The 72,089-nt window shown below is 37.4% G+C and overlaps 2 protein-coding genes and 1 pseudogene across 3 annotated transcripts; all 3 read right to left on the bottom strand.

The window, feature by feature from the left end:
• Positions 1–2,441: 2,441 nt before the first annotated feature.
• On the bottom strand, positions 2,442–12,747 carry LOC131163539 (uncharacterized; annotated as a pseudogene).
• Positions 12,748–18,625: 5,878 nt separating this feature from the next.
• On the bottom strand, positions 18,626–22,612 carry LOC131164933 (beta-fructofuranosidase, insoluble isoenzyme CWINV1-like). Its single transcript, XM_058122494.1, has 6 exons — positions 22,429–22,612; positions 21,158–22,017; positions 20,807–20,965; positions 20,319–20,557; positions 20,158–20,248; positions 18,626–18,994 (listed from the first exon to the last, which is right to left on the bottom strand). Exons 1-6 carry the CDS (start codon positions 22,607–22,609, stop codon positions 18,815–18,817), a joined length of 1,710 nt encoding a protein of 569 aa, XP_057978477.1. The 5' UTR covers positions 22,610–22,612; the 3' UTR covers positions 18,626–18,814.
• Positions 22,613–49,463: 26,851 nt separating this feature from the next.
• Positions 49,464–53,293, bottom strand: LOC131164932 (beta-fructofuranosidase, cell wall isozyme-like). Of its 2 annotated transcripts, XM_058122492.1 has the most exons (7): positions 53,113–53,293; positions 52,942–52,950; positions 51,843–52,702; positions 51,492–51,650; positions 51,005–51,243; positions 50,838–50,928; positions 49,464–49,643 (listed from the first exon to the last, which is right to left on the bottom strand). In XM_058122492.1, the coding sequence occupies exons 1-7, from the start codon at positions 53,291–53,293 to the stop codon at positions 49,464–49,466; spliced, it is 1,719 nt and encodes a 572-aa protein (XP_057978475.1). The 2 variants fall into 2 exon arrangements, with proteins under 2 accessions (XP_057978475.1, XP_057978474.1); XM_058122491.1 differs by lacking the exon at positions 52,942–52,950.
• Between the last annotated feature and the right edge of the window lie 18,796 nt (positions 53,294–72,089).

Here is a 72,089-nt window from a genome sequence, read left to right as displayed (position 1 = left end):
CCAGGGATATAACAAAACATACAGAAGAAGCCTACGCAGCAGAAAGTATAAAATCATATACATCTCATCATAATGTGCATAACACATACCAAAGTCACTACAATTTCTATCTCACAGTATATACATCTCAAAAATGAAATCTAGGGACAATCCCCACAAAACCTAACTGTCCCTACCAAAAACTTACCCTTCCAAAGAGGGCAAATAACTGATCTAGATCAGCGGGGCTTTTCCCACTCTCCTATCAGGGGCTCCTGAAAAATGTATAAGATTTAGGGGTGAGACACCTCTCAGTAAGGGAAATAAACTAATACCAGTGTGTGGCAACATGAGTATTCTGTGTTTACATATACCATACATAACATATTTAATACTGTTTATCAAATCTGGGAAAACATATGCATATCAAAACATGGCAGAACATACTGCCTTTTCATAAACATTTCTCATCTCATATCATAATAATAATAACATAAAAACAACCCTGGTAGGTTAGCTGGCTGTTGTCATGTATTACCCCCACATGACTGGGTTGTGTGGCCCGAAGGCGGGACCTGACAATGGTTGGCCGACCACTGCCAAGTCAAACAGTAGTCTGTAGGTCCGATGGGTCTACCTAGACTGGTCCGTACACCAGGGGCGATAACAGCACACTTCTTGAAAATAACCACATCGACCATCCAATCTCACACCACTCCGTACAACGGCGTTAACACAGATATCATGATCACGAGGACCATGGACACATAGCAACGGTACCGTACAAGTGCTAGCCTAGACCAAGCCAACCAGGTTCTGATATCATATACATATACTAAAACCGTGATACATAAATATCTCATATCATTTATTTTCACATCAATCATAATATTTCACATATATACGTGTATCATGAAAATCATCGGCCCGTACGCCGGTATTACACATTTTAACATAGCACGGCCCGTACGTCGGCAAATCACATAGCACAGCCCGTACGCTGGCAAACCACATAGTACGGCCCGTACGCCGGCAAATCACATAGCACAACCCGTATACTGGCAAATCACATAGCATGGCCCATACGCCGGCAAATCTCATCCACATAGCACGGCCCATATGCCGGCAAATCACATATACATATAAAAATATCTCGGCCCGTACGCCGGTTTTCCATCATAGAAATCCATATCGTCTTCATTCCAAAAAAAAAACAGTATTTCACAACATTTTTATACTCATGCCACACTAAACAAATTTTCTGCGTATTCAACATATCATCATTTAAACAGTATTTTTCAAATATAAATCATATATATAAATATATTTATTTTTCCTGAAACCAGATGCTATATATATATACATACATTTTCTCAAAACAAAACTAGCTTAGTTTATCCCCTTACCCGATTCCTGAAAAGCCCATAAGAAAATCTTCCCCGTACCCACAAGGTTCTCAACTCAACACCCTGAAAATGAAAACTCGCAGAATTAAAGTTTAGTATCTTCGTACGTACAACATTTTCTATAACTACCACTAAGTCAAATTCGACTTAAAAAGTCTTACCTCAACTTAGAGATGATTCCCAATGTTCCCAATCAATACCCTGGAACTGAAAATTTTCAGTATTAAAGTTCAGTATTTTTATACGTATATCACTTTCTTCAACTGTCAAAAATCCAAATATTGAATATAAAGCCTTACCTTGGATTTGGGATGAAATCCAACTTCGTTTCCCTGACGATCCGCTCCGACAAACTTGTAGAGAACTTCGCCAGGAGCGTCGTGGTGGCTTCGGTTTATCGATCCGGCGTAAAACTAGCCCGGAATCGAAGAGAGAGAGAGTCGTAGGAGAGAGGGAGAAGAGGAGAGAGAGAATGAACTCAAAGCTTCTTAAAGAAGCTTGTGTTATTTTATATATATATATATATATATATATAATAGTAAACATTTATTAAAGTGTAGCTTCTTGAAGAAGCTTTTATACTTTATATATACACACACACACACACACACACACACACACACACACATATATATATGTATATATATATATATACATGCTTTAATATATATATATATATATATTTGTTCCTTATCATACTATTCATTTTACTTGTTAATTTAATTAATTAATTTTATTTTATTATTTTATTATTATTATATATATATTTTTTTCCCGGTTACTACATTCCTCCCCCCTTAAAAGAATTTCGTCCTCGAAATTTACTGTTTCCGTAAGTCGCCATCCTTTAATCAGGAAAAATGGTCTACTCATTTTATTACCTACCCTCACTTATGGTGGATGAATACCGTGGTTACATCTCGAGTTTTGGAAGATTACATATACAAAAGAAAACCATTCTCTCAAAACTAAAGTACTACACTATTCAACCATTACATGTACCTGCAACAGAAAACTACTTAACTATTTACATTTATTCACTCAGACTTCTTGAAATAAATGCGGATACCTCTACTTCATCTGCTCCTCAGACCCAAGAAGCCTCTTCTACTGCATGATTCCTCCACAAGACTTTTACTTGAGGAATCGTCTTGTTACGTAGCTCTTGCACTTTCCTATCCAGAATCTGTACTGGTACCTCCTCATATCCCAGTGAATCACTAAGCTCCAACTCATCATAATTGATGACATGAGAAGGGTTTGGGACGTATTTCCTCAACATAGCAACATGAAATACGTTGTGAATCCTGGATAATACAGGTGGCAAAGCTAGCCTGTAGGCTACCGGTCCCACTTTATCTAGAATCTCAAATGGACCGATAAACCTAGGACTAAGTTTACCCTTCCTCCCAAATCGCATAACCCCTTTCATCGGAGCTATCTTCAAAAATACGTGATCACCTACATCAAACTCTAAATTCCTGCGGCGATGATGGGCATAACTCTTCTGTTGGCTCTAGCTGCACTGATCCTATCCCTGATAAGACGAACTTTATCACACGCCTGCTGAATCAGCTCTGGTCCCACTACTCGCCGCTCACCCACTTCATCCCAAAATAAAGGAGAACGACATCTCCTACCGTACAGAGCCTCAAATGGTGCCATGCCAATGCTAGACTGATAACTATTATTATACGCAAATTCTACTAATGGCATGAACTGAGTCCAACTACCCCCAAAGTCTAGTACACACGCTCTGAGCATGTCCTCTAATATCTATATCGTCCTCTCAGTCTGCCAGTCTGACTGAGGATGGAATGCCGTACTAAATGATAACTGAGACCCTAGAGCCTCCTGCAAACTCCTCCAAAATCGTGATGTGAATTGTGGGTCTCGATCCGACACAATAGATACAGGCACCCCATGAGAACGTACTATCTCCTGAATGTAAATCTCCGCTAAACGGCTGAGGGAGTAGCTGATCTTGATGGGAATAAAGTGGGCGGTCTTCGTCAATCGATCAACAATCACCCAGATGGCATTATGACCATGTAACGCCGTCGGCAGTCCTGACACGAAGTCCATCGATATGTGATCCCACTTCCACTCCGGGATGAATAATGGCTGCAACTGCCCTGCCGGTCTCTGGTGTTCAGCCTTTACCTGCTGGCACGTCAAACACTGCGCTACATACTCGGCAATCTTTCTCTTCATACCATTCCACCAGTATGACTCTCGTAGATCTCTGTACATCTTCGTACTACTGGGATGAACTGTATACAAAGATCTGTGAGCCTCCTCTAGAATAGTCTTCCTGATCTCAGTATCGGCAGGAACACATAATCTGGAACGGAACTGCAAAGCTCCGTCATCTGCGATACTGAACTCCTCCCCCTGCCCACTCTGTACTCTGTCAATCACCTCCACTAGCTCTGGATCTTCCTTCTGGGCAGCTTTAATTCTCTCCTGCAGGGTAGGCTGTACCACTAGGCTGGCAATACATACTGGGAGATCACTCTCCACCAACTCTATGCCGAGTCTCTCCAGATCCATTATGATCGGATGCTGGATCCCCATAGCCGCCAACACTGGCTCCCTGGATTTCCTGCTCAACGCATCATCTACCACGTTTGCTTTCCCTGGGTGATAACTGATGGTACAATCAAAATCCTTAATCAGCTCCAACCACCTTCTCTGCCTCATATTTAGTTCTTTCTGCGTAAAGAAATACTTCAAACTTTTATGGTCAGAGAAGATCTCACACTGCTCACCGTACGGGTAATGCCTCCAAATCTTCAGTGCGTGTACCACTGCAGCCAACTCAAGATCATGGGTAGGGTAGTTCTTCTCATATTCTTTCAATTGCCTGGATGCATAAGCCACTACCCTGCCATGCTGCATTAATACACAGCCAAGTCCCTTCAAGGACGCATCACTGTAAATGGTATACCCTTCACCCCCACATGGGATGATCAACACTGGTGCTGTGACTAGTCTCTACTTCAGCTCCTGAAAACTCTGCTCACAACTATCGTCCCACTCAAATCTAACATTCTTCCTCGTCAGTCATGTCAAGGGCCCTGACAAAGCTGAGAATCCCTCAACAAAACGACGGTAATAGCCTGCTAGCCCCAAGAAACTCCTGATCTCGTGGACATACACACACACACACACACACACACACACACACACACACACACATATATATATATATATATATATATATATACATGCTTTAATATTTATATATATATATATATATATTTGTTCCTTATCATACTATTCATTTTACTTGTTAATTTAATTAATTAATTTTATTTTATTATTTTATTATTATTATATATATTTTTTTTCCCGGTTACTACATAACCGAAGTTTCATAATTTTTGAAATCATTATAAACTAGAGAAATTTCCAAAAACTCGGGGTGATGTGTCCAAAATTTCAACCAAAATCAGTATCTTTTAATGAAGCATCTCTCTTTTCTACCATCAGGTAATATACATTCTAAAAATGTGCATGTGTGTGCTTGTTTAATTCTATTCATATGCTGAATTGTGAATTGTTGGGAGATACTGAAACTGTATTGTTTGTGTTGTTGGGACTTGAATTATCTTTTCTGTAATTTCATATATGCGTAGATAGACCCTAGGTTGTGTACTACTACTGCTGGCTTAGCTAAACCTAGGAAGAAATTTTGTGACTTGCAGGTTCGAGAAATGTTCTATTTACAGATTACTGCTGAAAATTTGTTAAATTCCAATGCTTTCTTAACCTCCTCCCAAATAAATCTTCCAAACACTATAGCCTACAAGTAAATACAAGAGCCTCCTGGCTAACTCCTTAACTGAAGATCAAACAATATTAAACTCCCAACTTAATACCTAACTAGGAAAACGAAGATAAAAAGCATGCATAAAATCTAGTCAAAATAAAGATCTTTATGTATGTATGTATGCAATCATTACTGGTTGGATTATTTTGAATTGTTTTGTGTAAACACCCAGGTTTGGAACATATTTCAATGGAAAATGTCATATTTATAGGGGAAATACTGCCATAATTTTTCAAAACTTCTATAATTTTGAAAAACCTAATCCTATAGGCTTTCATGCATATCATTGTCTTTATTTTTGAGCCATAAGGTTGTCTTAAGTACATTGAGCATCTGTATGATGCAAAAATATTCTAAATTGCATGCTTTTATGACTTGCAGGTTTGGGAAATGTTCTATTTATACACGACATGCTGTTGAAAATTTATTAAATTTCTCCCAAAATAATCAAAGTCATATACCATATTTGTGAGAATGATTATAGTATGCTGAATGTTAAAACATTTTTGAAGGAATGAGTAAAGTTTAAATGAATTGTGAACTTCATTTTTAAATTTACTTTTACATATGCTAAGTGAAAATTTTATCAATAATAGACTCATTTGCATTATTGTATTATTATAGTTGTTTTTGAGTCCTAAAGAAGTCATGTAAACCTCAACATCACATTTTAAGTCTGATATAGATTGTTTATGGGATGCATAAACACATTACATTATTTAATGCTGATTATATGAAGATCTTGTGCACTAATAAAATTCATTAATTACTGGTTGGATTATTGTGAACTGTTTGTGTAAACACCCAGGTATCAAACATATCTTTATGAAAAATGTCCTATTTACAAGGGAAATGGTGCCAAAATTTCTCAAAACTGATAAAATTTAGCAATTTAAAATAGTATCATTTTTTGTTTTAACTTTTTTTGAATGTCCGTTTATTTTTCTATCAAATCATTGATACTTATAATACGTATATGGTCCAAAATCGTATACTAATTTTTTTTATTTTTATAATTCTTAATTTGTAGGGTTTGCGGCCATCACACCATCAACACCATCCTATGCACTATAGAAGGATGCAACTTTTGATTATATATATTCAAAAGTTGCATCCTTCTATAGTGCATAGGATGGTGTTGACGGTGTTATCTAAACATATGAGATTCATGTATAAAACATTCAGAATTTGTATAATGTATTTGTATTTGATTTTGAATTAGAATTTTTAATAATTTGTGAATCTTTTTAATAATTATGGTTTAATGTTATCTATGTAAAAATATAATTATAGATTTTCACAAGAATTAATGAAATAAAAAAATATTAATTTTCAATTAATTAGTGACGGATTCTATAGATATTAGTGAATGATCAAAACCGTCTCTCATACTATACTATTAATGACGAATATTGATCCTTCACTAAAGATCAAGTATTAATGACGGTTTTGATCCTTCACTAAAGTCCAACTATTAGTGATGAATTATGATCCTCCACTAAAGGCTAATAAGTATTCGTGACGGTTTTGATCATTCACTAATACTCAACTATTAGGGACGAATTTAAAACCGTCACTAATACTATTCTATTAGTGACGAATTATGATCATTCACTAAAGGTTAATAAGCATTAGTAACGGTTTTGATCCTTTACTAATATTACAGTATTAGTGACAGTTTTGAAATTCGTCACTAATACCCTACTATTAGTGACAAATTTGTGTCGAGCCAATATAGAATTTATAATGACGGTATTAGAGTTTTAGTAACGATTATAATCCGTTATTAATACGACATTATTAGTGATGATTTCAAAATTTGTCACTAATAATTAGTAGTAACGGCAGATATAACAACTAATTTAAAACCATCACTAATACTTATAAATTCGTCACTAATACTATTAGTGACGAATTTATAAGTATTACTGATAGTTTTGATCCTTCACTAATAACTTTATTTTTTGTAGTGAGGAGAGCCAATGGAATTAATAAGTTAGAAAGTGGAAAAATATAAGAAAAGAAGGCCAAAGTTTGTCATTTACAATAATGCCCCTCACATGCCACTTTTTAAAAGTTGTCTAATCCTGCATTCGAGAGGATTGATTTCGGGTTTTGGATTTGAATTTAAATGGATTTAGAAAAATTTCAATACAATTTTATATTATATTTTATCCAAATCCAATACAAATTTAAATTCACGACCGCTCCAAACGCAAAGTAAAAGCATTTGTTTGTTTGTTTTTTTTTTTTTTTGTAATTTCTCACTGAATTTGAGGAATACAAAGTGACCTTTTTTATTTTTATTTATTTTTTTAAAAATTTTTCATCTGCACTTATTTTCTATTCTCTCAATCCCATGTCAACCAAATAAGAGTAAGTGGGAAGAAATTCATTTGTTTTCTCTCCACATCTCATGTCAAACAAATAAGAAATAAGTGAGAGAGACACTCATTTTTCTTCCCATCTCTGCACTTTTTACCAAGCACCATCACAAGTTTTCCATTTGGACAATTATGGCCACTGTCTTTGTGGTGACACAGCCTACAAGGTTAAAGGCAAGTCATAAACACCATCCAGCATGTTTTCCATTTCCTTCAGACAAATGGGCGGAACTATATATGTAACTTGGTCAACCAAGTGTGGTGACAAGTGACAATCACTTGGCTCAAGAAGTGTGATGATTCAAATGTGTGGAATGATGCAATGTAATAGAACAACTAGTTTCATGTAGGTGATGTTTTCAACTTATATATTCTATGCTTTAATGTATGTATAAATTGGATGACCAATAACTATTACTTAAGTTCGAGTCCATCCTAGCGATACCAAATTAAGCGATAAATTAGTGGAGGATTGAATTAAGGACCTTGGGATCACCAAGGCTCAACTTTACTTTTACTGCTTAAGCAAATCGAGTTCAACTTTAATGTATGTACATGTTAACGTGCTGATTAACTTCATAATGAAATAGAGAAAGACTTCGACGCTCTGTAAGCCAAAACCTTGATCTTTTAGTCAAGTGAGAGGTCATTCTAATTTCCAAATGGGAAGATGAAGTCACTAGTTTGTTCAAAAATTATTTTCATTATAGCTCCGTTTGTAACTTGGGAAGTGTGAGGAAAAGGAAAGAAAAATATCATGAATCTATATTTTCATGTTTGGTTATCAAGGAAAGTGAGAAAGAAAATAAAAATACACTAAATTTATGAACAAAATTTTTATTTTAGACATCATTAATATTAAGTTTTTCCTAATATTAATCATATTAAAACAAATTTTTATTTTTGATAGTATTTAATGGAGAAGGAAAATATAAGGGAAAATCAATTTCCTCCTTATTTTCCTTTTTTTTTTTTTTTCCAAGTAAAATTTTTGATCCAAACATACCCTAAGGATCCATTAGTAAGAAATCTACTTTTTCATGTTTAATTATAAGAAAAGTGAGAAACAAAATAAAATATATATTGAAATCCGTGAACAAAAATTTAATTTTGCATGTCATTAACCTTTTACGTATCTTAATTTTTATTGTATTTTATCAAAAATTTTGTTCTTAATCATATTTGATATGGAGTGAAGATAAAATTGAAATTTTTTTTTTATTTTCCTTTTCTTTTTCACAAAAAAAGCCCTTAATCCAAATGGTCAATCAAAAACAATAAATTAAGAAGCATTAACACTTTGAATCTGTTTGGATCAAGGATTTTACTTGGGAAAAGGGAAGAAAAGGAAAATAAGAAGGAAACTCATTTTCCATTATATTTTCCTTCTACATGAAACACTATTAAAAATTTAAAAAATTATTTTAATACGATTAAAAATTAGAAAAATTCAAATATTAATGATTTGTAAAACTATTTTTCATTTTCTTTCTTAGTTTCCTTGATAAGCAAACATGAAAATGTGGATTTTTTAAAATTTTTCTTTCTTTTTCCTAATATTTTTTAAGTTCGGAACTTAAATAATCAAAAAACATATTTAAGATGAAAAAGATAATTTCATTTCTGTACATGTCCCATTCCCATTCTCCTAGTGCTTGGTTTCCCTTGGAATACGTAATGCGTGATTTAAAAAAATTCCATTGACAATTTTTTCTGAGTCATTCAAAGACGTTTATTTTTCTCTTTATATTTTGCACAATGATCTTAGAAAGGTAATCTATTCATTATCATTCTTGTTTTAAACCCCTCAATTCAATGAATTCTCTTTTTGTAATCTATTTAACACCTTCCAAGTGGGAAATCTGGGATGGCTTAAATGCCTAGTGTTATTTTATTATTTAATTTTTCCTCCAAGTGAATTTCTAAATTTTAAGATATGAACAATTTAGCTGTACATGCTCAGTGCACTTACATGTCGACAAAGAAAAATCAGAGGATAAGGATATAATAGCGTTACATTCACCTGAAGATCATATTTGTAGACACTATATCTTTATCAAGGCCAAATATAATAAAAGTAGACATTATTATTATTATTATTATTATTATTGTTATTATTACAAATACAATAGAAGAAAATATAAAAAAATACATTGAATATTGTGAAGTACAAGGAATACAACAAAAAAAATATAAAAAAAGATGATTAGAGAAGAAGAATAAAATTCCAACAAAAATACAGGGGAAAATGCTGTAGTAGTACAAAATACAAAAAAAAAAAAAAAAAAGGGGCGGGGGGGGGGGAAGAATCCCAATTCTCCAAGCATCTGCACGCATGCACAAAAAAAAAAAAAAAAAAAAAATTGGTTAGCTGTTAAGAGTAAATAAAGGGGAGTTAGTAGGTGGGAGATTAGCAGTAAAAATGTGGTTGAAAGTTTGATTTAAAATGTTCACAATCAATGCTCCCCAAGCCTATAAATTGAGGCTTTCTGAAGGAGCATAAAGGGGAGTACCAATAATAAGTAGTGAGAATACACCTGGAGAAATTTGCACACAGTGAGAGTTATAGAGAGAAATTCACACATAGAGACGTTCAAATAGTGAGAGGGACAGAGAAATTTCATGCAATGAGGAGTAGTGATTGATTGGCCCAAAAACTTTTTTACAGTGAAGGTTATTCGGGGTCAAAGGTTCTTAAGGGAGTATTGAAGTTAAAGTAGAAAATTGAAAAACCAAAATTAGAAGGGATTTTGAAGATTAAAGGGGTTGAGAGCCAAAGGTTGGATTTACATTTTTGTGTTTTTGTTTTGTTTTTATTCTATTTATCATGCTTAATCTAGTTTTAAAAATGAACTGATGATCGGATCCAATTGGTGGATCCAACCCATTAAACCAGGTCCATTAACTCGATCCATTAAACTTGGGTTGAGCCGACTCGTGGGTCAGGATCCGACCCATTAACTCGGACTCCCTATGACCTAGGTCCACGTGGACTTGGGTCCATTGACTCATTGATCAAGCCCAGCCTATCGTCTTAAAAAAAAAAGTCCAAATCTTCAAGCCCATTCTTAAAATAAAATCCCAAATCTCCCAAGCCTAGTTCTTAAAATAAAAGCCCAAATCCCTTAAGACTAGTTTTTAAAATAAAATCCCAAATCCCCCAAGCCCATTTCGTAAAATAAAAGCCCATCCTACTATTTTTAACAAAACCAAGCCCAGTTTTAAAATACAAGCCCAAAGCATGTTTTTTTAAAACAAGCCCACTGTTTGTTTGTTTTTTTTTTTGTTTTTAAATACAAGCCCGAGCCGTTCCTTTTTAAAACAAGTCCACTATATATATTTAAAAAAGTACAAGCCCAAGCCCATTTTTTAGCCCACTATTTTCAAAATAGAAACCCAAGCCCAACAATGGGTTAAGCCCAAATTCAAAATCAGCCAAGCCTAAACTCACCTGGATGCAAGCCTAATGGCTAGTTCCTGGTCAAGCCCAAGTGGGCTTGATCTGACCCAAGGTCCAACCTAATTCACCCAACCCAATGTCCATTGACTCCTTGACCTATCCATGGTCAAGCCCGAGAGCCTATTTGGCTCTTGAGAAAATTTTGAGAAAATAGCCAAAAAAACCCCATGAAAAATGCAAATATCCATGAAATTGACAAAAACAAAAATGATGAACAAAGACAAAAAAAGGGAGAGGGGGGGAGTTATCTTTTGCATAACCCATCGATTCCCCCTGTAAAATGTGGGAAGTTGTGTATTAACAAGCTTCAGAAAGAACAGTGAAAGAAAAACAAGAATGAAAAACAAATTTCTTTTCTTGATTCATTGAATATTTTCAGTGCTATATAATTGGTTCATTATATAGGAAAAGTGACCAATTATATCTTTACATTTGGACCACTAAGATAATGAACAAATAAACTAATTAACTACTTATAATAGTCATAACAGATTGCTCTGTAAAACTCTAACACCCCCCCTCAAGATGAGAATGGATACTAATCATTCCCATCTTGTGAATAAGATGATGAAAAGGTAGTAAACCAAGAGGCTTGGTTAATATGTTAGCTAATTGATGCTTTGAAGGAATATGGATGATTTTAATTAAGTCCTCTTGTAACTTTTCTAGAACCAAATGACAATCCAGTTGAATATGCTTAGTCCTCTCACGATGCATAGGGTTAGAAGCAATTTCAGATGCTGGTTTACTGTCAGTGTATAACAAAGCAGCTTGATAATGTTGAACATGTAAATCAGCTAGAAGATAGATAAGCCATTGAATTTCACAAGTTGTTGTAGCTAAAGCTTTGTATTCAGATTCAACAGATGATCTGCTAACAATAGCCTGTTTATTTGATTTCCATGAAATAAGAGAATCTCCAATAAAAACCGCGAAACCAGTTACACTTCTTCTAGTATCCAAGCAGTCACCCCAATCACTATCTGAAAAAGCTTTCAGATGAAGAGACGAACTTGCAGACAATAAAATCCCCTATCCTGGTGTAGCCTTAATATATCTGAGTATCCTTTTAGCAGCCCGAAGATGTATCATGCTTGGATGAGCCATAAACTAGCTTAGAACTTGAACAGAGTATGCTATGTCTGGCCGAGTGATAGTCAAGTATAACAAGCGACCTATGAGTCGTCGATATGATGTCGGATCATTTAGAGATGGTGAAGAATCTATTGCACTAAGTTTCAGATTGGATTCCATAGGAAAGGCTGCTGGTTTACATCCAGAAAAACCACTATCTTGTAAAATATCCAATGCATATTTTCGTTGAGAAAGAGTAATACCTTTAGCTGATCTAGCAATTTCCAAACCCAGAATATATTTGAGCTCACCAAGATCCTTGATGGTAAAAGAATCATGGAGAAATTGCTTGACTAAATTAATTTGATCAAGGCTGTCAGAAGCAAGGATTACATCATCAACATAAATGAGTAAAGCAATAAAAGCTAAGGGGGTTTGTTTGATGAATAAAGAAGAATCTGATTTTCCTTGAGTGAAACCAAGTTGCAGCAAAGAATGAGAAAGTTTAGAAAACCATTGTCTTGATTCTTGTTTCAGTCCATATAAACTCTTTTTGAGTTTGCAGACACGAGGATCAGTAGCTGAAAAATAACCAGGTGGCAATTGCATGTAAACTTCTTCATTAAGATCTCCATGTAAGAAAGCATTATTAACATCTAATTGATGTAAATGCCACTGTTTGATAGCAGCAACAGCAAGTAAAACTCTCACAGTTGTCATCTTAGCAACAGGAGAATAAGTATCAAAAAAATCTAAACCCTCTTGTTGAGTGTAGCCCTTTGCCACTAGTCTTGCTTTATACCTTGCAATTGTGCCATCAACATTAAACTTGACACGATAAACCCATTTACAACCTTTTGCAGTCTTGTTTGGAGGTAAAATAGCAAGATCCTAGGTTTTGTTTGAACAAGAGCCTTTATTTCTTCTGTCATAGCATTTTGCCATTGAGGATGAGAGATGGCTTGTTTGAAAGTTTTGGGTTCAAACATTGAAGTAACAGCAGCAGCAAAAGTTTTATATTTAGGGGATAATTGAGAAGTGGAAAGATAATGAAGGATGGAATGAGGTTTACTTTGAGTAGAAGTGGGAGATGATTGATAAAGTGAAGTTGTTTGGGCCATATTACCATAATAGAAATTCTGTAAGTATGTAGGAGGGTTTCTGATCCTATAAGACCTGCTGAGATTTTCAGATTGAGTGGTTGTAATTTTAGTATTTTGGTGTTGATGAGTTGATGTAAGAGGAAGTAAAAATTTATTGGGTTTTGAAGATTCAAAAACCGAGGAAAATTGGGAAAGACAAAAGGTGTATGAATATTATTTGGTATGGAAGGAAATATAGTTTCATGAAAAACTACATTTCTAGAAATAAATGTTTTAAGAGTAACAAGGTCCAAAATTTTATATCCTTTTATATGTGGTGGATATCCTAAGAAAATGCATTTTGAAGCTCTTGGTTGAAACTTTCCTCTATGAGCTATAAGAGTGCTAGCAAAACATAAACACCCAAAAACTTTAAGATAATTGTAATCAGGGTGTTTCTGGAATAAAAGGAAGTATGGTGTTTGATTATTGAGAATAGAAGAAGGGGTTCAATTTATAAGATGTGTTGTTGTCAGCACACAATCTGTCCAATAAGAGAGTGGCGGTTTTGACTGAAAAAGCAAGGATCTAGCAACATTAAGAAGGTGTTGATGTTTTCTTTCGACTCTACCATTCTGTTGGGGTGTTTCAACACAAGACAATTGATGTATTATGCCATGGTCAGTATAGAAATCAGACATGTTAAACTCTTGGCCATTATCAGTCCTTAGAATATTAACAGTTGTTTGGAATTAAGTATGAATATAAGAAATAAATTTTGTGAGAATGGTACGAGTTTCTGTTTTGGTTTTCATGAGATAAAGCCAAGTAAATCTTGAATAATCATCTACAATTGTTAAGAAATAATGAAAACCATAATAGGAAACAGTTGAAAAAGGACCCCAAATATCACAATGTACTAACTGAAATGCTTTATTTGAATAACTATTTGATACAGGAAATGGAATCTTCTTTTGTTTTTCTAAAGGACAGACTTCACAAATATGATTCCGAGGTGCTGATACATTAGAATCTATTTCACTAATGATTTTTAATCTGGTAGGAGGAATATGTCCTAGTCGAAGGTGCCATCTATCAGCATTGGTGTTACAAGTATTTGCTAAAGGGACCAAAGGTGCACAATTGAAATCAGTTTTGCTCCTTGCTCGAACAGAAGGTTGTTGTAGGTGATATAGGCCAGATTTCACTTCAGCAAGACCAGTCATCTTCTAGCTGATTAGATTCTACAAAATGCATTTGGATGAAGGAAAAACAAACCAATGGAGTTGTCTTTAGTAAGTTTTGAAGTAGATATGAGATTAACATTGAATGAAGGAATGTAAAGGGGATTATGTAAGATAATATCAGTTGAAAGATTTACATTTCGAGTAAAGACAACAGGAGCAGAATGGCCATTTGGTAAATAGACCACAGATGATTTGTTTGGTAACTGAATGGAATTGAAAAAATGGGGAGAACAAATCATATGATCTGTTGCTCCTGTATCAATGATCCATGGGGAGTTATTTTTATCAGTAGAGACAATATGACATGATATAATACCTGATGTAGAAGTAGCATTTGCTGTGGAATTGGAACTTATGGGAGTACGGGACAAACTATTTGCAAGTGACAGCAGATTTTGAATTTGCTCTTAAGAAAATATGTTTAAGATACTTGAATTTGACTCCAAAGAAGAAACAATATTTGCATTGGGTAAATTGGTGTTTGTATTTCCTTGTTGAATAGGAAAATTTTTCTATCCTCGTGATCCTTTCCATCCAGGTGGGTATCCAATTAAGTGGAAGCACTTGTCTGCAAGATGATCATTATATCCACAATGGGAACAAGTAACATTTCCTTTGATCTTTGGTTTTGTGAAGCGAATGCCACTCGTGGCAACAGATCTCTGTGTTTGTGTAGCATTCATTGCATGAGAGTCTATGGAAATACCAACAACATTAGATAGAGACCTTTGGCTTTCTTTTTGCAGTAATAAGGAAAAAACTTTGCTCATAGAAGGCAAAGGTGATTGAAAAAGTAACTGACTTCGCATCATAGAATAGGAATCATGCAAACCAATGAGAAACTTCATCACAAAATCTGATTGCTGTTTGTCTAAAAAATTCTTTAAAAGGTTGCAAGAACACTAGTTAAGAATTCCACATCTGCAGCTGGGAATTGGCCTGTAACTGATATATTCATCCTAGAGAGTCTTGAACTCATTAAAATAGTCAGTAACTGATCTTGATCCTTGAGAAATTGAACTAAGGGACTTTTCTAAAATAAAAACTCTTGGACCATCACTTCGAAGATATCTTGTCTTAAATTCTTCCCAAATATCATATGCACTTGTCAAGTACAGCAGACTCCCATGAATTTCTTTTGCTATAGAATTCATTAACCAAGATAGAGCAAGATTATTGGCTCGCAGCCAAGCAATTTGAGTTCGAGAATCACTAAGATTAGATTGAGGCAAAGTATCATCTATGAATGCAATTTTGTTTTTGACTGTAAGAGCAATAGAGATTGATCTACTCCATGCAACATAGTTTTCACTAGTTAAAATTTCTGAAACTAGGAGAGCTCCAGGATTATCTGAAGGATGCAAGTAATAAACACTTGACGAATCATCCGATGGATTTCTTGAAGAATCATCAGCATTTGCCATAGAAGCAGAATGTAAAGAAGATTTAGTTTCCACCATAGAAAAAAAAAATGCTAAAAATTTTGAAGAAGGCAATAGAAATTGAATTAATCAGTTTCTGAGATTCGAAAAAAAAACTTTGGCCAATCACATCTGCTCTGTTTTGCGATTATTTTTCTCTTCCCTGGTTTCCGGTTAGAGAATTGACGAATTGTGATTGCTTTCCTCTTCCCTAGTTTTCGGCGAGAGAAGTGATGAAGATAACAAGCTCTGCATGTGAGTAGTATGCTCTGATACCATGTAAAATGAAGGAAGCTGTGTATTAACAAGCTTCAGAAAGAACAGTGAAAGAAAAACAAGAATGAAAAACAAATTTCTTTTCTTGATTCATTGAATATTTTTAGTGTTGTATAATTGGTTCACTTATATAGGAAAAGTGACCAATTATATCTTTACATTTGGACCATTAAAATAATGAAAAAATAAACAAATTAACTACTTATAACAGCCATAACAGATTGCTTTGTAAAACTTTAACACCCCCCAACTCCAGTTTTGTTTCTAACTTGCAAGAAACATAAGCGAAATGGGAGATCCATGAAAACAGAGAAAGCAAGAGAGAAGAGAGAGGAGAACATAGGGAAGAAGAGAGAGAGAGAGAGAGAGAGAGAGAGAGAGAGAGAGAGAGAGAGAGAGAGAGAGGAAAGAACACAGATCGAAGAAAGACAGAGAAAGAGAGGGAGAAGAAAGAACACATATAAGAGAGAGACAGAGAAAGAGAAGAACACAAAGAAGGGGGGGAGAGAGAGAAGAGAGAATAGAAATTGGAGAGAGGAGAGAGAGAGGGAAGAATATGGGAAAAATGTAGGAGAGAGAAAAATGGGTTTTTATATGAGGAATTAGTGGAACACGTGTCACCTCAGCATGGTGACATGTGTCACATTCTGGGCCAAGTATTAAATGGGCGACGTGGTTTGATCTGGACCATTCAATCTATATTTTCTCTAGATGGTTGGATTACTGCCACATTAGCAATTTCGGTTATTTTGTCTTGGGCTACTTGGAAATTGCCTTGTGGCAGGGTGACATCAGCATGACGTCACCCTATGACAAAAAATAAAAAAATATATAATAAAACAAAATAATATAAAATAATAAAGTGGGACATGTGTCAACATCTGTTTGGTGACACGTATCACAATCTCAGTCATCTGATTTGTGTTTTCTCTGGATGGTTGAATTTCTGTCACGTCAGGAATCCCTACCATCTTTCCAGAATCGGCCAGTCAAGAAATGCCATGTGAAAAGGTGACGTCATGCTGACAACACCTTGTCGTAGAAAAGAAAAAGAAAAAGAAAAAGAAAAAAGGGAGGAGCCAAGTGATGCCATGTGGCAGGGTGATGCCACGTCTAGATGGTTGGATTTCTATCACTATAGCATGATGTCACCTTGCTACAGTGTGTTAAAAAAAATCTATAAGAAAATAAAAAGGGTGCCATGCGTCACTACTTTGGGTTGACACGTGGCCCATTATCCTGAACCAGTTGACTCGTTTGGACCAACTGAACTGGTCAGTAACCATTTTTTTATATTTTATTAATTTTATTTGTTGACTTTCAATTTCTGAAAATTGAAAATAATATTAAAAAAATCATAAAAATCAAGAAACAATTTGAAAAAATCAGAAAAATAGGGGAGAAATCAGGAAAAATATTTTGAAAGTCAAAAAATAGAAAAAAAAAATTATTTTTGGGTCATTTTAAGCCGAAATAAATGAGGAAAAGTCTTTAAAAATCCCAAAAAATTTTAGAAAATTTTTACAAAAATTTTGAAAAAACAGGGGATGTTTTTAAAGATTCCTTTACTTAAAAAATTTGATGATTTTTATTTTTTTTTTATGTGTGTGTGTCCCTATGATTTAGAAAAGGGCAATGAGGTATTTTAGATCTTACCTGTATTAGCTTTGAGGGGCGTTTTTTTTTAACAAGATCTCATCGTTTAGAGGTCTTATTAGACATTCATAAATCGCACTGAGGTTTTTAACCTCCCGTTAATTTTGCTTATTTATTTATTTATTTATTTGTTTATTTTAAAAGAAGTTAATTAAAAGCTATTAAATTCAACTTTGGGATAATTCATAGTTAATTAGGTACCTTTCGTCAAATGGGTTTGTAGGGGGTGTGAATACATTTTCCTTACATAACTGAATTCCCAATCCCAACTCTGGTGAAAGCGGACTAAGACTACAGACTCCTTGGCTTATGAATAGTTTAGAGACCAATCGATGAGTAGTAATTAGGTGATCTAACCACATCGAGATAAATAACAGGTTAGTGACAACTCCATTAAATTTTAAATGTGATTATCCCTCGTCGTTCTGGCCCCTTGTCCAGGATGTTGCAACAATATTTATATTTTTCAAACAATGCACAAGTATAATTTGATGTTTGAGAGATATGTACAATATTTTGCATTCCACATTGATTAGTCAAAAGTTATTGAACGTAAAATTCATATTTCAAGAATTTAGAGTTTAGACTAGACTTTAATTGTGAAACATTCTCTTAAGAAAGGAAATTAGTGCACAAATCAATTGCCAAAGTTGGGTTCTCGAGAAACAGATCTAGTGAGAGTTGACAATGCTGTTAGTTAATTTAGAATTATTGCTTATTGCTGATGAATTTGGTGTTTTGTTTGATATTTCATTGTTTTCTACCATACCAAAAATAAGTTTAAAAGTTATTAGTTCATGGCAAATATTGGAGCAATAAACATAGCACTATTTGTATTTATTAGATTTTGTCAAATTTTACTGAGCACGTATATATCTTCTAAGTGATAAATGTAACACTACCAATGTGGAATTGTAGTGACTGATATGTTTATTCAGTTCAGTCATACTTAAACCCTTAGCACAAATCCATCATCATTCTCCAATTTCCTGCTTCAAGCGATTTGAGCTTTCTTCATGCTCCAAGCTCTAAGCCTTGAGATGATTACAGTTGCAGTCCCATTATTGAAGGCGTGCAAGTGGGCTTTATCCTCAACAGCTAGTGTGGGATAAACCCTAGCAGTGATGCAACTCTTTCCCTCTCCTCCAAAGCTCTCGACTATGGAGTGGTCTATCTGCACAAGGAATCAGTCTTCACCCATTAGGAAAAAAAGCCTAGTGTTTGGGAGGATTTGGATTTGAATAGATTTGGGAGAGATAATATTTAGGGCATAAGTTTTGGGTCTAGTTAGACTGGTGTAGATTTGAAAATAAAAAATAAAAAAATCTCATCTTATGTTTGGAAGAGGTCTTAGGTCTATGTATTTGAACAGTAATAAAGATTGTATTGAATTATCCAAATTCACCCAAATCTAAATCCAAATCCTGCAATCCATGCTCCCAAATGCAGTGCCAGCATATTTTGATACTTCGTTTTGTATAAATGTACACAAATTCAAATCTCTTCCAACACACGAAAGAGAGTTGACCTGAAAGCATGCCTCCCCAAATGCAAGAAATTGGCCTTTTGAAGATTAAGCCACAAAGAGATGGTTCAGGAGTTGTTGCGTTGCATGTGTAAAAATGTATACTCAAATCTCTTACTTCTTTTGGATAGGGAAAAGCACAATCATTGCCAGTGCACTTTTTTTTGCATTGGGAATTTACCACCATTTTCAGCAACTTAAAAGCATATTTTTTCTGGTAACGAAAACTCATCATGTTTTATTTTATCACACTGCAGGTTCCACATTCATTGGTGGTGGTCCTCATTTTTATGGATTTGACACTTTCTGATCAGCAGTGAGAATCCCTTTTTTTTTTTTTGGCATTTTTGCTCTAAAAGACACATGCGAAGAATTGAAAACTGATAAAACCCGCAGTGTCTTAAGAGTTCGGCTCCAGTTCTTCACCAAAGACAAAAAGATAATATCCTTTTACCTAGGGGAATCCAACCAAAACTTATAACTTTTTAATCTTTATTCATATCAGCTCATCGATCTCAGAAGCTATCATCTAACAATTTAATTTTAACATCATAAAAAGAAAATTTTTTTTTCTTCTATGCATTGCATGCACTTGAGTATGTTGTTAAATTAAAAAAGTCATGTAATTTGATAATTAGATGGATGCAAGAGCTATAGGGGGAAAATGGGCAAATAGGTGTTTGGGGAATTTTCTTTGGTCACCAGTTATCAACACTAGCCAACCTTCTTACTCCTTTTTATGTATTTGATCATCTTGCGTGGTTGAATTGAAACCTTAGGAATATATATACACATATATAATATCAACTCACCAAGGTCCTTAGGGACACTTCCTCACTAACAGGATCCATGTTCACGAAAGCTCCATAGGTAGTTTTGTCATTTTTTTCATATAATGAGGACCTGTTAACAGAAGTTCATAAGTTCTTGGCATGAACTGATATATTGAGAGAGAGAGAGAGAGAGAGAGGACCTGCTTTGGTCACTGCACATGAGCACCACATAACCATTTTTAGATTTGAATATTCTAAAGAACACAGCCGTGTACTCTTCCAAGCCCTTAGAAGCCAGGACCAGCAACCCAAAGGGTCCTAGTCCACCTTTGACGGATGCACCTTTCTGAGTACAAAGGTCCTGTGGGTTTGTCCAACTTGGGTTCAGAGCCTCTGCTCTCTTAAAATCTTTTATTTTAAATGAAATCTCCACATCTGCCTGCAAAACCAAAACAAATAGGAAATCAAGTTTAGGAAAAAGAAAAAGACTTGTATACTTTTCCAATGCATATCTGATATCACTAAGGTTGACTATAATCTCTTTAGGGATTGTTGTAAATGCTTTCAATCTTGACATAAAGGAAAATACTTTTTATTTTATTTTCTTTTCTGCTTTGTGGGAATTGTGGCAAAATGCACCACTAATTGGTGAGCTTGTGATAGTGGAAAAAAAAAAAAAAAATGTTACCTGTGTAGCCTTAATGTTAGGAATTTCAAGATCTGACCCTCCTCTAAGCTCAATGTTGTTCATGCCCACAGGTTTCCCACGAAGCTTTTTGACCTCTACGACCGGCCATTGTACCAATTGTTTTCCAGATTTATCAAGCAAGATGCTCCTTGGAACAGCCTGCAAAATCAAAGTAACTAGTAACTTGACACTAACTGTTCATTTGACTTGTCCAATTAAGCATGGTGATCAACTTGGTAACTTAAACTGGTTAGTTTAATTTGTAGATGACTTATATATAGCTTAACCATGGAACAACTTATTTCAGTTATCCCGGCAGTAATTTATGTAAGTTGTGAATTCAATAGTCACCTGAAGTCCAGACCACCCCTTCTTAATATCATCTTCCTTACTCGAGGATTCATTAATCCAACCCCACAAGATCCTCCGGTGTTTGGAACTGTCGAAGAAGGTCTTTGAAGCATAAAACTTCCCATAATCATACCTCAATCCCGAATCATTGTCCACGGATCCCTTATCAGGAGTATAGATATCCTTGTCCGGGTTATAAGACCCAACTGTGTAGTAGTCATGCCTAGTGTCATCCAGGCTAAGCTTAAGCACATGTTTAATGTTCGGACCGGTTGTGGATGTGTCAAGTCCTTTGCTGCTGTTAATTTGAACGGGATAAAAGTCTGGGCACTCCCACATTCCAGTGCCTTTGGAAAAATGTAGGTAATGACCTAGAGTCCAATGTAAAAAATCCTTGCTTGTATATAAAATAGCCACTCCTGTGTTACCAATCTCGCTGCCAATAATTAGCCTCCAAAACCCATCAGGGCCTTTCCAGGCTGTGGTTGGGTCTCTGAATGAGCTTGCGTTGATCTTGTTAATGGGAGTTGGCGCCATTAATGGGTTATGAGGATACTTGATCCATTCTCTGAGGTATGGATCAGATTGGTTCTTGGGCATGGCCAAATTTTGGACCTGCTGATTTTGTGAGTTAATTCCAGTGTAGACAATGACTGGTTTGTCCCCTGGGAGGATAGTAGCAGAGCCCGACCAGCAGCCGTTGATATCGGACGGCTGCGATGGGCTGATTGCAGGATCATGAGGGATCCAGTTGATGAGATCCTTGGATGTTGAGTGGGCCCAAACAATGTTGCCCCAAGCTGCTCCAAGTGGATTGTACTGGTAAAACAGATGGTAAATTCCCTTGTGTATCATTACCCCTGAAAGGTTTAATTAGTAACATATATACAAACCAAGCATCAGGACATGGAAAACCAAACACACCCAACGGTTAGAATGTTTCTTTCTGTGTCCAGATCCACGTTAGGTACATCTTAGACATTATATCTGTAATTTTGACTCCATTTTCCTTTTTTCTCTCAAAGTTCATGACCTGAAGTGACATGCATTGGGATATTATCTGAATACAGAAACAATGTTAACAGCGAAAAAGAACTCACCATTAGGATCTGTGAATCCCCCAACACACACCCATTAGTCCATTCCACAAGCAGACATGTCAAATGACACAAACAAGACAAAATCAAGAGTTTAGAGAGATGAAAGAAGGGTGAAAGCCAAACTTTTGGAAGAACATTAAAAAATACACACAAAAGCTGGTGAAGCGATACCATTAATCCAGTTCTTGAGAGGCTGGAAGTGAAAAGAGGTCCTGTAAGGTTGGTACGCGGAAGAGTTGCACTGAAGAGATTGAAAGTTTTTGTAGACCTGGTGGGAAGCTTCAAGATGAACAACAGCATGGCTAAACAAGAGAGAAAACAAGCATAGTAGCCTTGTAGAACACAGTGCCATGGCTGCTTTGTGGAATTAAAAGGGAAGGCAGGCTTGCAGGGCTATTTATGGAGAATTTGTGTGATGGAGGATAAAACTATGCCCATAGAAAACGTGACTCATTTGCACAAGTTTTGGTGACAAGAAAATGGAAAGTAGGAATGAAAGCTCTTACGAGAAAATGTCACCAAGGAAAATTGAACAAGAATTTCGTATAAATGATTATAATGTTCCTTTTGGTTTTTATGTCCCAAACGATATATGCTGTGATCCAAAAAATAAAGCTTCCTAACTAGTAAAAGCTCCGCTTGCAACTTGGTGACTGGAAAATTTCCTTTTCCAACATGCCTTTAATATTTGACTTCTCTATAGTACCTCTCTCTCTCTCTCTCTCTCTCTCTCTCTCTCTCTCTCTCTCTCCCCCTCCCCCTCCCCCTTTATTTATTTAAGTTTCAATTAATCCATCTTCTTATATGACGTTATTGATGACTCATTTGAAAGTAGTATTCTAAGTCAAATTAGTATATTTTTATTTAATTATGACAGTGGCCAAATTGTTAATAGTTCTTTCAATAAAACGTTTCAAATATAGATCATAGTACAGAAAAAATAATATCATTTTTTTAGTGATGATGTTGGAATTTATTGAAAAAAGAAAGAAAAACAAGACATTAGTTTTTTTTTTTTTTTTTTTTTATAAAATTGGGACCTAAAAGTATATATCACAATCACTAATTAAGTTTATACCAAATTCTTGTCCTTCATATTTTCCTTAGATACTCTATATTTCTATGGTTCATTCTCCCCCCTGCCCCTTTTTTTATTTATTTGGGTTTCAATCTATCTCTCTATTGATGTTATTTTTTTTCTACACTTCTAATATATATATTAACACAGACCTAGTTATTTAAAAGCTCTTTTGGGAAAAGATTTGGAATTTCTACCGTGAAGAAATAATAAACTTATATCTTAATTGGAGTAATGTTTCAACCTCAAGAAAATCTGTAGGATCAATGCTTCTTTTTGATTCAAAAAGTCATTGAAAATTGTTTGTGTACACACACTCGATTGATAATTTCTTTTACGGTACAATATTATACCAAAAGAAGAAAGACCCTTTCATAAACTTGAAAGTGCATCTTAGGTTAAAAAATACATGTCATTGTTAGAAAAATGAGAAATAAATGTTAGAATTGCAGTCCTAACCTTAGGAAAGCCTATTGTTGACTTTATGTGTCCTTCCCATTTTGATTATGATAAATCCAATAGTTCTTACCTGTGCACTAAGTTCTTTGAATAGGATCATTCGTTGCATGCATTAAGGGTAGGAACACAAGGAAGCCATAAGGAACACAAAAATCTCATCAACTATGGCATGTGAAGAGCAAAGAGGCCAAAGAACCATAAAGAAATGAAGACAATTTATTTATTGTCTAATTTATTTTAGGTTTGTAATTTTATATGGTCTGTAATAATTAATACATTACATGCATGATAGGACATATAAGCTCAATGATCATAAATTGACTTTAGGTCCCTAAACATCACATGAAAAGTCCCCTATAACTCAAAAGTTATACCTATGTGAACAGGGATGACTTAAAAAAAATAAAATCAGGACATAAAATTAACTTTGAAAGGGCCCCGGTTGACCAAACTTGTAACGACCTAATTTTCATGCCATTTATTATTATTTTTCTATATATATATATATATATATATATATCGTAAAATTAAACTATTATGATACCCTATATAAAATCTATAACGTCATCTCGATCTAAGTGGGGACCATGGAACCTAAACATCCATATAATTTCCTATGTAACGGTAAATGTAAAGACATACTTCCACACATACAATACTAGAGTTTCAGTATTCCAAAAATACATACATACAACGTGAACATCCCCCAAAATTTTCCATCTAATCTCTTAGAGATCACTCAAAATGCATTTTTCTAACAATACTCATCCCACATACAAGGCAGTACTGCAGTCCCTTCTACCTTCGAGCCTGATCTGCTTGCCTATCTAGTTCACCTGAAAAGTGATAAATTACTGGGATGAGACAACGCTCAGTAAGACGAAGTATGCTATTACTAGTGTGTAACAAATGAGTTTGTATAACTGAAGTATCTGAAGTACCGGAATTCACACTTTTTGAATTTGGCATACAAATCCCTTTCTCTAAGTATCTGAAGTACCAGCCTCAAATGTGTCTCATGCTTCTCGGGGCTCATCGAATAAACCAGTATATCATTAATGAAAATGACTACAAATTGGTCCAAGTACTGATGGAAAACTTTGTTCATCAGGTCCATAACTGCAGCAAGAGCATTCGTCAGTCCGAATGACATAACCAAAAATTTATAGTGGTCATACCGAGTTTAGAACGTTGTCTTGGAAACAACCTCTACTTTGACTCTCACTTGATGGTACCCAGAGCGAAGATTAATTTTAGAATAAACTCATGTTCCCTGGAGCTGATCAAACAAGTCATCAATACGGGGAAGAGGATACTTGTTCTTACCAATCACTTTGTTTATCTCTCTATAGTCAATGCACATCCTCATCGATCCGTCTTTCTTCTTTACAAATAGAACTAGCACTTCCCAAGGTGATACACTAGTTCTAATAAATCTCTTATCTAATAATTCCTGTAACTGATCGTTTAGTTCTTTCAATTCTGTTAGAGCCATTCTGTAGGAAGCTTTAGAAATCAGTGTCGTCCTTTGTTAGAATTGGTGTATTCCCAAGAGGGGGGGTGAATTGGAATTTTAAAACTTTTTCACCTAGGTTGATCTATGCAACAACGGTATGTACACAACCTAGGATCAGTCTATGCAATTTCCAAACGCGTAGATAAATATGCTGTGAAAATTAAGTCATATGCATCATTCACCCATAACATACACGTGCAGTAAATATAAAGTGCAGAAATATAAGCAAACACACGATATGTTATCAGGGTTCGGCCAACTGTGCCTACGTCTCCGCCTCAAGCTCGCAAGCTTGAGGATTCCACTAATAGCTCACTTAAGGGTGGAGCGACACCGTTTACAATCAGGTCAAATTAACACAGGGCTGACCTCAACCTTAACCAGGTCAATTAGTGGGGCTGACCTCAACCTACACGCCTTAACAGGACGACGCACCTAACTTTCCTAACCGGGTCTAAGCCAATCCGGGACTATTCCAGGGCTAGTCTCCCTCTTCAGGCCCGTGCCTGGAAATACAACAGTATTTGAAATACAATCAAATGGTACAATGAATAAGCTTTCAAGTAAAGCAGATGTGTACCCAGATACGCGCAATATCATATACACCACAATATGATATAATATGTAAGCTCAATGTGGTCTAAGATGTCAACTCTCAAATAGATTTACTATCGTTGTAATGAGTGCGTGAGAGTGCAAACCTAAATGATCTTTGTATCACAGGATATTCAATCTAAGTGCTCAAACAAAGATATTATCCAAACTTCATATATTTCAATCAATAAGTTTTCTCAATATGTATATGTATATGAAGTTCTAGCAATGTATAAGTTTGGTTTGCAAAAAGATATTCAATCTTTGTATTCAGCAAAGGATATATGAGTTAACGAGTATTGCAACAAAGGCTTCATCACATAAGCAAATATCTCATCAAATATTTTCAAGATAAAAACACAGTAGATATTTGAGAATGTTTTTGCAACCAAAATACAAACTTCTTAAGACATTGCAATGAATATGCAATACTCAGAAGTTCTATATAAGTCTTCTTAGGAGAGACTTATTAAAGAAGTCCCCTAAGAATACTTGAGGTTTAGCTCTCAAAAATAAGTCAAACAATCCAAGGATAAGAGAGCAAACCGATCAATATAAACACTCAAAAATTAACTTACAAATGATGTAGGCAATATGGGAAGGTAAGATTGAGTGTGTGGAGCTTGGAAATGAGTATTATAGGGTTTTGGTTTTTCAAAGAATTTTTCCTAATCAAAGTGGCTAATCTGTCTTAATCTTTGCAAATGAACACATATATATAGCCAAGGAAGGAAATATGACCGTTGGGGACTTTTTGGGTATTATTAGAAAAGTTTAATGACGTTTAAGGCATTTTAACCCTGTTTAAAAATATTAACTGCGGTAAAAAAATCAGGGCAACCCGAGAGGTCCGGTCGACCAGAAATGGTTCGGTCGACCAGGGGTGTTTTGAACTGAGTGGTTGGTCGACCGAGGCAAGGCGATTTTGTAAATTTCTGAAGTTCGGTCGACCGGGCCTTTTTGAACTGAAGGGCTCGGTCGACCAGACCGCTGGGAATTTTCCCAAGACCTTTCGGTCGACCAGGTAGTTGGAGTACAAAAAGTGGTCGGTCGACCGGGAGGTCAAAATATTGACTCCCAGGTGGTTCGGTCGACCGTCAAGAAATGAACTATGAAGTTCGGTCAACCGGGCCTTGGTCAAACTGTTGACCCAGGGATGGTTCGGTCAACCAGGCCAGGAATGAACTGTTTTGGCCGGTCGACCAAAAGTGCACCAAGTGTGCATTTCGGTCCCGTATTGACCCAAACAAGTCCTATTCAAGTGCCTAACAAACATATGTGTATATGTGTGTGTCCTAAGGTCACTTGGGGTCCAATTTGAAAACACCGAAAAAGTCTGGTGTCGGTCGACCGAAGGTGCACCCTAAGGTCTTTTTAAGGTCCTGTCTCATTCATGGTTCGGTGTAAGCTTACAAAATAAATCATGCATGTGATATGTGTGCTTATTACAAACCGAATGCCCTAATTACTATTACAGACCAATATAAATTTATTACAATGAGTATGATTTGGTCTTCAAGCTTCTCTTGCTTTGTGCACATCTTGATCTTATCATTCTTGATTCCTGCACAAAACCTCAAACGCTCATTAGATACAATGAGTATTTGTCATAATCAAAACCGGGCGTGACCAATAAGGTCAACATCCTTGGAAGCAAATCAATGGCAAATTCAATCTCACGGTCAGGAGGCAATCTAGGTAGCTCCTCTGGAAAGACATCTGAAAATTCCTCTGACTCTGCACCTTGACACCCCTCTGCCTGCTCGTCTCTACTATGATAGCCCTATCTACCAATTCTGTAAAATCCCGCACCTTCAAAACTACCACCTGTTCATAAATTTCTTGCCTCAAGCCTCTCTTAAATTTTCTTGCCTTCTTTGCCTCATCTGGGACTATATACGGGGCAAAATAGGATAGCTCAATAAACTTTACTGCGTACTGTTGAACTATTAGGTGCCTCTAGGTTAGATTCAAGAATTCCACCACTTTAGCTTCTCTAATGGTGATGGGGAAATATCCGTCGAAAAACATCTCTTTAAACCAGCTCCAAGTCATGGCTATAAGTACTGGTCTCTGCTCCTTAAAGAGTCTCACAACATATCACCAACGTTTAGCCTCCCCTGTCAGTCTGAATGTGGCATACAGAACTCTATGTTCATCAGTGCAGTGCAACACCGTCAGTATCTTCTCGATCTCTTAGACCTAGTTCTCAACCACAATCGGGTCTGCACCCCCTAAAAAGGTCAGAGGATTCATCCTGGTGAACTGCTCTATAGTGGAGCCCTGGTCCATTGACGGGCATCCCTACTCCCTAGAACTCCGTGCTATCTCAACCATAACCTGTTGAACAACACTGTGTGGGATTACATCAGAATTACTACCGCCCATACTAAAGGGCTTACTCCATTACCCCCACCAACATTCATATTATCATTCCCATAGTCCATCCTGAAAATAGAACAACATAATCTTAGAATCCTAACTTCATAACATGACTAATACATTTATCTAACTAAGAGCCTCATATAACCAATTAACCTAACGTCCTTATTCTCAATTTAAGATTCAGTCTTGCAATTTAGAAACAAAACCCGATGATAGTTTACCATGGTTTTCCTGAAATCGTTATTCCAGAAAAATCACAGACACGACCACGAAGTTCCTTCCTCTAGGCTACAAGACAAAACCCTAAATTCTCATCTTAACTTCCAACATTGACTCACTAAAATCTTGATCTACTCATTTCCTGTCTTCTTCAAGATCTATTCCTATACTCTAGTATTGTTTTTCGTTGTGCACTAAAGTCTACAGAACCTAGCAACCTAGGCTCTGATACCACAATGTAACACCTCGAAAATTCTGACTATATATATATATTTTTCCATTTTACTTAATAACCTCTGATACCACAAACAGTAAACAAAGTCAACCCAGACCTAAGTGGGGTACCAAGGATACACCTATTCATAAATACATATCAACTATGCAACGGAAAACATGATATACCTGAATCTTATACACAATACCAAAGTCCTACTAATTTCACAATTATACATATACATCCCCAAATATCCATAGAATATTCTAGGTACTTACACAAAATCCCTCTTCTAACTCAAATACTTATCCTGCAGCTAGGGCAGTACTTAAACCTCCTTTATCTCGGAGCTTGCTCTGCTCGCCTATCTAGGTTTCTCAAAATGTTTGACTTCTGGAGTGAGACACCTGTCAGTAAGTGGGATAGATTAGCATCAGTGTATGGCACATGAGTTCTATTGTGTTATAAACTTATATTGTACATAATTAACTACATCTGATAAATCAAGTAAATATGTTATGTATAAATCTGAAGAAATCATATTTCAACATAGACATACTATATTATAATAAAATATAAAACATCTGCTATATCTGTATAACACTGAAATTTCTGTATGCATATAAATAGTCTGCTATAACTGTATAATACTGAATTTTTTGTATGCATATAAAACGTCTGCTATATCTATATAATACTGAAATTTTTGTATGCATATAAAACGTCTGCTATATCTGTATAATACTAAAATTTTTGTATGCATATAAATCTTCTGCTATAACGGTATATTATTGAAATTCTCCTCTAGATGGATAGCGAGCTGATATCATGTATTACCCCCACATAATTGCGTTGTGCAGCCTATAGGCGGGACCTAGGAATGGTTAGCCTACCATGCTAAACCAAAACTGACTCGTCTGTAAGTACGATTGGCCTGCCTAGCCTGGTCCGGATTGCCAAGGGGGCACACTACTACACTGGACTCAATCGACTATCCATACACCAACACTCTATCTGAGACATTTGGTGGCACTAATCTGAACTGAAAGCTATGATACCGTGCTCTGAAACTAAACTAAGTCATTCGAGTTTTGCTAACATATAGTACATTTCATAAATAATTGTAATATAACTATTTCATGGTTCTGTGTAAAATCTGCCATTAATGTTTCTGAATAAACTGTTATAAATATATCTAGTCACGACATCTAAGCCAACTGAAGTATCACGACATCTGGGTCGGCTAAAATATCACGGCATCTGGGCCGACTGAATTATCATAATATATTGAAAATATCATAAGTTTTGTACTGTTTATAGATTTTCTAAAAATTCGTTATAAAAACATGCTTGTTCTGTGTAACCATAAAATAATTTGACATGCTAATGTCTGCAATAAAGTATTTATACCCATGCCACGCAAGTGAGTGCTATTTTATAATATGCCGACTGTCTGGAAAGATTATATTTTTCAGAGAAATAATATTAAATCTTTTTTCATAAAAATGAATATCCAGATAATTCTTATATATATAATTTCTAAATTAAATATTGTATTTTAAACAGTGAACTTTCTGAAAATACCTGACATAATCTATCCCCTTACCTGTTTCCCAAAACTATGCCTGCAGGGAATTCAATGCTATGCCTACAGCGCCCGCACAAAGTTTGTATCCATAAACCCTAATTTAATCAACTTAACCCCAGAATAATGGTTATTCAACATACCTAGGCCCACATATTTTCAATTACTAGTTAAACTTTTAAAAATAACCTCCTTACCCTAGTTTTGGAGTGGTACTTGAAATGCCTTATTCTCAAAATTACTCCAGTTAAATTGCAAAGAACATCACCAGGATCTCGAAATGACGTTCCTTCTTCGATTCGGGCTTAAACAGGGTGAGAAAATGGAGAGAAAGAGAGAGAGAGAGAGAGAGAGAGAGAGATAGAGTTGACTGCTACCCTAAGAGAAGAGAGAGAGTTTGATTTTAAAACAAATAAAATGACTTAAATCCTTTATATAGGGTTGCTGGCACAAGGGAAACCGTCGACGGTTTGGCCTTTTAACCAAACCTTTTATACTATTTTACCTTTACCCAGCTGCGGTAACCCAAAACCGTCGATGGTTTTCAGCTCCCCCACCAAACCGTCGATGGTTTGGTCTACACCAAACCAAATTCCTTCTTTTCCTGTATTTTCTTATTATTCCTATTTTTCGGGTTGCTAAAGATGTCATCATGACGTCACCCCACCACGTGGCAGGACACGACTTGCCCTAGGATTTTGACACAAATCGCTGTTGTGGCAGTGCTCCGACCATCCACAAAAAACACATTTTGGACTGCCAGGATTGTGCCACGTCGCCCTCTAAATACACAACCCTAATTGTGCCACGTGCCACTGTATGGACAATGACATGTGTCCACTAATATATATAAGCTATATTTTTTTCTCTCTCCCTCTCTTCTTTTCTCTGCTTCTCTCCTTCTCCTTTATTCCTTTCTCTCTCTTTTCTCTTTCTTCTCTATGCAGCTCTCTCTCTCTATCTTTCTCTTTATTTCTCTCTCAGATCCCTCTGCTTCTTTCTTTCTTTCTTTCTCGATCTTTCTAATCTTTCTTTTTCTCTCTATTTTCTTTTTTTAGGTTCAACGAACCTCGAAAAGAGCATAGAGTAAGAGCTGTAAGAAATCGAACCGTGATATATGGATTTATTATGTAAAAGAGGGGTAAAAATGAAATTTCACAAATTTCATCGACGAGGCCAAAATTCGTCGACGAAGGTTGAAGACTTCTCCTCAACGAAATTCAGAAGCTCGTCGATGAGTGAATGCCGAGGGATTCAGGAAAAATTTGGAATATTTGGCTCGTCGATGAGATTGCCGATTTGTCAACGAGGCTAGTGAAGAATTTGTCGATGAGGACACCAATTCGTCAATGAATCCACCCGGGTCAAAGGTGCGATAAAGGATATTATGGGTTGCTTTGGGGCTAAGTTTCCCCAAACACACACACACTCTCTCTCTAGAACTCTCCCTACACACACACTCTCTCTCTCTAGTTTTGTTTGCCGATCGTTGCCCGGTTCATAAATCTAACGATACTGTAAGGATCAGGAGAGGATTCTCTACGCTTCTAGTGGATCGAAATCTTGTTTTGAGTGATTTCAGGTTTCGAGCTAAAATCGAGGTAAGGCTCAGTTTTCATTTCTGATTCAGTATATGTGTAGTAGTATGGATTGTAAGCTTGTACTATACTGTGGTTCGTAGGTTTTGGAGTATTGGTTCATAATTTTGGGGACCATAAAGTCGTAGTTGGAATTCGGGTTAAGGTAAGGGGATTCTATTTATAGCAGTTTATTTTTGAAATCAGGATCAGTAAGCTTGTAGGCTACGATTGTATGTATATTTTGGCTACTTATTTGAGGAAATCTATCAAGTAAAAACGTAGGATTTTCGGGTTACAGTTTTTGAGAAAATTGGAGATTTCGGGTATCATCTTTACTTGGTGTGGAAAACTGTTGGTCTTGTTAAAACTGTATTATTGAGGTGATCGTAATTCATATTTGCATAAACTGTATACTTGAATTTGTAAACGATATGATTTGCCGTAAACCAAATAAGTGTGGTATGTATGGTTGTATGTATTTGTTTCAGGTATTTGTAAAACAACTATGTGGTGGCTTATTACTGTACGCTGAAATGTATAGGAACGTGAGTTCTAAAATGATTTCCAGGGATTTGTGAAATAGCCATGTATCGGTTAACTACCGTGGGCGAGAGTGGCCGACTCTATATCCGGGGTGTGAAATATCACTAGTATATTCCGGCTGGTCACCGAAGGGTGTGTTCTACACCGTATGTAGTGTCACGGTTCGCCTCTTTCACACAGTTGTGAAGGGCCGTGTGGCACTAGCTAAAGACTCTTGCTTAACTAGCCAGCCTATCGTTTACCAACATTCATCCATAAAGCACTTTCATTAACATTTATTCAGATAGCAGCAGAAATAATAATCAATTCATGAAAGCCGTGGCAAGCAAGCAGTAAATATTGAAGCAAACATAATTCATTAACAAATCCTCCGTTGACAAGTTATACTTAGCGAGGGAGGCAAGTAGGCTAAGCACGTTGACAATTTCTAGTGAGTTTTACAATGACTGATGAACACTCACCCTCCCCTAAAAAGGTTTTTATGTAATTATCATCCTGGCACTAGGAAACATCAAAGTGACCGAGGAGTCATACTGCCATATTTGGCTTACAAAGACTCTATTAGTAGAAAATAACCCTACAGTAGTATTTACATGATGGAAACCCATCCTAAGCACACGAGCTAAGCGATCACAGGCAAGCATAATGCCCTGAACAAGCTTAGCTCGTGACATTCTCCCCCAGTTATGCGGTCGACGTCCTCGTAGACTTTTGGCGATAGGTACACTTCAAATTTGTCCACGAACAATTGAATATCTTCCGTAGAAATTCAGCTGATTTCTTTGTCATCAAGGCATTTCCACTTCACTAGGAACTTCTGCCGCTTCTTCTTTAAGGATATGAACTTTCTGTCTACAAGGATCTCTTCAACATCATGTCTGTCAGGTTGCACTGTCTTCAACTCTGCGCTCTTTGACTGACTTTTGCTCAGGTTGTTGGTGTTGGCATTGAATGGCTTGAGGCAGTTGACATGAAACTGCGGTCTTCTCTCCTGATCTGCCCACTTCTTCATCTGCTCAAAAGCTTTCTCCAGATAGGCTTGGGCAAACTGTGCATTCTGTCTCCCTTCACTAGTGAAGATGTATGCCCTGGGACTCTTTCGTCTGTACGGCTCGCCCACTGTGTGAGGTAACAGTGGCAGCTGGCCTGTAACAAGCTCAAAAGGGCTCTTGTTGATTGTTGAGCGCCTTTGGGCGTTGCCACAGAACGGAGCCAAATCAAGTAGTTGCACGCCATTCTTCTAATTGTCGTTGACACAATGGCACAAGTACTCATCTAGCAGCTCTTTGAATCTCTTCATCTGTCTGTTTGTCTGTCGATGATAACTCGAAGAGATGTCAAGGTGTGACCTGAATATCCTGAAAAACTCTGTTAAGAATTTGTCAATGAACATTAAATCTTGGTAAAAAATAATAACTTGGGGAACACCCCAATGTTTCACAATAGTCACAAGGAACAATTGAGTCGTCCCCTCTACCGAACAGTACTTTGGTGCGGCCATGAAAGTACCATACTTCTTCCGCTCCCCCTTGTCTTGTTGGCAAGTGAGACAAGTTTTGGTATAATCAACCACATTATCCCGCGTGTGCGGCCTCCCAGTAGTCCTTTCATTGGAGTCATTCTCCGCGAATACCCCTTAACGAACTTCCTGTAGTATCTAGTAAGGCCAAGAAAGGAACGCAACTCCTTCACTGTCGTGGGGATCTTCCGTTCTTGAATCATCCTTACCTTCTCCATACCCTTCCGGATACAACCTTGTTCAACCACTTGACCAAGGAATTTGTTGCTTCGCCGAGCGAAAGAGAAATTCTTCTTCTTCACATCCAGACTGTTTCCCCTCAGCCTGTTGAACACCTTCCGTAGATGCTCTTCATGTTTCCTCTGAAACAACACCGATGCTCCCAACGGCGTTTTGGAAGGGCAAACACATCTCGCTTCCACTTCATCAAGCTGTTTCCCCAACTCTACTATCTCAAGAGGTGCAATCCAACATGGGCCTTTAGCAGGTTGTTTCAGTCCTGATAACAACTCGATCTCTTGCTCCATAGTCCGTCGTGAAGGCAAATTTTGAGGCAGCTTATCTGGCAACACCTCGTTATCCTCATCCAACACCGCTTGGATGGTCGTAGGCTCCAGCTCTTGGCCTACTTCTTTGTCTACCACCACCGTGGCTAGACGTGTCTGCTCACCCTTACCCAATCCTTCATTGAGTTGTATGGCTGAAAGGGACTTCCCGTCGTCTCCTTTCGTTGCAACGACTTGCACCATGCACGAGTGATCTCCCATCAGACACAGGGAACCAGCCGAAGGCATCAGCACTACCCTCGTCCCCATTAGGAACTCCATTCCTAGAATGACTGGATAGTCATCCAATGGCACCGTTGTGAAATTCGCATGACCTTCCCACTGTCCAAGCTTTATAGCCACTTGTTTGGCTACTCCCAGAGTAGGCTGGGCTGTAGAATTAATTGCTTTCATGCGTCCTGTATCCTTCTCTAAGGATAAGTTGACTCTCCAAGCTTCTGGTTGCGAAACAAAGTTATGGGTAGCCTCGGTATCCACCATAGCCCAGGTGCTCTTCCTATTGATTCTCAAGTCCACAAAAATTAACCCTTTTGCTCGTGTAACTTTTGGTGTTTTTGCCTACTTTTCCAATGCGTTCACCAACCGCACTGAACCCACCCTCGGGGGATCATCCTCTTCCCCATCGTCTTCCACTGCCTGTTCTATAATGGAAGCCTATAAGGCATTAAGTGATGCTTTGTGAGGGCACTCAAAAACTCTATGAGGGCCTCGACACAAGATACACTCAATTTTACTCTTCCCCTTTCCATTGGGTGTGTTGAACCCTTGAGACGACGAAGCTTCCTGTGAGATTGATGATTTAGAGTTGGCTCCCCCACTCTTGGGTTTGCCATTCTTGAAAGACTTTCCACTGTTTCCCTCTCTGCCAAACCATTTGGACAAAGCGGTCTCATCACCAGTGTAGTCTGTCAAGCGTTCTGCAGCCGCTTATGCAGTTGACAAGTCTTGAACCCTTTGCCTATGAAGTTCAGTTCTTGCCCACGGTTTCATCCCCTCAAGAAAATAGAATAACTTATCCTTCTCCGACATATCACGAATATCCAACATTAAAGCAGAAAATTGTTCCACATATTCGCTGATTGACCCCGTATGCTTGAGATCTCTCAGTTTTCTCCTTGCATTATACTCAACGTTCTCAGGAAAGAATTGGGCCTTGAGCTCTCTCCTCAAGTCTGCCCAACTATCAATTACACAACTTCCATTTTCAATTTCTCTGTACTTGGTACGCCACCACAGTTTGGCATCACCCACCAAGTACATGGTCGTAGTATGCACCTTTGCTTGTTCTGAGGCCATCCTCACAACGCGAAAGTACTGCTCCACATCAAACAAGAAGTTCTCTAACTCCTTGGCATCTTGGGCACCCCCATACGTCCTGGGTTCTAGCACCTTGGTCTTGCTAACTCCCGGAGTGTTGGAGTTCCCCATAGCAAGAACCATCACATTTACCTTTGCATCCAAATCTGCCATTCGGGCTTGCAAAGTTTCCATAATGTGACGAAAGTCCTCTGACATGTCACCTATCAAACCTACTTGACGTTTTTGTGATCCCATCACTTCATCAACAAGTTCTCTCATCTGGGCCACCTCCGCGGCCATAGTGTTGGTTGTTTCCTCAACCTGTGCTTCCAGCACGCTGATCCTTTCAGCATTGTTTGGTGCCATGGTCACTTACCAAAGCTTCCCAAATCCAACAACGAAGGCAATCGAATTCACGTAGTAACTCAACCTTGGGCTCTCACCAAGTGTCACCGACTTGGCTCTGATACCAACTGTCACTGTCCGCTTCTTTCACACCATTGTGAAGGGCCGTGCGGCGCTAGCTAAAGCACTCTTGCTTAACTAGCCAGCTTATCGTTTACCAACATTCATCCACAAAGCACTTTCATTAACATTCATTCAGATAGTAGCGGAAATAATAATCAATTCATGAAAGTCGTGGCAAGCAAGCAGTAAATATTGAAGCAAACGTAATTCATTAACAAATCCTCCGTTGACAAGTTGTACTTAGCGAGGGAGGCAAGTAGGCTAAGCACGTTGACAATTGCTAGTGAGTTTTACAATGATTGATGAACACTCACCCTCCCCTAAAGAGGTTTTTATGTAATTATCATCCTGGCACTAGGAAACATCAAAGTGACTGAGGAGTCATACTGCCATATTTGGCTTACAAAGACTCTACTAGTAGAAAATAACCCTACACTAGTATTTACATGATGGAAACCCATCCTAAGCACGCGAGATAAGCTGTCACAGGCAAGCATAATGCCCTGAACAAGCTTAGCTCGTGACATGTAGCAATGTAATCACTATTGGGCCTGAGTCATCGCATCGTAGTTGCGTATGTAGAAATGTAATTGTTATGAGACTAGGTGACCTTGTGTAGTTGCGTATGTAGCAATGTAATCACTGTGGGTTTGAGTCGTCGTAGCGTAGTTGCGTGTGTAGCAATGTAATCGCTGTGAGGTTAGGTGACCTTATGTAGTTGCGTATGGAGCAATGTAATCACTGTGGGCCTCGATCGTCACAACGTAGTTGCGTATGTAGCAATGTAATCGCTGTGAGACGAGGTGACCTTGTGTAGTTTCGAACTAGTGTGATGACACTGACCGTATGTTTGGGGTATCATATGTACTCGAATGGTTTTTGTGAAAATACTGGAACTGTATGTATACGTATGAAACTGTATGTAAATGTTTTGATCTGTATCGTATTTTATAGTGTTATGAAGTATGTAAAATAACACTGGTTTGCCACACACTGATATAACCTATTTTCTTCCTTATTAAGAGGTGTCTCACCCCGAACGTACGTACAATGTTTTTCAGGTCCTTTAAGTAACCGTAATTAGCATCCTTGCGTCTGGGAGCGGAGGTGTTGTTAGCTACTGTTAGTACCTATTAGGTACGAGTTTTGGTATCTAGGTTGTCAGGATGGCTTTTGTAGACACCTCGGGTATGTTTGGTATTGTAGGAATGTATAACTTAGTGTGTATAGACTCTGGTATGATACTGTTTATGTATAAAAGATCGTATTTCGCTGCGTATGTTAGATGAGTATGAATGGTTATGTGTATGTATGTGGGCATCCATTCACCCCACGGGGTCGGACCCTCTTTTTATGTTGTATCATGTATGTTTTAATTGATATGGAGACAGGTTAGGTTACTAAATTCATACCTAGGACCCATCTGTAGGTTCGGTGTGTGACAATTTTGGTATCAAAGCTAACCAGGTTGTTAGGTCTTGTAGACTTGGTTAGGAGTATTGATGTGTACATATCAGAGTATAGGATGTAGGAAAGGGGTAATGTTGGTCGAGGGTGGTTCTGTTACTAGATCGGGATGTGTCGGCGGTATTTCGTGTTTTTCCTGGAATGATGATTCCAGTAAAGGCAAGGCACACCATTAATGAATTCGTTTTGGTGTGACGGGGTAGACTTAGACCTGTGAGAGTAATAGTTGACATGATTAGGTCTATGATTGTGTTAACTGCATACGACATAGGAATTCTAATCGATTCCTATTCTGTTTTCAGAATGGAGCCCAAGGATAATAACTTGGAGAGTGGCTCCGAGGTGACGGCAAGCGATAAGTCTCCTCTGTGTCTCGTAGTTTGGCAAAACAGGTGATTCGAGAGATTGGGCGGAGTGTTAGGAGACGTGAACGCTCTCCCCCTGATACGGGGTGTACAATTGAGAGGTTCACTCGTATGCACCCTCAGACATTTACGGGAGGACCTAATCCGATTGTGGCAAAGGACTGGGTCGAGAAGACTGAGAGGATTTTAGAAGTCCTCCACTGTACTGAGAAGCAGAAGATCCTGTACGCTACCTTCCAGCTGACTGGGGAGGCAGGGCGATGGTGGACGGCTGTGAGTCTGCTTGAGAGGTAAATAGTTGGTCCATTTGGTATGACGTGGGGCCACTTCAAAGAGGTATTTTTCGAGAGATACTTTTCGGTCTCCACTCGAGATGCGAATGCTAATAAGTTTTCGGGCCTGACGCAAAGAACTTTGACGGTGCAAAGGTATGCTGCCAAAATATATCGAGTTATCTCGATTTGCACTGTACTTAGTTCCAAATGAGCACGAGAAGGCTCGGAGGTTTGAGAGGGGTTTGAGGAAAGACATCTGCCGTCTTGTGGGGATGCTGCAGATCCGTGAGTTCTCTGTCCTGGTGGATAAAGCCACCATAGTTGAGACTGACCTTCGGGGAGATGAGGTAGTGCAGGTTCAGGGGAAGAGGCCAGTATCTTCTGGTCCTCAAAGTCGTCCTCAGCAGGGTTAGTGGAAGAAGAAGAAGGACAGGTTGATGGGTATGTGTATTGACTACCGTGAGATCAACAAAGTGACTGTGAAGAACTGCTATCCTTTACCTCGTATAGATAATCTCTTTGACCAACTGCAGGAAATGCGGGTCTTTTCGAAGATCGACCTACGATTAGGGTATCATCAGGTGAGGGTTAGGTCTGAGGATATAGCAAAGACTGGTTTTCGAACCAAATATGGTCACTATGAGTTTTTGGTCTTACCTTCTAGGTTAACAAATGCTCCAGCGGTATTCATGGATCTGATGAACACAGTTTTCCATGAGTACCTAGATCGACTCGTAGTAGTATTCATTGACGACATTCTGGTGTACTTGAGGAGTATGGAAGAGCATGTGGAACATTTGAGGTTAGTGTTACAGATTCTGTGGGAAAAGAAGTTGTATGCTAAGCTGAAGAAGTGTGAGTTATGGTTGAATCAAGTCATGTTCTTAGGCCATGTGGTGTCTGAGGGCGGTATCTCCATTGATCCTAGTAAGATTAAAGCTGTGGTCGATTGGGCTAGATCGAAGAGTGTGCAGGAGGTTCGGAGTTTTCTGGGACTAGTAGGTTATTATCGTCGGTTCGTGGAGGGTTTCTCTAAATTATCTGGACCTCTGACATGATTGACTAAGAAGGGTGCAAAATTTGACTGGACTAGTGATTCCGAGCAGTGCTTTCTCAAGTTGAAGCACCGACTCGTTACTACTCCAGTTTTGACCATTCCTTCGGGGGATGGGGGTTTTGTGATTTATAGCGACGCATTTCTGAAGGGTTTGGGATGTGTGCTTATGCAACAGGGTAAGGTGGTAGCTTATGCTTCCCGAGAACTGAAGGAATATGAGAATAACTACCCTACGCATGATTTGGAGTTGGTTGTTGTTGTGTATGCACTTAAAATCCGGCGACACTACCTGTATGGTGTTCAGTGAGAGATTTTTACTGACCACAAAAGCCTCAGGTACTTTTTCACGAAGAAGGAGCTGAATATGAGGCAAAGGCGGTGGCTAGAGTTGATTAAGGACTACGATTGCACGATCAGCTATCACCCGGGAAAGGCTAATGTGGTAGCAAATGCATTGAGTTGGAAGTCAGAACATGCAGCAGTAACTGCAGTTGTAGCTCAGCATCATATCAGACGGGATTTGGAAAGCCTGGGCGTGGAGTTGGTGTCTGGTGATCATCAGGCTTACGTTGCTAGCTTGGTGATCCAGCCGACCTTGTTTGAGCGTATTAAAGCCGCGCAGGCTAATGATGCAGAGTTAGCTGAGATTGTGGAGAAAGCGCAGCAGGGTTTGGCTGCGAGTTTTAACATCTCTGACAAAGGTGAGTTGAGGTTTGGGACTAGTTTGTGTGTTCCAAATGACGATGGGATCAGAAGGACGATTCTGGAGGAAGTGCATCGTTCTTTGTATACAGTACATCCGGGTAGTACGAAGATGTATTAGGATTTGCGTGAGTCCTTCTGGTGGAGTGGTATGAAGAGGGATATTTCCTAGTTTTTTGGAGTAATTTCTGACGTGTTAGCAGGTGAAAGCTGAACATTAGAGGCCGACAGGGTTGTTGCAGCCATTGCCTATTCTAGTTTGGAAATAGGAGCATATTTCCATGGACTTTGTTATCGAATTGCCGCCAGTGCTTCATGGGAAGAATGCTATTTGGGTGATCGTGGATAGATTGACAAAATCTGCCCACTTTGTACCGATAAAGGTTAGCTACCCTTTAAACAGACTAGCTGATATGTACGTGCATGAGATTGTGAGGATGCATGGCGTACCAGTGTCCATTGTTTCAGATCGAGACCCGAGGTTTACTTTTCGATTTTGGAAGAGTTTGCAGGAAGCATTGGGGACGAAGCTTACTTTCAGTACAACGTTCCACCCCAGACAGATAGACAATCAGAAAGGACGATACAAATTTTGGAGGACATGTTACAAGCTTGTGTATTGGACTTCGGTGGTAGTTGGATTCAGTTTCTTCTACTAGTGGAGTTTGCCTATAACAATAGCTTCCAGTCTAGTATAGGGATGTCACCGTTCGAGGCTTTGTATGGGCGAAGGTGTCGATCTCCTTTGTATTGAGATGAGGTTGGTGAACGTCAGGTTTTAGGACCTGAACTCGTGGAGTAGGCATCTAAGAAGGTAGGTTTGATCTGGGAGAGGATTAGATCGGCTCAGATTCGGTAGAAGAGTTACGCGGATGTTCGCCGCCGTGAGTTGGAGTTTGAGATAAGGGGTAAAGTATTCCTTAAAATCGCTCCAATGAAGGGAGTGATGAGATTCGGAAGGAAGGACAAGTTGAGCCCGAGGTATATCGGGCCATTTGAGGTTATTGAACGAGTGGGTCCGGTAGCCTACAGAGTTGCACTACCCCCAGCACTCTCAAGGGTTCACGATGTGTTTCACGTATCCATGTTGAGAAGGTACATGTTGGATCCATCTCATGTTATCAATTATGATGAGTTGGAAATCGAGGATACTTTAGCGTATGAGGAAAAACCTGTTCAGGTTATGGACCGTAAAGTTCAAAAGCTTCGTACCAAAGAAATACTATTGGTGAATGTATTGTGGCGAAACCACGAGGTTGAGGAAACATCTTGGGAACTAGAAACGGAAATACGCCGAAAGTATCCGCAGTTGTTCTGAGTAGTACTTGGATAGCAGGGTGGTATGAGTATGTATGTATGTATGTAAACCTCTGCTATCGTATTGTATTTAGTGGTTAGTCTTTGGGAGAGTCTTGTTGTATTGTAAGCTCCCGAGACCGTGTATATAGGTAACCACGGTATTCCTCCGCCATAAGTGAGAGTGTGTGTGTATGTATGTATTGTAACGGGGCTGCGTATAAATAGCCGTCGTATTCTCTAGAGTATGTATGTATGTATTGTAATGGGGCTACATATAAATGGCCGCCGTATTCTTTAGAGTATGTGTGTATGTATCGTGACGGGGCTGCATATAAATGGCCGCTGTTTTCCATAGAGTATGTATGTATTGTAGAGGGGCTGCGTATGAACGGCCGCCGTTTCACCTCAGAGTATGTATGTATATAGTAATGTGAATGTGTTTGTAATGAGAGATTGCAAATTTTGAGAACGAAATTTTTGTAAGGAGGGGAGATTGTAAGAACCCGAACCATGATATATGGATTTATTTTGTAAAAGAGGGGTAAAAATGAAATTTCATAGATTTCGTCGACGAGGCCAAAATTCATCGACAAAGGTTGAAGGCTTCTCGTCGACGAAATTCGAAAGCTCGTCGAGTCAGGAAAAATTTGGAATATCTAGCTTATCGACGAGACTGCCGATTCGTCAATGAGGCTAGTGAAGAATTCGTCGATGAATCCACTCGGGCCAAAGGTGCTATAAAGGATCTTTTGGGTTGCTTTGGGACTAAGTTTCCCCAAACACATTCTCTCTCTCTCTCTAGAACTCTCCCTACACACACTCTCTCTCTCTAGTTTTGTTTGCTGATCGTTGCCCAGTTCATAAATCCAACGATACTGCAAGGATCAGGAGAGGATTCTCTACGTTTCTAGCGGATCAAAATCTCGTTTCAAGCGATTTCGGGTTTCGGGCTAAAATCGAGGTAAGGCTCGGTTTTCATTTTTGATTCAGTATATGTGTAATAGTATGGATTGTAAGCTTGTATTGTACTGTGGTTCGTAGGTTTTGGAGTCTTGGTTCGTAGTTTTGGGGACCGTAAAGTCGTAATTGGTATTCGGGTTAAGGTAAGGGGATTCTATTTATATCAGTTTATTTTTGAAATCAGGATCGGTAAGCTTGTAGGCTACGATCGTATGTATGTTTTGGCTACTTATTTGGGGAAATCTATTGGGTAAAAATGCTGGATTTTCGGGTTACAGTTTTCAGGAAAATTAGGGATTTCAGACTTGGTTTGGAAAACTGTTGGTCTTGTTAAAACTGTATTATTGAGGTGACCGTAATTCATATTTGCATAAATTATATACTTGAATTTGTAAACGATATGATTTGCTATAAACCAAATAAGTGTAGTATGTATGGTTGTATGTATTTGTTCTAGGTATTTGTAAAACAATTATGTGGCGGCTTATTACCGTACGCTGAAATGTACAGGAACGTGAGTTCCAAAATGATTTCCAGGGATTTGTGAAACAGACATGTATCGGTTAACTACCGTGGGCAAGAGTGGTCGGCTCTATATCTGGGGTGTGAAATTTCACCAGTATGTTCCGGCTGGTCACTGAAGGGTGTGTTCTACACCGTATGTAGCAATGTAATCACTATTGGGCCTGAGTCGTCACATCGTAGTTGCGTATGTAGCAATATAATCGTTGTGAGACTAGGTGACCTTGTGTAGTTGCATATGTAGCAATGTAATCACTGTGGGCCTGGGTCATCGCAGCATAGTTGTGTGTGCAGTAATGTAATCGCTGTGAGGCTAGGTGACCTTGTGTAGTTGCGTATGGAGCAATGTAATCATTGTGAGTCTCGATCGTCGCAGCCTAGTTGCGTATGTAGCAATGTAATCGCTGTGAGACGAGGTGACCTTGTGTAGTTGCGAACTAGTGTGACGACACTGACCGTATGTTTGGGGTATCATATGTACCGGAATGTTTTTTGTGAAAATACTGGAACTGTATCTATACGTATGAAATTATATGTAAATGTTTCGATCTGTATCATATTTTATAGTGTTATGAAGTATGTAAAATAACACTAGTTTGCCACACACTGATATAACCTGTTTTCTTCCTTACTGAGAGGTGTCTCACTCCGAACGTACGTACAATGTTTTTCAGGTTCTTCAGGTAGCCGTAATTAGCATCCTTGCGTCTGGGAGTGGAGGTGTTGTTAGCTACTGTTAGTACCTATTAGGTATGAGTTTTGGTATCCAGGTTGTCAGGATGGCTTTTGTAGACACCTAGGGTATGTTTGGTATTATGGGAATGTATATCTTAGTGTGTATAGACTCTGGTATGATACTGTTTATGTATAAAAGACCGTATTCCGCTGCGTATGTTAGATGAGTATGAATGGTTATGTGTATGTATGTGGGCATCCGCTCACCACGGGGTCGGACCCTCTTTTTATGTTGTATCATGTATGTTTTAATTGATATAGAGACAAGTTAGGTTACTAAATTCACACCTATGACCCATCTGCGTGTTCGGGGCGTGACAAGAACTCTCTACCAAATCCTTGGAATCCCCAAACCAATAGATCCACAAGCATATCCAAAGGCAGGTAATAATCCTCCTTTTGAATCACTTTCTCTTTTTTATTTTATTTTATTTATTTTTTAGGTTTTTGTTTCCCTCCTTGGTCTGTTTTCTTGGATTTTCCTAGAATCCAAATAAGAATTTAAGGGTTAATTAACCTGGACTTAGGTTAGGGTTAGATTTGGGCTAAAACTGGTTGTGGGCCAAATGACCTAGTCTAAGTCAGGCCCTATTTGGGTCTGGATTCTAAATTCAGGATTGGGCTAAATTGATTCAGGCCCGATTGGGCTTTGGGTTAATTAAATTCAGGATTGAGCTAAATTGTTTCAAGCCCAATTGGGCTTTGTTTTTAACTAAATTCTATATTCGACTTAACTGTCTTAGGTCTAATTAGGTTTTTGTATTTAATCAAACGGGCTGCAGGCCAGGGTCAAAGGTCAATGGACCTGGGTCTTGGGTCTTTAGGTCGATGGGTTAGATTTGGGTCAAGCTGACCCAAATATGGGTAATTGGGTATGGACATTCCAAATTCGGGTCCAATTCCTGAATCTCGTTTGGTATATTCTAAGAAAATTATTTGAATTTAAATATTAACTACAGAAATTCAAACTTCCGCATTTGTTAGAAATTTGCAAAATCAAACTGTACTTACCTCTGCTTCACTCTCAACTTCTTCTTTCTTTTATCCAAGCCTCTTGAACTCTTTTCCCTGGCCTTTTAATTCCAAGCCCTTGCTGCAATTTGAACTCTTCAATCTTTAACGCTCCTTGATTTCTTCGATCTCAGCCACTCAGTCTCTCAACAATTCACTCTTAATTTTTTTTTTTTTAAAAAAAAAAAATTCTTTTTGACTCTCCCAAACTCTCAATTTTCTATTCTCCAATCTCAACTGTCTATGTTTCACCCTCAAATGCCTCTATTTATAGGTTTAAGGGAAACAATTGAATTAAATTTGATTGACCAATCAATTTTAAATTAATCAATCAAACTTAAAGCTAATTGGTTATTCAAATTGATTAATCAATTTAAGTTGCTCAATCATATTTTAAATACCAATTAACTTTTATTTTTTATTTTCCTAACAGACTCTTTTTTGTACGTGTGTGCGGATGCCATCATAGGAAATTGGAGAATCTATCTTTCATTTTTTTTCCCTTTTTCTGTTTTTTTTTTATAATTATTTTCAATGTAAAAAATTCAATTTTTCTATATTTATTTTTTATTTTTTATTTTATTTTTTTTATAAAATTAATAAATTTTATCTAATTTTTATTATATAAGCTCCCAATAAAACAAAATAAAATGTCTACATGCAGCGTTTTGGAAAGCTTTGTTTTGTCTTTTTTTTGGGTCCAAAAAGGTTGGCTTACACAATGAGGAATGGATGGGTCATCATATTCTCATGTACCATTAACTCTGCTTTTTTCCTGGCAGTAATCCTAGGGTTCCTGTTTGCTTGGTAAGAAAAGCACCAACTATCCTCTCGGAACTTCGTAGAATACTTGGTGCCCACTGCTAGAGTAGTACCAAACCATATATTGATAATGCATATTTATGGCGACAGGGATTGAAGTGTATGTTAACGTCCAATCAGTAGGTCCTAAAGTCACCAAGCAAACAAGAAAAGGCAGATAAAACAATTTCTTTTGCATGAGAGAGAGAGAGAGAGAGAGAGAGAGAGAGAGCGCACCACAAGATAGATATATGTATATGTATATGTATGTATGTGGACTAGAATTTAATACAGAATTCAATAGAAAAACAAAAAAAACAAAAACAAAAGGGAGCTTGGCATGCCGAATCACAACAAAAGGCAAGCTTATATTTCCACAGTGCATCTATAATACGCGCGCAGACTAGATTATTATCAAGTCGTGATTTGACAAGCTAATTCACATGTCAATGTATATATAGATTTAAGATTGATGTAGGTTGTACACAATTGAAAATTTAATAATCTTAACAAAATTTTAATATACTTATCGATTTATCATGCATACTTTAAGGGTGTGTTTCATACCCACCTTCCAAAGTGCTTTTAATTGAAAGATAACTATCGAGTACGAGTGACAGGAGACCTTTTTGGAGGGTGGAACTGTAGAAGCTTATCAGAAACCAAGTGGAGCTCAAAAGGTAAAATCTTGTCCGGCACCAAGTAAGAGTCAAAGCAAAAACCATACACAACAAATTAAGCTAACTACTATAGTACAAAACAAAACTCGATTACAACAAACAACATCAAGTGGAGTTGAACGGACAAACCACCAAAAACCAGCTCACAAGAAATCTCTCTCTCTCTACATTTTTTTTATTTAAAAAAAAAAAAATCCTATGCGTATAATGATGGAAGGCTTAAATTCCATTTTTCGAATTGTGTTTGCAAGTGTTTATTTTCTTTTTGAGGTTCAGAGGTTCTATTAGAGTATTTGGATTACCACCTTCATGGAGACAAACCAAAGAGTCTATTTTATTGTATCAAAGTGGGGAGAAGAGCAAAGAAGCTTGTAAGAGTGGAGAGGACTAGAGGAGAGGCAATGGAATTAATAAGTAAGAAAGTGGAGAAAAATATAAGAAAAGAAGACCAAAGTTGGATTGTCATTTACGATAATGTCACTCACACGACCACTTTCTAAAAGTTGTCTAATCCTGCATTCGACAATATTGATTTCGGACCTTGGATTTGAATTTCAATGAATTTAGATAAATTTTAACACAATTTTATATTATATTTTATCCAAATCCAATAAAAATTTAAATTCATCCCCTCTCTAAACATAAAGGTGTTTATCTTTTTCTTATAATTTCTCTCCAAATTGAAAGAATACAAAGTGATCTCCTTTCGATACTTCTTCTCTATTCTCTCAATCTCATATCAATAAGAATTAGTGGGAAGAAACTCATTTGTTTTGTCTCCGCATCTTATGTCAACCAAATAAGAATAAATGGGAGAGACAATCATTTCTCTTCCCTTCTCTCCACTCTTCTCCAAGAACCATCGAGCAAGTTTTCCATTTCCTTCAGACAAATGGGCGGAACTATGTATGTAAATTGGACAAGCAAGTGTGGTGACAAGTGACAACCATTTGGCTCAAGAAGTGTGATGATTCAAATGGGTGGAATGATGCAACGTTATAGGACAACCAGTGTCTGGTAGGTGATGTTTTTAACTTGTATATATTTTATGCTTTAATGTATGTACATATATGCTCATTTGGAACTTGAAAAATTTGAGGAAAAAAAAAGAGAAAAATATGAAGAAATCTATATTTTCATATTTATTTATCAAGGAAAGTGAGAAAAAAAATAAAAAATATATATATATATCAAATTTATGAACAAAAATTTTATTTTAGACATCATTAATATTTAGTTTTCCCTAATTTTACTCATATTAAAATAAATTTTTATTTTTAATAATATTTAATAGAGAAGGAAAATATAAGGGAAAATAAGTTTCCTCCTTATTTTCCTTTTCCAAGTAAAATATTTGATTCAAACATACCCTAAAGCCCATTAGTAAGAAATCTGCTTTTTCATGTTTGGTTATAAGAAAAATGAGAAAGAGAATAAAATATATATTGAAATCCATGAACAAAAATTTAATTTTGCATGTCATTAACCTTTTACGTTTCTTAATTTTAATTGTATTTTATCAAAATTTTGTTTTTAAATCATATTTGATATGGAGTGAAGATACAATTGAAAAATTATTTCCTTTTTTTTTTTTTAATTTTCCTTTTCTTTTTCTCGAACAAAGTTCTTAATCCAAATGGTCAATCAAAAACAATAAATCAAGAAGCATTAACACTTAGGGTTCGTTTGGATCAAGGATTTTATTTGGGAAAAAGGAAGGAAATGTAAATAAGAAGGAAACTTATTTTCCATTATATTTCCCTTTCATATGAAAAATACTATTAAAAATGAAAATTTATTTTAACACAATTAAAAATTAGAAAAATTCAAATATTAGTTATTTATAAAATCAAAATTATGTTCATGGATTTTATATATATTTCATTTTTTTTTTCCAATTTCCTTAATAACCAAACACGAAAATGTGAATTTTTTTTTTTAAAAAAAAAATTTCCTTTCCCTAATATTTTTCGAGTTCCAAACTGAAGCTTAAATAATCAAGAAAACATATTTAAGATGAAAAAGATAATTTCATATTTGTACATGTCCCATTCCCATTGTCCTAGTGCTTGGTTTCCCATTGTCCCATTCCCATTGTCCTAGTGCTTCCCTTGAATTCATTTTCAACCGCGAAACTACTTCAAAATCCATAGGATTTGGGATTCCATTGAAGATTTGTAAGAACAAATGTGCCCTGTGGAATGAGGTTGGTGAGAAGCCTAATTTCATAATTATTTCCCCACAGTTTTATGGCGATGAAATCAAAGATCATGATGAGGATGAGTGGATGACGACCACAGTGACGAGGACTGGGAGGGGGAGGATGGCAAAGCAAGAAGAAGGTGGAGATATTAGAAAGATTTTTCTTTTTTGGTCTAATCCATGTTATGAATCAGTAAATATTTTTTCCCAGTCATCCAATGAAGTTTATTTTTCTTTTTATATTTTGCACACTGATCTTAGAAAGGTAATCTATTCATAATCATACTTGTTTTAAACCTCTCAATTCAATGAATTCTCTTTTTGTTTCCAGCCCTCACCTTCCAAGTGGGAAATCTGGGATGGCTTAAATACCTAGTGTTATTTTATTATTATTATTATTATTATTATTATTATTATTATTTTTTCTTCAAGTGAATTTCTAAATTTTAAGATATGAACAATTTAGCCGTATAAGCTCAATACACTTACGTGTTGACAAAGAAAAATCAAAGGTATAAGGATGTAATAGTGTTACTACATTCACCTGAAGATCGTATTTATATTTTTTAAACAATGCACGAATATAATGTCATGTTTGAGGGATGAGTACAATATTTTGCATTCCACATTGATTAGTTTAAAGTTATTGCACACAGAAATCATATGTCAAGAATTTAGAGTTTAGATTAGACTTTAATTGTGAAACTTTCTCTAAACAAAGGAAATTAGTGTACAAATCAATTTGTAAAGTTGGGTTTTCGAGAAGCAGATCTAGTGATGGAGATGACAATGCTGTTAGTTAGCTTAGAATTAATGCTTATTGCTGATGAATTTGGGGTTTTGTTTAATTTTTCATTGTTTTCCACAATATCAAAAACAAGTGTAAAAGCTATAAGTTCATGACAAATATTCGAACGCGCTACTTGTTTTTATTAGATTTTGTCAAATTGCACTAAACACGTAATATAAGCAATTTTATATATGTTGTAAGCGATAAATGTAACACTACCAATGTGGAATTGCAGTGATGAAAATACTTAATTATTCAGTTCAATCATACTAAAACCCTTAGCACAAATCCATCATTGTTGTCCAATTTCCTGCTTCAAGCGATTTGAGCTTTCTTCATGCTCCAAGCTCCGAGCTTTGAGATGATTACAGTTGCAGTCCCATTATTGAAGGCGTGCAAGTGGGCTTTATCTTCAACAGCTAACGTGGGATAAACCCTAGCAGTGATGCAACTCTTTCCCTCTCCTCCAAAGCTCTCCACTATGGAGTGGTCTATCTGCTCAAGGAATCAGTCTTCACCCATTAGGAAAAAATGCCTTAGTGTTTGGGAGGATTTGGATTTGAATAGATTTGGAAGAGATAATGTTTAGGGCATAAATTTTGGGTCTGGTTAGACTTGTGCAGATTTGACAAAAAAAAAAAAACTCATCTTATCTTTGGGAGAGGTCTTGGATTTGGATGTATATGGATTTGAACAATATGAAATACAAAATTATTTTGAATTTTATGCAAATTCACCCAAATCTAAATTCAAATCCCACTATCCATGCTCCAAAATGCAGCACTAGTATATTTCTATACTCAGTTTTGTACAAATATACACAAATCTAAATCTAAAACTCAAATTCATGCCACACGAAAGAGAGTTGAGCTGAAAGCATGCCTCCCCAAATGCAAGAAAATGACCTTGCGAAGATAAGCCACAAAAAGATGGTTCAGGAATTGTTGCATTGCATGTGTAAAAATGTATACTCAATCTCTTACTTCTTTCGGATAGGGAAAAGCACAATCATTGCCAGTGCACTTTTTTTTTTTTTTGCATTGGGAATTTACCCCCACTTTCAGCAACTTGAAAGCATATTTTTTTCTGGTAAAGAAAACTCATCATGTTTTATTTTATCACACTGCAGGTTCCACATTCATTGGTGGCGGTCCTCATTTTTATGGATTTGATACTTTCTGATCAGCAGTGAGAATCCTTTTCTTTCTCTTTTTTTTTTTTGGCCTATTTGCTCTAAAAGACGCATGCGAAGAATTGAAAAACTGATAAAACCCGCAGTGTCTTAAGAGTTCGGCTCCAGTTCTTCACCAAAGACAAAAAGATAATATCCTTTTACCTCGGGGAATCCAACCAAAACTTATGACTTTTTAATCTTTATTCATATCAGCTCATCGATCTCAGAAGCTATCATCTAACAATTTAATTTTAACATCATAAAAAGAAAATTTTGTTTTCTTCTATGCATTGCATGCACTTCAGTATGTTGTTATTAAAAAAGTCGTGTAATTTGATAATTAGATGGATGCAAGAGCTATAGGGGGAAAATGGGAAATAGGTGTTTGGGGAATTTTCTTTGGTCACCAGTTATCAACACTAGCCAACCTTCTTACTCCTTTTAATTTATTTGATCATCTTGCGTGGTTGAATTGAAACCTTAGGAATATATACACATATATAATATCAACTCACCAAGGTCCTTAGGGACACTTCCTCACTAACAGGATCCATGTTCACAAAAGCTCCATAGGTAGTTTTGTCATTTTTTTCATATAATGAGGACCTGTTAACAGAAGTTCATAAGTTCTTGGTATGAACTGATATATATATAGAGAGAGAGAGAGAGAGAGAGAGAGGACCTGCTTTGGTCACTGCACATGAGCACCACATAACCATTTTTAGATTTGAATATTCTAAAGAACACAGCCGTGTACTCTTCCAAGCCCTTAGAAGCCAGGACCAGCAACCCAAAGGGTCCTAGTCCACCTTTGACGGATGCACCTTTCTGAGTACAAAGGTCCTGTGGGTTTGTCCAACTTGGGTTCAGAGCCTCTGCTCTCTTAAAATCTTTTATTTTAAATGAAATCTCCACATCTGCCTGCAAAACCAAAACAAATAAGAAATCAAGTTTAGGAAAAAGCAAAAGATATGTATACTTTTCCAATGCATATCTAATATCACTAAGGTTGACTATAATCTATTTAGGGATTGTTGTAAATGCTTTCAATCTTGACATAAAGGAAAGTCCTTTTTATTTTATTTTCTTTTCCGCTTTGTGGGAATTGTGGCAAAATGCACCACTAATTGGTGAGCTTGTGATAGAGGGGGAAAAAAAAAAATAGTTACCTGTGTAGCCTTAATGTTAGGAATTTCAAGATCTGACCCTCCTCTAAGCTCAATGTTGTTCATGCCCACAGGTTTCCCACGAAGCGTTTTGACCTCTACGACCGGCCATTGTACCAATTGTTTTCCAGATTTATCAAGCAAGATGCTCCTTGGAACAGCCTGCAAAATCAAAGTAACTAGTAACTTGACACTAACTGTTCATTTGACTTGTCCAATTAAGCATGGTGATCAACTTGGTAACTTAAACTGGTTAGTTTAAATTTTAGATGACTTATATATAGCTTAACCATGGAACAACTTATTTCAGTTATCCCGGCAGTAATTTGTGTAAGTTGTGAATTCAATAGTCACCTGAAGTCCAGACCACCCCTTTTTAATATCATCTTCCTGACTCGAGGATTCATTAATCCAACCCCACAAGATCCTCCGGTGTTTGGAACTGTCGAAGAAGGTCTTTGAAGCATAAAACTTCCCATAATCATACCTCAATCCTGAATCATTGTCCACGGATCCCTTATCAGGAGTATAGATATCCTTGTTCGGGTTATAAGACCCAACTGTGTAGTAGTCATGCTTAGTGTCATCCAGGCTAAGCTTAAGCACATGCTTAATGTTCGCACCGGTTGTGGATGTGTCAAGTCCTTTGCTGCTGTTAATTTGAACGGGATAAAAATCTGGGCACTCCCACATTCCAGTGGCTTTGGAAGAATGTAGGTAATGAGCTAGAATCCAATGTAAAAAATCCTTGCTTGTATATAAAATAGCCACTCCTGTGTTACCAATCTCGCTGCCAACAATTAGCCTCCATAACCCATCAGGGCCTTGCCAGGCTGTGGTTGGGTCTCTAAATGAGCTTGCGTTGATCTTGCTAATGGGAGTTGGCGCCATTAATGGGTTATGAGGATACTTGATCCATTCTCTGAGGTATGGATCAGATTGGTTCTTGGGCATGGCCAAATTTTGGACCTGCTGATTTTGTGGGTTAATTCCAGTGTAGACAATGACTGGTTTGTCCCCTGGGAGGATAGTAGCAGAGCCCGACCAGCAGCCATTGATATCGGACGGCTGTGATGGGCTGATTGCAGGATCAAGAGGGATCCAGTTGATGAGATCCTTGGATGTTGAGTGGGCCCAAACAATGTTGCCCCAAACTGCTCCAAGAGGATTGTACTGGTAAAACAGATGGTAAATTCCATGGTATATCATTACCCCTGAAAGTTTAATTATTAACAAATATACAAACCAAGCATCAGGACATGGAAAACCAAACACACCCAACGGTTAGAATGTTTCTTTCTGTGTCCAGATCCACATTAGGTACATCTTAGACATTATGTCTGTAATTTTGACTCCATTTTCCTTTTTTCTCTCAAAGTTCATGACCTGAAGTGACATGCATTGGGATATTATCTGAATACAGAAACATTGTTAACAACAAAAAAGAACTCACCATTAGGATCTGTGAATCCCCCAACACACACCCATTAGTCCATTCCACAAGCAGACATGTCAAATGACACAAACAAGACAAAATCAAGAGTTTAGAGAAATGAAAGAAGGGTGAAAGCCAAACTTTTGGAAGAACATTAAAAAATACACACAACAGCTAGTGAAGCGATACCATTCATCCAGTTATTGAGAGGCTGGAAGTGAAAAGAGGTCCTGTAAGGTTGGTACGCAGAAGAGTTGCACTGAAGAGATTGAAAGTTTTTGTAGACCTGGTGGGAGGCTTCAAGATGGACAACAGCATGGCTAAACAAGAGAGAAAACAAGCAAAGTAGCCTTGTAGAACACAGTGCCATGGCTGCTTTGTGGGAATTAAAAGAGAAGGCAGGCTTGCAGGGCTATATATGGTGAATTTGTGTGGAGGATAAAAGTATGCCCATAGAAAACGTGACACATTTGCACAAGTTTTGGTGACAAGAAAATTGAAAAGTAGGAATGAAAGCTCTTAGGAGAAAATGTCACCAAGGAAAATTGAACATGAATTTCGTATGAATGATTATAATGTTCCTTTTGGTTTTTATGTCCCAAATATATGCTGTGATCCAAAAAATAAAGCTTCCTAACTAGTAAAAGCTCCTCTTGCAACTTGGTGACTAGAAAATTTCCTTTTCCAACATGCCTTGATTTCTCTATAGTACTTCTTTCTCTCTCTCTCTCTCCCTTTATTTATTTTAGTTTCAATTAATCCATCTTCTTATATGACTTTATTGATGACTCATTTGTGTGAGGTTTGTTTTGGAGGTCCTGATTTGTTTCGTTTTATTTGGACTTGTAACCCGGTTTTGGCTGGATGTTGGTGTTATTCTTTGGGAGGTTTTTAACGTTTGTCTTTTGTTATCTCTCATTGATTGTCTTGTAACCATGGTATTCCTCCACCAAAAGTGAGGGGTTATCAATAAATAAATGGAGGTGCCGCCCTTCTTAAAAAAAAAAAGATCATAGGACAAAGAAAAAAAAAACATTTTTTTAGTGGTGATGTTGGAATTTATTGAAAAAAGAAAGAAAAAGAAGACATTAGTTTTTCTTTTTTCTTTTTAAATTGGGACCTAAAAGCATTACCACAATCACTAATTAAGTTTATACCAAATTCTTGTCTTTCATATTTTCCTTAGATACTCTATATTTCTATGGTTCATTCTTCCCCCTGCCCCCTTTTTTTATTTATTTGGGTTTCAATCTATCTCTTTATTGATGTTATTTTTTTCTACACTTCTAATATATATATTAACGCAAACTTAGTTATTTAAAAGCTCTTTTGGGAAAAGATTTGGAATTTCTACAGTGTAGAAATAATAAACTTATATCTTAATTGGAGTATGTTTCAACCTCAAGAAAATCTGTAGGAGCAATGCTTCTTTTTGATTCAAAAAGTCATTGAAAATTGTTTGTGCACACACACTCGATTGATAATTTCTTTTACGGTACAATAATATACCAAAAGAAGAAAGATCCTTTCATAAACTTGAAAGTGCATCTTAGGTTAAAAAATACATGTCATTGTTAGGAAAATGAGAAATAAATTTTAGAATTGCAGTCCTAACCTTAGGAAAGCCTCTTGTTGACTCTATGAGTCCTTCCTATTTTGATTATGATAAATCCAATAATTCTTACCTGTGCACTAAGCTCTTTGAACAGGATCATTCGTTGCATGCACTAAGGGTAGGAACACAAGGAAACCATAAGGAACACAAAAATCTCATCAACTAGGGCATGTGAAGAGCAAAGAGGCCAAAGAACCATAAAGAAATGAAGACAATTTATTTATCGTCTAATTTATTTTGGGTTTGTAATTTTATATGGTCTGTAATAACTAATGCATTGCATGCATGATAGGACAGATAAGCTCAATGATCATAAATTGACTTTAGGTACCTAAACATCACATGAAAAGTCTCCTATAACTCAAAAGTTATACTTATGTGAACAAGGGTGATTTCAAAAAAAAATTAGGACATAAAATTAACTTTGAAAGGGCATCGGTTGACCGAACTTGTAACGACCTAATTTTCATGCCATTTATTATTATTTCTTTTTTCTATATATATATATAACGTCATCTCGATCTAAGTGGGGACCATGGAACCTGAACATTCATATAATTTCCTATGCAACGGTAAATGTAAAGACATACTTCCACACATACAATACCAGAGTTTCAGTATTCCCAAAATACATACATACAACGTGAACATCCCCCAAAATTTTCTATCTGATCTCCTAGAAACCACTCAAAATGCATCTTTCTAACAATACTCACCTTACAGACAAGGCAGTACTACAATTCCTTCTACCTCCGAGCCTGATCTACTTACCTATCTGGTTCACCTGAAAAGTCATAAATTACTGGGATGAGACAACGCTCAGTAAGACGAAGTATGCTATTACCAGTGTGTGGCAGATGAGTTTGTATAACTGTAATATCTGATTAAAAATACTGTTTGTTGTAAATAACTGAGTTTGAGACAACACACATAAATAAATCACAGTATAACACACACCTATGTTGCTTAACATAAACTATTTTTTCTAAATATTCTATTTAAAATACTTTTAATATTTATAAGTATGGCTGCAGTCTTTATAATTTTAGATATATAATAATATCTGAGAATACTTTTCGGGATGGATAACTTAAAGTCATGATTTAACCCCTCATGAGAGGATTGGGCAACCCATAAGTGGGATGTAACACTGGTTGGCTGACCAGAATAAATCAACTGAACTCTAATAGTCAGATCGGCCACCTCAACCCTAACTAACGGGGAGCCTATCCACAACAAAGACACGATCAACTGCTAAAAATCCACATACTATCTGAAATATGTGGTTGCACTCTGAATTGAAATAGCAACGGTACCATGCTCTGAAAAACTGATCTGATCCATTAGGGTCTGATACTATATATAATTATGTAACTGATATTTCTATATTACTGTTTAACCATGATTCTGTTTAACTAAAATAACCATAACGCTGTAATTAACTGATCTGAATAAACTGAAGTATCTGTATATTATGATTCTAAATCTGTATATCATGGTTTATTGGAACTAAATTTCCTATTTCTGTATAAGCTGTAAAAATCATAAATTTGCATAAATCATAATTCTGGTTAATACCGCGTCTCGTGTTTTCTGTATAAACTGTATATTCATGGTACTAAGAAAACTAAATATTATAACTTTGTAAAACTGCATAAATCCCGATAATAAGAAAGTTGTATAAATTTTGTACTGTACTAATAATTTCTCATGCCATAATTAATTAAATAAACACATATATTGAAATCTGTAAAATTATAAAATTTTCTTACTCTGAAAACACTCATATTCATGTATCACATTTTATTGGTAAGTATTTCTAAATCATCTGGTATATCATATTTCCCTTACCTATCTGACTGAGAGGCTTGCCTCCAATTCCACCCTTACGTCCTTGGCGTACCAACCTCAAAATCCCGCAATTCGCTTTTTCCCCAGATTAATTAACTCATTTCCCAAAATAATACCCATATAACCTTCCCTAAGCTTCATATACTCCAAATTAACATTTAAACTAATATTTAACACCCCTACCTGGTTTCCTAAATTATGCTTGCAGGGTCCCGAAATTACACCTGCAGTGCTTACCCAAACCTTGAATTTAATAGCCTTAGTTCAACCTTAGAATGCCCAATATTCTAAAATTTCTAAATCTACATTAATTAAATAATTATTAGCCCTTCAATAACCCCCTTATCCTAATTTTAGGGTTATGACTACGACCCCACAAGAAATCCACTCTGTTAGACTTGTAGAGAATCATACCTAGATTTTTGTTGTGGTATCCAATCGTCAATTAGGCTTAAGATTTATTAGAAATTGAGATACGAGTGAGAATTTAACTTACCCTATGAGATATGTCTACACCACTTTTATGACAAATCCACTCCAGTAAAAATGTCAGTGGCAGAAAATGGAGTCCAACGGTATTTCTTGATTTTCGATCGATGCTCGTTATGTAGCGTCCTGACCTGACACGTGGGCCCAGGTTGCCACTTTAGTGACCTCTGAGTACCTAATACCATCATATCATACACGATATGCAGTGGAATAATGAAAAAATCTCAACATACTATTACCAGAGTCTAAATCAACATATATATCAAGGTTCTGTCCATACACACATTACATCTCAATATAATAAGTCCACAAACTCGGTCCACACGACCATAAATACAAGCCTGAAGGCATACTACAATAACTACTCATATATGAGTTCTTGAAGACAATCAAAAAAATAACTACACTAGTCTCCACCCCTTGGATCCTACTAAACTTGATCTCTGAGATTCCCTGAAAAGATATGTTGTACAATGGGGTGAGATGCCTCTCAGTAAGGAAGATTAAGTTAATGACAGTGTGTGGCAGCATGCTTTTCAGTGTATACTAGAAACATACGTCTCTCTTTTATTGAACATAGTATGCCTACTCATTTCTCATTTCTCAAAACATAAATCAGTACTAGAAAAACATTTACATCATTACATAAATATACATATATACATAAAAGATACACCCTGGAATTTCTCGCCATGTATAAACCCCAGTGGTCAAGGTTGTGTGGCCCAAACGCTGGACAAAAAACCGAGGATCAACCCAAGCCAAGTCAACCCCCTACTATATACGTCAGTAGGCTTCTGCAAGCTCGCTTACAGGTCTGATTACATCTAGGTCAATCGGCTAGGACCGCCCAACACCACACGCTCGTAAATGTGGGCACATGTGGTCAAATAGTGAAACTCTCTCTAGCAACGGTACCGCGCTCGCGACATTGGGTTCACAGGTTTCCTAAAGCATATCGTGTAATTTAAGTTAATAAAATTGTACTCTAAAACTCATTTCACAAAACCCGTCCACTCGCCATTTAACACCACTTTAACACCACTTGGGCCTCTTCCCTCTCATAAAGTACAAATCTTAGGCCTCAACCCTTCTGTTACAACTCGGCTGTTTAATACAAACTCCAACCTAAAAATAAACTCTATTATTTATTAAACCCTATCTCGGTCATTTAATACAAACTTGACCTCGAACCTCTCATAAGTTCCTACATTTCTCAAAATAATTCTAGTATTTTTGCAAACAGTTCAGTATTGCGCAAACATATCCATATGCCACACAATTTTCCATATTTAAAACATAGCCTGTAGGTAACCATAGAAAACATTGAATAAATGGTTTGTAGGATCAAACCGAACTTTCCACCGTTCATTTTTATACAAAATATCATACCGTACATCCTAGGTTTGAAAACAAGCATTTCGAATCATTGGTTTTTAAAAGAATAATTGAAAACATAAATACTCACCCCACAATCATTTCTATCGGTTCAAAAATGATAAAACACTGCATTAAACATAATCCTTTTACTTGATTTCGAAACAGAAACCAAAAAGCTCGAAAACCAAATCCTAACCCTTTTCACCAAATCAAATATATAATCCATTAGAACTGTAGATCCTAGCTCCTTGATCCTCGCAGTAACTTTCGATCGTCGAAAACGGGCGACAAACTGTAGAGAGAGAGAGAGAGAGAGAGAGAGAGAGAGAGAGAGAGAGAGAATTTTGGGTTTCTCGGTCGGGATTTCTTTGTCGACGAGACTCTGAATTCGGCGACGAAGCACTGAAGGGCATTTGTCGACGAGAACATTGGCTTCGTTAACGAAGCTTGCAAAATCCCCTTTTTATACTTTTCTTATTTTTTACGGGTTCGAGTCTCTACAATCTCCCCTCCTTATAGGAATTTCGTCCTCAAAATTTGCTAACTGATACCGAACATGCTCTAACTTACAACTCAGTTTTATAGAAGAGTCGGCAGCCACCCACATAGCGGCTCCGGCCCAAGTTTATTACATACCCTTGCTTATGGCGAAGGAATACCGTGGATATATATGACATAAAGTCTCATTACATCACACTCTTATACTAACATCTCTCTCAAATACATGAAAGTAACTAATAACCACACAACTTATGAAGTAACCCCAAGGAAAAAAAATTATTATTATTATTAATTAATTATTATTATTAAATTGAATTAATGAAATAAATAATAAGATGAATATATAAGTATACATATTGGATAAAGTAATGTGGAATGCAATAAATGCATGAATGACATTTGAAATATTATTATAATATATATATATATATATATATATATATTTAGGTTAAAGTAGATATATTATGTAGATATATTAACATAATAGTATTAGTGGGTAAGATTGCATGCAATCTATCAAATTCAATTTTGCATCTTGTCTTCTGGATTCTCAAAGAGCTCACGCCCCTCCCCCTGCGCCACTTTCATTTTCTCTCTCCATGGCCACCTCTCTCTCTCTCTCTCTCTCTCTCTCTCTCTCCATTTGGTTCCTCTCCCTTCTCTCTTTGATTACGACTCTGTCGCTCACCGAATCAACGATCTGAAGCTACCACGACGCTCCTAGAGAAGTTCTCTACATATCTGCTGGAGCGGATCGTCAGTGGAACTTCGTTGAAAATATCCTTGAGTTGAGGTAAGGCTTTTTAAGCCAAATTTGGTCTTACGGTAGTTATAGGAAATGATATACACGTGAAAATATTGAAGTTTAGTATTCGGAGTTTTCATTTTCAGGGTATTGATTAGAAAATCCTACGGGTGTGAGATCAGAATTTATAGGGGCTTTTTCTCAGTAGTTAGGTAAGGGAATAAACTAAAGCAGTTATTTTCCATACAAATTATTATTATGTATGAGTAAATTTATTTTCAAGAAAGCTTGTATTATATATGTATATTACAAAAGGAAATGCACGTTTGGAAAAATATTTCTATTATGTTGAAATGTATATATATATATATGTATGAGGTTCTAGAAATTATGATTTTTAGAATACAATGTATGACTTTATACAGAAAATGTGTGACATGAATATTACTTTACGTGAAATGTATTACGATATGACTTTTTTACGAATGAAGCATGTTTTCAGGAATATGAAATGTTACAGTGCAAATGATGTTGAAAATACATGATAATTGATCTATTTTCAGAATGGTATTTATGAAATGATTTCGGTGTGAGGTTGTATATATATATGAAATGATTTCAGCGCGAGACCGTATTTATGAAATGATTTTTCGGTGCGAAGCCGCATTTATGAAATAATGAGAAATGCTATAATATGACCTCGTGCCGAAATCATTTCATATATATGGCCTCGCGCCGAAATCATTTCATATATACGGTCTCGCGCCGAAATCATTTCATATATATATACAACCTCACACCGAAATCATTTCATAAATACCATTATGAAAATAGATCAATTATCATGTATTTTCAACATCATTTGCACTGTAACATTTCATATTCCTGAAAACATGCTTCATTCGTAAAAAAGTCATATCGTAATACATTTCACGTAAAGTAATATTCATGTCACACATTTTCTGTATAAAGTCATACATTGTATTCTAAAAATCATAATTTCTAGAACCTCATACATATATATACATTTCAACATAATAGAAATATTTTCCCAAACGTGCATTTCCTTTTGTAATATACATATATAATACAAGCTTTCTTAAAAATAAATTTACTCATACATAATAATAATTTGTATGGAAAATAATTGCTTTAGTTTATTCCCTTACCTAACTACTGAGAAAAAGCCCCTATAAATTCTGGTCTCACACCCGTAGGATTTTCTAATCAATACCCTGAAAATGAAAACTCCGAATACTAAACTTCAATATTTTCACGTGTATATCATTTCCTATAACTACCGTAAGACCAAATTTGGCTTAAAAAGCCTTACCTCAACTCAAGGATATTTTCAACGAAGTTCCACTGACGATCCGCTCCAGCAGATATGTAGAGAACTTCTCTAGGAGCGTCGTGGTAGCTTCAGATCGTTGATTCGGTGAGCGACAGAGTCGTAATCAAAGAGAGAAGGGAGAGGAACCAAATGGAGAGAGAGAGAGAGAGAGAGAGAGAGAGATTTTTCTAAATTTTGATGTTTAAATCCAGGTTTTTGATATTTATAGGACTGGATTCGTCAATGAGACACGTCACCTCGTCGACGAACCTGCACCTTCGTCAACAAATTTTAGACTTCCCCAAAACCCCTCTCTCGGTATCTTCTCGTCGACGAATCTTATCTTCGTCGACGAGGTCCTCTTATACCCTCGTTGACGAATCCCCTGTGTTCGTCGACGAGGCCCTGATAATTTTCCTCGGTTATTCCTTCCAAAGTGCAATGTCGTCGACAAAGTCGACTCCCTCCTTCTGTTACTATTTTCATTTCCCTTCCTCTTTATTATTTTAATTACCATTTTTATTATTCGGGTCATTACATTCTCCCCTCCTTATAAAATTTCGTCCTCGAAATTTACTATCTGTATTTCCTTCTATCATCCAATAAAGGCAAAATAGTCTACTTATTTAATTACCCACCCTCACTTATGGCAGAGGAATACCGTGGTTACATTTCAAGTCTTGGGAGATTACATATACCAAAATAAAATTTCCCCCAAAACTAAAATACCTCTTACTACTAGAATATTACATGTAACTGCAAAAGAAACATTACCTATTTACTTACATTCTTTAATCACATATGGACTTCTTGGAATAATTGCTGATATTTCCTTCTGATCTATTCCTTGAGTTCCCAAGAAGCCACTTCTACTACGTGATTCCTCCATAGAACTTTTACCAGAGGAATCTTCTTATTACGTAGTTCCTGTTCCTTTCGGTCCAGAATATGCACTGGTACCTCCTCATATTCTAGCGAATCAGTGAGCTCTAACTCACCATAACTGATAATATGAGAAGGATCTAGGACATATTTTCTCAACATAGATACATGGAATACGTCGTGCATCCTGGATAGTGTAGGTGGTAAAGCTAGCCAGTAGGCCACCGGCCCCACTTTCTCTAAAATCTCAAACGGACCGATAAACTTAGGGCTAAGTTTACCCTTCCTACCAAACCTCATAACTCCTTTTATTGGAGCCATCTTTAAAAATAGGTGATCAACCACATCGAACTCTAAATTCCTACGGCGATTGTCGGCATAACTCTTCTGTCGACTCTGAGCTGCACTGATTCTATCCCTGATAAGTCAAACTTTATCATATGCCTGTTGTACCAGCTCTGGCCCCACTACTTGCCACTCACCCATCTCATCCTAATACAAAGGAGATCGACGTATCCTACCGTACAGTGCTTCAAATTGTGTCATGCCAATACTGGACTGGTAACTCTTATTATATGCGAACTCTACCAGTGGCATGAATTGAGTCTAACTACCCCCAAAATCTAATACACACCGCTCAGAGCATATCTTCTAGTATTTGTATCGTCCTCTCAGTATACCCATTTGACTGAGGATGGAATGTCATGCTAAAAGATAGCTAAGACCCTAAAGCTTCCTGTAAGCTTCCCCATAAACGTGATGTGAAGCGCGGGTCTCGATCTGACACTATGGATACTAGCATCCCACGAGAATGAACTATCTCATGGATGTAAATCTCTACCAATTGGCTAAGGGGATAGCTGATCTTGATAAGGAGAAAATGGGTAGTCTTAAACAACCGGTCTACTATCACCCAAATCGCATTCTGGCTATGTGATGTTAAAGGCAGCTCTAAAACGAAGTCCATGGATATATGATCCCACTTCCACTCTGGGATAAATAATGGCTGCAACTGACCTACTGGCCTCTGGTGCTCAGCTTTTACCTGCTGGCATGTCAAGCACTAGACTACATACTCAGCAATCTCTCTCTTCATACCATTCCACCAATAAAACTCTTGCAAATCCCTGTACATTTTCGTACTATTGGGATGAACCGTATACAAGGATCTATGAGCCTCCTCTAAAATAGTCTTCCAAATGTCAGCATCAGCAGGAACACACTATCTGGAATGGAACCACAAAGCTCCGTCATCTAAAATGCAGAATTCCTCTCCTTGACCACTCTGCACTCTGTCCATTACCTCTATCAATTCTGGATCTTCTTTTTAGGCGGCTTTAATTCTTTCCTACAGAGTAGGCTGTACCACTAGGTTGGCAATACATACAGGAGTATTACTCTTTATCAATTCAATGTCGAGTCTCTCTAGATCCATCATGATCGGGCACTGAATCTCCATAGCTACCAACGCTGATTCCCCAGACTTCTTGCTCAGTGCATTAGCTACCACGTTTGCTTTCCCTGGGTGGTAACTGATAGTATAATTAAAATGCTTAATCAACTTTAACCACATTCTCTGTCTCATATTCAATTCCTTCTGGGTAAAGAAATACTTTAAGCTCTTGTGATCGGAGAAAATCTCGCACTGCTCGCCGTATAGGTAATGCCTCCAAATTTTCAATGCGTGTACCACTGAATCCAATTCAAAATCATAGGTAGGGTAGTTCTTTTCATATTATTTCAACTGTCTGGACACATACGCCACCACCTTACCATGCTGCATCAATACACAGCCAAGTCCCTTCAAGGATGCATCACTGTAGATAGTATAACCCTCACCCCCAGACGGGATGATCAGCACTAGTGTTGTGACTAACCTCTGTTTCAATTCCTGAAAACTCTGCTCACAGCTATCGTCCCACTCAAATCTGGCATTTTTCCTAGTCAGTCGTGTCAGATGCCCTGATAAAGCTGAGAACCCCTCGACAAAACGATGGTAATATCTAGCTAACCCCAAGAAACTCCTAATCTCCTGGATGTTCCTCGATCTAGCCCAATTCACTACCGCCTTAATTTTACTGGGATCTACAGAAATTCTATTTCCTAAGATAACATGCCCCAAAAACACAACTTTTTCGAGCCAGAAGTCGCATTTACTGAATTTTGCATACAACTTCTTCTCCCTGAGCATCTGCAAAGTCTGCCTCAAATGTATCTCATGCTCCTCATAGCTCCTCGAATAGACCAGTACATCATCAATAAAAACAACTACAAACTGATTTAGATATGGATGAAAAATCCTATTCATCAAATCCATAAATATCGCAGGAGCATTCGTCAGACCAAATGGCAAAACAAGAAACTCATAATGCCCATATCTGGTCCTGAAGGCCGTCTTCGATACATCTTCTGCTCTCACCTTTACTAGATGGTAGCCTGACCTAAGATCGATCTTAGAGTATACCCGTGTACCCTGGAGCTGGTCAAATAAATCATCGATACGGGATAGAGGATACTTGTTCTTGATTGTCACTTTATTAATCTCTCTGTAATCTATGCACATCCTCATAGACCCGTCCTTCTTCTTCACGAACAGTACTGGAGCTCCCCATGGAGATACACTAGGTCATATGAAGCCCTTATCAAGAAAATCCCACAACTGATCTTTCAGTTCTACCAACTGCCGCCATTCGGTACGATGCTTTAAAGATCGGTGTTGTACCTGGAAGCAGATCAATAGGGAAATCTACCTCACGATCAGGCAAAAAACCTGGTAATTCATCTGGGAACACATCTGTAAATTCTTTTACCACAGGCATATTGATAAGCTTCAATTCATTTTCTGACATTTCCTTCACAAAAGTCACAAATCCCTGACAGCCACTCTAGAGCAGTCTCCTGGCCTGAACAGCTGATACCATCTAAGGGAAAGATTGCACTCGTGACCCTGTAAATCTGAATTCTGGTTTCCCTAGAGGTCTAAATATCAGTTCCCTTGCACGATAGTCTATAATAGCAGAATTAGCTGCAAGCCAATCCATGCCGAAGATGATGTCAAACTCGTGCATATCTAGCACCACCAAATTAGCAGATAAAATTCTCCCCTAAACATCAACTGGACAACCATGAAGCATCTTACTACATCTCACCGCTGACCTGGTCGGTGTAGCCACTAATAACCTAACATCTAGTGATTGTGTTTCAACCCCACACAATTTAACACACCCCAAGGACACAAATGAGTGTGTGGCACCAAAATCAAAAAAGTGCAATAACTTTAAATGTAAACATATTAACCGTACCAATCACCACATCGTCGGCCGCCTCAGCATCGCCCAGCGTCAAAGCGAAAACCCTGGCTGGGGCTATATTCCTCTGCTGGCCTCCTCGTGGCACCTAGTAGCCTCCCCGAGTAGGTCTAGGAGCAAAAGCAGCACCAATCTGTGTCGGACACTCCCTCATCATATGTCCTGACTCCCTGTACCTGTAGCAGACACCTCGCCCGGCACGACACTCCCCCAGGTGTCTCTTCCCACAAGATGGGCAAGCTAGAGATTGCTGCACACCCTAGAAACCGCGATTCCCAGTCTCCTGTCTCCAGTCCCTATAATAGCCACCTCTCTTTCACGAAGCACGGCCAATTCCCTGCTGGGAACCGGAAGATGCGACTTTCTTCTTTTGCCTCTGCTCCTCAACCTCCAACCACTCCCCAATCTCCGCTATAGTGGCTTTATCCACTAGCTTAGCAAAATCCTGCAACTTCAATATCGATACTTGTTTATAAATTTCTTTCCTCAGGCCTCTCTCAAACTGTCATACCTTCTTTGCTTCATCCGGTATAATGTATGAGGTGAAGCGAGATAATTCGATAAACCTCACTGCATACTGCTGTACGGTCTACTGTCCCTACTTCAGATTTAGGAACTCCTCAATCTTAGCTTCCCTAGACGAGGCTGGAAAATACCTGTTGAAGAATGTTTCCTTAAACCGCTCCCACGTCATCTCCACGGGTACTGTCCTCTTCTGCTCTAAAAGTCTCACTACCGACCACCATATCTCAGCCTCCCCAGTCAGTCTGTAGGTAGCAAATAGCACCCTCTGTTCCTCAAAAAACTGCGGCACGACAAATATCTTCTCAACCTCTTGCACCCAATTTTCAGCGACTGCAAGATCTATTCCTCCTGAGAAAGCTAGAGGATTCATCTTTATGAACTTCTCTATCGAGCTACTGTGGCCTGCCAATGGACCACCCTGTTCCTTCGAACTCCTGGCAATTTCTGCCATGACCTGCTGTGCCATGCTGCGTAAAAAGGCATTTGAATCACTACTCGCAGTGCCTGGGGGTCCAGCACCCTCACTCCCACTAGTGTGGGCACTATTGCCACCAAGGTCCATCCTGAAAAATAAGTAACTTAACTCATAACCCTTTTTCTATTCATATCACCCAACCAACATAATATATACTTCTACTTAATTTATCTCTCCTAATCTTAATTCAAGGTTCAATCCTACAACTTAGATACCCAACCCGATGATAGTTTACCATAACTTTCCTGAAATCGTCACCCCAAGAAAATCACACAAACCACCACAGAAGTTCTGCATCGAGGCTAGAAAACTAGAACTCAAATCCCCTCATCCTATACTCCGATATTATTACTACTGCAGTCTAGAGTCTACAGAACCTAGTATCCTAGGCTCTGATACCAAACTGTAACGATCTCAAAAATATTAATATAAAATGAAACATAATAAATAGAAAAGTCAACCCGAACCCGTGGGTAACGGGGAAACCTGTCAATCACAGCGGAAACCTAAACAGTAGTAAATATAAATCACATTCTCAAAACCATAGAATACATAATATACCTAATACCAGAGTTCACTACATCACCAAAATACTGTATTTATATACAATCTCCAAACATCAAAATAACCCTAGGACCATACAACAAAAATTTCCTGATCCTCGTATAAGACTTACCCTCCTAACGGGGTAACTCGATGAACTCAAAATACTGTATTTATAAACAATCTCCAAACATCAAAATAACCCTAGGATCATACAACAAAAATTTATTGATCCTCGTATAAGACTTACCCTCCTAACGGGGTAACTCGATAAACTCAATGGTGGCCTTAACCCGTCAGTCTCTCTGGGTTTTCTGAAAATCATTTAATTTTTGGGGGTGAGACACTTCTCACTAAGGGAAAATAAACTAAATACAGTTGTGTGGCAACATGAATATTTATTGCAATTATACATAGTACATTTCATATATCTAAAAACATAAATCATAACATGGTGGAATAATCATATACTTTCATATTTGCTAATAAATCATATTGTTCGTAAAACGTCTATTATAACTGATAATACTGAAAACATACCCAGAATGAATAGCTAGCTGATGTCATGTATTACCCCCAATGACGAGTTGTGCAGCCCGAAGGCGAGACTCGACAATGGCTGGCCGACCACTGCAGAGTCAAAATGTCTGAAAGTACGATGGGCCCGCCACATCTTGGTCCGGACTGCCAGGTAGACGTCCACACTCTACTGAAAGCCAAATCGACTATCCATCTCCCACCCCCTCGTGGGGTGGTTAGCACCAATCTGATCATAGATATATGATCTATAAGTTACGGTACCGTGCTCCTGAACTGAACTAAACTAACATTCGGGTTCTGATAACATATAATACATGATATTATAGCATTTCTCATCATTTCATAAATACGGTCTCGCACTGAAAAATAATTTCATAAATATGGCCTCGGGCCAAAATCATTCCATATATACGGCCTCGCGCTGAACATTTTATAAATATGGCCTCGCGTCGAAATATTTCATATATACGGTCTCGCGTCGAAATCATTTCATATATACGGCCTCGCGCCAAATCATTTCATAAATACCATTCTAAAAATAGATCAATTATCATGTATTTTCAACATCATTTGCACTGTAACATTTCATATTCTTGAAAACATGCTTCATTCGTAACAAAGTCATATCGTAATACATTTCACGTAAAGTAATATTCATGCCACACATTTGTTATATAAAGGCATACGTTGTATTCTAAAAATCATAATTTCTGGCACCTCATACATATATATACATTTCAACTTAATAACAGTATTTTCCCAAACGTGCATTTCCTTTTGTAATATACATATATAATACAGGCTTTCTTGAAAATAAATTTACTCATACATAATAATAATTTGCATGGAAAATAACTACTTTAGTTTATTCCCTTACCTGGCTACTAAGAAAAAGCCCCAATAAATTCTGGTCTCACACCTGTAGGATTTCCTAATTAATACCCTGAAAATGAAAACTCTCAATACTAAACTTCAATATTTTCATGTGTATATCATTTCTTATAACTACCATAAGACCAAATTTGGCTTAAAAAGCCTTACCTCAACTTAGGGATGATTTTCAACGGAGTTCCACCGACGATCCGCTCCAACAGATATGCAAAGAACTTCTCCAGAAGGTCGTGGTAGCTTCAGATCGACGATCCGGCGAGCGACGGGGCCGGAATCGAAGAGAGAAGGGAGAGAAACCGAATAGAGAGATAGAGTGAGATTTTTCTAAATTTTGATGTTTAAATCCGGGTTTTTGATATTTATAGGACTGGATTTGTCAACAAGACATGTCACCTCGTCAACAATTCCTGTAGAAAGTTCATCGACGAACCTGCACCTTCGTCGACGAATTTCAGACTTCCCCAAAACCCCTCACTCGGTCTCTTCTCATCGACGAATCTTGTCTTCGTCGACGAGGCCCTGATAATTTCCCTCGGTTATTCCTTCCAAAGTGCAATGTCATCGACAAAGTCGACTGCCTCCTTCTGTTACTATTTCCATTTCCCTTCCTCTTTATTATTTTAATTACCATTTTTATTATTTAGGTCCTTACAACAGAGGTCCAAACACTACCTCCTTCTTTCGACACTCTATGCTTGCATAGTTGAATGCTAATCATTCCATCCCTACAATAATATCGAATCCATGCATCTCCAAAACAATGAGACTGGCAGACAACTTCCTTCACCTTTACCACTCTGGTGGCAATGGGGAAATATCTGCTGAAGAAGACCTCCCTAAACTGGCTCCAGGCAACTGATATGTACCCTGGACGCTCCTCCTCTACTAGCTTTGTCGATCGCCACCATCTCTTTGCGTCCCCCACTAGTTTAAAGGTAGAAAAGCATACCTTCTATTCCTTCATGCACTCCAGCACTTCCAACAGCTCCTCCATCTCTTGGACCCAGTCCTCCGCCGTAATTAGATTCGATCCTCGTGAGAATGCTGGCAGATTCATCCGCGAGAATTGCTGGAACGTGCAGCCTTTATCTGCCGTTGATTAACTTCGTTCCCTAGAATCTCTCCGAGACTCCCTCTTGGCCTGTCATGCCTTACTATGCAGTACGAACAATGCCTCAACATCATCACTGCTAGAGGTATCCACGTGATTGTCCCCTCCAATCATGACTCCCTTTCCTCTAGAATCCATCCTGAAGATAGGATATGACCCGATTTAGAAATTCCACATTTATCATGGTTAAAACAAATATGGAATGGTTAACAGATAGAATACATAAGTTTGCAGTTTGAAGGACTCACATGTACATCTCTATTGCAAGACTTCCAAAATATCCGACCCCCTCTCTCTCCGATTCCGACCCCATTAGTTGCCAGATTGACGATCTAAGGCCACCACAACGCTCCTGAGGAAGTTTTCTCCAAATCTTCCGGAGCAGATCGTTGGTGGGACTGAATTAAATTTCATCCCAAATCTAAGGTAAGGTCTTTTATTTAATATTTGGCCTTCCAGTAGTTGTAGAAAATGTAGTAGTCAAAGAAATAATGATATTTTGTTCTGCTAAAAGTTATTTTCAGGGTGTTGAGTGGGGAACCCTACGGGTGTAGGACCTGTCACAGTAGAGGACCTTAGCAAAAATTAGGTAAGGGAAATATGCTATACTAGGAAGTCTTAGTGTGATTTTAGTACAAATTATATGTTTTTATCATATTATTAATCAGACCATAAATACAATTTTCAAAGCCTGATAACATTAATATTTATTTGTGTGGCATAAATTGGTAACAGAACAGTACATTATTTATACAATTTATGAATATCATGTTTACAACATATTAGCAGAAATATGATGAAGTTTATATGTTTATAAAAATTGAACAGTATATTCAAAAACATATATTTTCAACAATTTTAGAACATCATGATTTTAGTACCATAACGCCCCGATACTCAGATATTTAGACAGCTATTCAATTGTACAGTAACCAAATATTCAGTCAATTATTTAGATTTTCAGATAAGTTTTACGGGGTCATGGTTATTTTAAAATCATGGTAAAAAATATATATTAGAGATATCAGCTGCCTATATAGTATCATACCCTAATGGACTAGATTTAGTCAGCAGAGCTCAGTACCGTAGCTATATTTAGTTCAGAGTGCAACCACATTACTTAGATAGTATATGGTATTCAGAAGTCGATCGTGCCTACATTGTGGACAGGTTCCCCATCAGATATGGGTTTAGGAGGCCGATCTGACTGTCAGAGTTCAGTTGACTTACCCTGATCAGCCAATCAGGTTAGGTCCCACCTACGAGCCGCACAACCCTGTCATGAGGGATTAAATCATGACTTTCAGTTATCCATCCAGGGAATTTTCTCATTTATTATATATTTATGATCAGATTTATAGAAAATAGACATACCTATAGATAATAGAAGTATTATAAATAATATATTAAGAAAAATTATTTTATGTTAAGCAACATAGGTATGCTTTACACTGTAACAGGTACATGGGTTTTCTCAGTTTTCGTTATTTATGCTATTTTCTAAGTTAGATTTTGTAAGCATACAGCTCACTTGTCACACACTAGCAATAGCATATTTCATCTTACTGAGCATTGACTCATCCCAGTGATTTAATATTTTTTAGGTAATCTAGTTAGGCGAGCAGATCAGGCTCGCCGGTAGAGGGGCTATAGTACTACCCTGTCAGTAAGGTGAGTATTTTTAGGGAAGGGAGTACTTTTGCGTAGCCTAGTTCAGTTATATATGTGTATTTTGGGAATATTCTGGCACTCTAGTATTGTATATATATATGGTTGTGGATATATGATCTCAACTTCTCGCTGCTTAGGTTGATAGTTGGACTTAAATTAGAAGGTATCAGAGTAGTGTAAATTTCCCTATACATGAATATTAAAAAATCATAATAATAATTAGCAGGTCGTTACAGTTTGGTATCAGAGCCTAGGTTGCTAGGTTCTATAGACTTTAGAGTGCTGCGGAAGCAATACTAGAGTATAGGAAGGATTTGAGGTTTATTTTATGGTCTAGGTACAGGATTTCTGTGGTAGTTTCTGTGTCTTTCTAAGGGTGACGATTTCAGGAAAGGCATAGTAAACTATTTTCAAGTCGTGTGTCTGGGTTATAGGGTTTGATTTTGAATTTATAATAGGAGAGATAGTAAAGTGTGAATATAAGATTTTAGTTGAATAAGATAGAGAAGGATTGTACAGGAGATAAGGTTCTTCAAGTTTGTTCCTTGTTTTTCAGGATGGATCTAGGAAGCAATGGCACAAATGTTGGGGAAGACAGGCCAGGACCTCTAGTATGGGAGGTAGAGATACTGATGTTGTACTATGCAGTGTCACCCAATAGGTGATGGCTGAGATGGCCAGGAGCTTAGGGGAGCATAGCTGCACGATCGAGCAATTTAAGCAGATGAAGCCCTCATCTTTTGCTGGAGGAGATGACCCGATTATAGCTGAAAATTGGGTTCAGGACATTGAAGAGACATTGGTTGTGCTGCTATATATGGATGAACAGAAGTTGGTATTTGCAGTGTTTAAACTGACAGGAGAAGTGAAGCGCTGGTGGAGATCAGTGCAACTGATTAAGGAGCAGAGGTCGGTTCCCATGCCGGTGGAGCTGTTCTTCGAGTGATATTTCCCCGTTATCGTTCGGAGTGCAAATGCAGTAAAGTTTATGCATCTAGTACAGGGGCGGATTACATATCTCAGTACATAGCTTGATTTATTGAGTTGTCGTGATTTGCCCAACATCTAGCACCAGATGAAGAGAAAAAGGCAAGAAAGTTTGAAGAGGGTCTGAGGCAAAACTTGTTTGAGCAGGTGATTGGTTTTAGGGTTAAGAAATTTGCAGAGGTTGTAGACAAAGTTGTGATTATTGAGAATGGTATATAGAGAGGTATACCAGCTCAGAGTCAAAGGAAAAGGTCTGCGCCTCAGGGTTTCCAGGCTGGCTCCAGCAGGGGCCCATGGAGAGGAGGCCGTGATAGGGGAG

Source organism: Malania oleifera, chromosome 9 (assembly GCF_029873635.1).
Source record: "Malania oleifera isolate guangnan ecotype guangnan chromosome 9, ASM2987363v1, whole genome shotgun sequence".
In the NCBI taxonomy this organism is placed as follows: domain Eukaryota; kingdom Viridiplantae; phylum Streptophyta; class Magnoliopsida; order Santalales; family Ximeniaceae; genus Malania; species Malania oleifera.
The sequence above is the reverse complement of the archived record's forward strand: the minus strand, read 5'-3'. Positions and strand labels throughout refer to the sequence as shown.

Excerpts from the sequence above, each read along its gene's own strand:
- LOC131164933 (XM_058122494.1), bottom strand. The coding sequence starts at position 22,609 with ATGGCACTGTGTTCTACAAGGCTACTATGCTTGTTTTCTCTCTTGTTT. Across the intron at positions 20,966-21,157 it reads AGGGGTGGTCTGGACTTCAG|GCTGTTCCAAGGAGCATCTT; the intron begins GTGACTATTGAA and ends TTGATTTTGCAG. Across the intron at positions 20,558-20,806 it reads CTAACATTAAGGCTACACAG|GCAGATGTGGAGATTTCATT; the intron begins GTAACATTTTTT and ends TTGGTTTTGCAG.
- LOC131164932 (XM_058122492.1), bottom strand. The coding sequence starts at position 53,293 with ATGGCACTGTGTTCTACAAGGCTACTTTGCTTGTTTTCTCTCTTGTTT. Across the intron at positions 51,651-51,842 it reads AGGGGTGGTCTGGACTTCAG|GCTGTTCCAAGGAGCATCTT; the intron begins GTGACTATTGAA and ends TTGATTTTGCAG. Across the intron at positions 50,929-51,004 it reads ATGTGCAGTGACCAAAGCAG|GTCCTCATTATATGAAAAAA; the intron begins GTCCTCTCTCTC and ends TTCTGTTAACAG.